This window comes from Barbus barbus, assembly GCF_936440315.1.
Source record: "Barbus barbus genome assembly, chromosome: 24".
Classification (NCBI taxonomy): domain Eukaryota; kingdom Metazoa; phylum Chordata; class Actinopteri; order Cypriniformes; family Cyprinidae; genus Barbus; species Barbus barbus.
In genome coordinates this window covers 6,885,057-6,940,175 of record NC_136752.1, presented here as the reverse complement: position 1 = coordinate 6,940,175, position 55,119 = coordinate 6,885,057, and the positions used below count along the sequence as shown (strand labels likewise).

Here is a 55,119-nt window from a genome sequence, read left to right as displayed (position 1 = left end):
AACTCTGTGTCTGAATTGAAGCGCTAATGAGCCATAACTGACTAAAATAACCGTCATTTTTATCCTTCCGGTCAAATATTGTGCTGCAAACATCATTAGCTTTAACTCGTCAATGCTGATAAATGACCATGGTATAATCAGGATAATGCACAGCTATCTGTGCGTTAAACGATTTTAATGTACTTCGTGTCGGGTGGTTCTTGGTCTCCACATCGTGCTTTAAAATTGTTTAATGCACAGCTAGCCGTGCATTATCCCTTACTTTATTATAACAGTTGTTTACATGTGACAAGTGAAAAAAAATAAGGTAAAATCAAAGTAAATATCAGTTTATCAGTGTTGGGAAAAGTTACTTTTAAAAGTAATGCGTTACGGTATTGCATTACTCCATAAAACATTACTTTTGCATTACATTTGGTCACCTGAGCTGGGCTTGCTTAATTTTGAATAATAAAAAACCCCAAAAGTTATATTTTTGGTAACTGTAAAACCCTTTTCCCACCAAAAGTGAAATTAATAAGCCTCAGGCTGAAGGAAGTGTGTCTCTGCCTTTGCACCTCACTCCCAATTTCTCTCAATACGGGGACAAGAGAAGAGAGCTGTCAGTGAATAAATGGGAAAACAAAGTAACTTGCGTTACTTAGTAACTCAGGCATTTTCTATTAAATTTACATGTAATGCGTTACTTTACTAGTAGCCTCGCGTAGCCAGACCTTCAGACTGACGGTTTAGCCAACGCTCCACGGGCGTGACGTCTGAGGCTGAGACTACTTTACTAGTTACTTGAAAAAAGTAATCTGATTACATAACTTGCATTACTTGTAATGTGTTACCCCCAACACTGGCCAATATATTCCAAAATGTTTCAAATGTCATTTCCATTTGAGATGAGATGACAAAAGTTCTGAAAGTTCACAGGGCAAAAGGTGACCATAGTTGAAGAAACACCCTGATATTAAGTTTTAAGCTTGTTGACTTCCAGTCTGAGTGAAAACACACCATATTCCAAAGCAACGTCTCTATTTTTGGCAGATTTGTGTGAATGAGGCACAGCACAAGACGTTCATTTTCTCAGCCTAATGAATATTTAAGACTGTGAGAAACTGGAAAAGTACGGAAAACTATTCATGTCCATGATCTGGATATTTTAGGCTATGGCAATTGGTATGATAGTTTAAATAAATTCAGTTGGGCAGGAATTGCAAGTTGAAGTAAAATATCCTCATACTACACATCCTTTCTGCCAAGATTCTGGGTCATATCCATATTTAGCTTATGAATTCTCTATTACTGTACAGTTGGTTTATTATCATACATTGACAATGCACTCTCAAGTTCTCATGTCAGCATTATTCCAGTCTCAGCAAAATGTTTTTTGAGTGCATTTTGTTTCATATTCAGTACATGACCAGTGTTTCTATTATCTACATTGACATAAACTTTTAAATATACTTTAATACAAACAAAAAAAGTCCATTGTGATAATTAAAATGACACTGTAAAAAAAAAATATTCTGCAAGATAGATCCTTTTGGACAGTCGGCAGTTTTGGCAGGCGTCACCCACAGTAACTGGATTTAAAGGAATGCTCAAAGTTCAGCTATTCATCCGTTTCAGTCATATGACTTTCCGGCTCATCATCCATAATTATGACCATTGGCAGCCCATTAGCAAATATTGGCTGTGAAATGAAAACTTGTATATCGGTGCTCTCCATATACTGGCATTGCATACAGAGATTAAATATATAACTGTCTATGAAAGTTACATTTAGAGCTAACCCGAGATCTGTAAAAATGTTTTCTGGTACTTTGTATACGGATCAAATCCATTGATGGCTGTATTTCTGTATTTATCACCATTACTTTGCCAGCTGATGGTCATAAATATGATGGATGAGGTGAAAAAAGTGCATATGGACAGCATATGTGGCATGTTGGCAGTTAAAAGCACTTGTACGAATTCTTCCCTACTAAAATTTGATCAGATAAAAATGTATGATTTTTTGGGAAAAAAGTAAGCATGAATGTCCACCTCTAGCCCTACCCCTAAACATAACCGTCACTATGAGATTGTAGAAACTCATGAATTAGTCACCAATTTGCCAAAATGTAAAATAGTTAGAAACTGCCATGAGATTGTGTTGGTACTTGTGTTGGTGTTTTACTGCTACACTTAAAAAAAAAAAAAAATTAAATAGGGCACAATATACTGTATAATTTGAAGGAATGTTTCCGTATTTATTTTTTACAGGTGTTTTACCAGTATTTTGAATTTCACACTTCATTGCAGTGTGTTTTAGAGTTAACAGAAATGTCCGTAAAATTAATGGATAATGTTGTGTGTAATGAGCTGCCAGTACTTTTTCTGGTATTTTACGGATGTACTTTTTACAGTGTAAAAGTCGGTGATTTATACATCATAGTAGTTTAAAGATATTGATGAATGACCTGGAACAACATTCTCAATTGTCCCAAAGAGACAATGGCCCTGACTGAACCCAGAACATTCCTTTAAGTGCAGCTCCTTCTTTTTCTTTTTAACAAGTGCTCACATTGCACTTATTTAGTGCCAGTACCTGCCCTGTTTTAGTTTGGTACTCCTGACAGCAAAGCACTCACTGCGAGATAAAAGCATTGGCTCAAGCTATTTACATTAATTACACTCTTCATAGAAACTCGTTATAAATATCAACAACATCCCATGCTTTACATCACCAATGGGTTATTATCTGTTCCCATAATCCCGTAAATTAATGTCTGGACAAGATAATAAACATAAATATAATATCTTTCATTTATCTCTCATTTCTCCCTGAAACCATTGTAAACTGAACATAGGCTTGTATCTCCTATTGCAAGGTCCATATGTGACTCCTCATAGCATTTAATGTGACCGGTTCTATGAGATTAAAAGCGCTGTTATGGAGTTATGTAGCTTTTTGGGGTTTTAACTCAAAGCTACGTTATCAGAAAATAATTCCACGTCTATGCTGTATTCCTGTTTCATCCATGCCATCACATTATGTAACACAACTTCAATATAATGAATGTGTAACTCATGCGCGCTTCACTGCTTTGACCATATTTACAGCTGTACAACATGCAAACGCAATCTTTTTTTCCAACTACAAGGTATGACTTCGTATTTCGACATCAGAATCTGAAAAAAGCGTTAAAGGGCGCGGCATGGAAATAATACTGATTGAACCATGAAGTGATCATTTACTTGTATTGACGTGTATGAAGCTTGAGTCGGTCATGTATTTAAAGTCGAAGTGTGTGATTTTTTGCATCACTAAATACATTTACAAAAATAGTGACTGTTTTCAAACAGGTTTCCCGACCACTCATTTGTCATTGGTCAGAAATACAGATAGCCCCGCCCTAAACACTCACTACTGGTTGAGTCGTTGCTAGGGGTAGTTCAAACCAACAGAGCGATGTTTTGAATCAGCATTTACACTTTTCTGTGAAATCAATCTAAAATGGCTTACAATTATCTCTGCATATTAAGCTGAGACAGGACAAAATTACACACTTCAACTTCAAGACTCTTAAGGAATATGTCGGTCACAGTGTAAGGAGACCTCAAGAGTTGAGATTCTGGCTAAATATTCACAACTGTGGCTCATATAAAGCACCAAGGCTGAGTCTACTTGACGGTGAGGGCACAGTCTATCTCTAATGGCAGGTATTATATCATTTCTGGAAACCTGGAGATTTTTCTTGTGTGTTTTAGTGCTGTTTGCTAAGACAATTACACTTGTATGTAACTCATCTGGCACTGTTTGTGCTACGGTCATTGTTTCCTCAAATTGTGCAGCTAATTCAGCAGAAATGTGATATTAGCAATAAGACTTACAATTTTTATTTGTGGAATTATGAACTGAAGAGACTGTAAACTTCACCATTATCTGATGCGCGGCTTTTGTCTTGACCGGGACTTTTACAAACCCAGCACTCCAGATTCGTGGTCTGAGTGATGATATTTCTGAGGGCTTTTGAAGCACATTAAAGGTGAGTAAACCTGAGATTTGTGTAGCATGTGAGATTAACCTGAAACATTTTCAAATCACTTTTAGTCTCACAGTTGTTTGATCACTATCGGTTGCGTTTGATCAATCTGGTCCAATGCTAAGATATCAAATAGCTAATAAGTTGGTTTTCATCCAATTATGTTTTTGAAACTGTGCTATCTTTCGTTGGAGGTATGAAAAAGAGGCATAACAAAGTGCTTTTGGGTCCGACTCCAGTTTTGGCCCCCGAGGGGACATCGCAGTTTGATTTTTCTGTAAACATGGGAATGATTTGTTAACACTGAAATGCAAATCACCCATATGACCATAAGGGGAAAAACATTATTAATATTAGCGTAATATGTCAGTGCAGTCTAAGAGCACTGATTTGTTTAAGGTCTGGCTCGTTCTTATTGGTCCAAGATGATCACATGATGCTCTTTGGGACTTCCAGACCTGTGATTAGAGTCACCTGTGAAAAAGACAAATTTCAATCATTAATGTTAATAAATGTAATGTGCTGATGATCACCTGATTAATATTACTATTCACCTTAAATGATTCAATTTCCATCTATTAACTTTAAAGTAAAGCACTGTGCAACTGAAAATAGATGTGTGTGTGTGCAAACTGTAAAAGGTATCTAGAAGCACGTTTTATGAAATTTAAGATAACTTATATCTTAAAAAATTTATTAATTATCATTTAAACTGGAATGGAAAAACAGTAATTGCAAACTAGATTAGATTGCCAGTAGATAGCTAATTGTTATAATTAAAAGTGGCATTTAATTCAACATAAACTCTTGTCTGTCTGGGCTGCAGCAAAACAGAAAGAACATTACTACTATCGGCACAATAATATACAGTATATGAGCATTATCACACGAGTAGCAGTGCGATATGGCTGTATATTGGCACGACTGTGATTCGGCCATAGCGTTTTTGATATACAGACACATACCGCAACAGCTACGAGTGTGATATTGTGTTTATACAACAGTTCAAGAGCTTACATTAATTCCATGACTCCAAAACTGTATTATTAAAGTGCCCCTATTATGGATTTTTGAAAATTATCTTCATGCAGTGTGTAACGCAGCTCTAAGTGACTGAAAACATCCTGCAAAGTTTTAAATCTGAAGGTGCACCGTGTATAAAGTTATTATCTCTCAAAAGAAAGAGTCGACTCTGAATCATTGAAATGAGGCCTTTTTAAAACGAATCCGAAGCCGTTTTATGTTGGCGTCAACATGAAACATTATCATATTTCCCACCCGCCCGCCTGCTGCATGCGCAGACCTGGGAAAACTTGATTTTCGCGTTGGTCTGAATGAAAATGCGAATTCATTCTTTGCCACTAGGTGCCGCTTTTGAAGCGTTAAAAGCTCACAAACACTGCTTTAAATGAAATCGACCAATCGGACCAATCACCGCAGATTAGCGTCACACAAAGGAGGGGTTTGGAAAAATGAATCGTTGAGCGAATCGTTTGGAAGTCGTTGAGCAAATAAGGTTAAAATAAATGCATATTAGTAGAAAATTAAAGTGTTTTTTGACCTTGCATGCATGTCAACCGGTTGTTGGGGACTCCCAAAACCAAAATATGAACCTTTCATAACCCATAATAGGGGCACTTTAAGAAAATTAAAGTGGATTTGGGTGTCCGCCATGATGACACTCGCTCAGTTGGAGTTCTGTTATCACTAGAATATCGCACGGCTGGACAAGGCTTTCAGCCAATCAGATCCGAGGACCAGAAAGAACTGTTGTATATACATATATATATATATATAAAGTAGGCCTATAAATCATTACATAATTATTATTCAAGCAGAAATATTTAAAAAATCAAGTGTTTTTTATATTTCAATAAATTAATTTTGCTTGTAAATGTCTCCTTGTCAAACTTTATTAAAGAAAACATACGTTTGATCAATTTTCATTGCATCCTTAGGCCGTGTTCACACTTGGCGTCTTTTTTGACTAGAAAAAGTTGACAAGAGCGTTTTTTTAATGAAAAACAAAGCTGGCAGCTTCTGTTACAAATAGCAGCTGAGAGCGTCTTTTGTTGCAACAGCTGCAACAGTAGTCTAGCGCTGTGTACTGCAGAAATGTCAAGAAAGAGTAAAAAGTTGGCTCTTGTGTTGACGTTTGAAGTTAACGGGAAAGAAAATGTCGATTCACAACGACGTTTGTGGGTGCACGACATTATACGGGGAAGGAACCAATATTATGATAGAGTTTTGTGCTCATATCATACAGCTCCTTGTGCTCCGAAACTAGTACGTGCAGTCTATCAACCGGCACCTTCTCCGTTTTTCTTCTTGTTGTTATGGAAACGACAGATCTCGCTACTCGCTTGTCATTGGTCAGCTGTCAAAAAGGCGCTTGACCTAGGGCGTTTTTTTCAGAAAAGTTGAAATTTTTTCAACTCGAAAAAACGCTCTGAGCTGCATAAAAAGACGCCGGCGGTGGCGTTTTAAAAAGCGCTCAGGACTTTTTTGAAAACACGGTTTACTCCATAGGATTATAATGTAAAACAGACGCCGGCAGCTTCGAAAAAGACGCCAAGTGTGAACACGGCCTTAAAAGTTTTTTTCTCTGAAAGAGCTCCTAAATTTTTCAACTTAGGATAACATTTGTAGGAAAACATTTTTAAAATATCAGAACATGCCATAAAAATCTCTACGTTTGGTAAAGCAACTTGAAGGTCATGAGAATGATTCAGAATAAGAAACAGTTCTGGATTCCCAATGCTACCAATCACTGAGTATGTTAAAGGTCAGTGTGGATCGGTTGCTCACCTGGACGTTGCGGTTGAGGCTAACTGCGGGTATGAACACACCCTCCAGGTTCTCGAAAGCCACGGGTCCATGCTGCTGTTTGTTGATGAAGAAGGTCAGGGTATGTTTTGTCAGGTCTAACAGAATCCCCACAGTCGAACCCTTTGTGATGCCACCCTCAGCCCTGCAAGAATCACAGAGAAGAAGGAGGAGACAAATGAAGTGAATCAGCGACACAGGGGTGTTTTCTTTTGATCCTAGATCTCTCTGGGAAGAGGAATGACAAGGATGCAGGAAATGGAGAATTTGGAGTGGAGCTGGATCAGAGTAAAGAACGTAGGGAGGAGAAACTGTGCTATGACCCCAGTGTGTATGTTACTTCTAAATCACAGCAATGCTAACATTCAGTCTGACAGGATGACTGCAAGTGCGATATCACCTACTTATATTTATAGAGTAGTTAAGAAACTTTGTAACAGCTCATAGACATTTTAAAAGAAACATGTTGAGGAACACAAGGGAAGCTCTACATACCATGTATTTCTAAACATTGGCCCTGTTTCCACCTGTTATTAAAGGGTCAGGTCACCAGGGTTCTACTCGCTCTTGACGCTCCAAACCACATATTTGAAGATATTCACACATCAGTATTGTAAACAGAAGAATGTTTCTAGAACATTCTCTTATCTAACAACTATCACAAAGCTGATAATACTAGAACTACTAGCAAAGTTCTACATAAGTGACTCTACAAACTACTTTCACCTAAATGTTTTACCTGCTTACAGCCCCTGGGTGATGGAGGGACAAGAGAATAAATGAAACTTGCTGGGAAAACAAGACATCTAAAAACCATCTATAAAATATTATTTAAAAAAAGAGGAGAAAAACAGTTCAAATGAAAGGACTATGATGGATCCAAGACTAACAAAGAAGTAGAACAAGCTTGGCTTCAGGCTACATTAAGTAGGCTAGCACAGATTTAAGGGGTTGTTAAGTGTAACACTAGCAGTACTGTTAGCGTGTCCTCGCAGTCACCTCACTATCAATAAACGGAAAATTTTAAATCATTGCATTAGTATTCAAGTGTTATAATCAGCCTGTCCTTCATACTCTCCAGAGGACACTGCATCAGCATAACTGTGACATACACCATGTGCACATGCACTACATCTACAGTATATCCTGATCAAACCTTCATACTGAAACAATGTTTGTAATGCTCCACAACTATGAAAATATTCCAACATACTGTAATATGGTGTATAAATCATCAGCATAGTCTGAACTATCACAGACATGCATGTTGTTGTCCTGCCTATCTTGCTCATCCATTTATATTTTAGCAAGTTTACATCTATGTACAGGTGCATCTCAATAAATTTGAATGTCGTGAAAAAGTTCATTTTTTCTTGTAACTTATTTCAAAAAGTGAAACTTTAATTTATTTTAGATTCATTGCATGTAAAGTAAAACATTTCAAAAGTTTTTTTGTTTTCATTTTGATGATTAGAGCTTACAGCTGATGAAAGTCAAAAATCAGTATCTCAAAATATTAGAATATTTACTTTTGAGTTTCAATTAAACGCCCATCTTAACAGTATAAATTGCGGGTTATCTCTTGTTCTTTGAAACCACAATAATGGAGAAGACTGCTGACTTGGCAAAGAACCAGAAGACGAACATTGACGTCCTCCACAAAGAGGGTAAGTCACAGAGGGTCATTACTGAAAGATGTGGCTGTTCACAGAGTGCTGTATCAAAGCATATTAAATGCAAAGTTGACTGGAAGGAAGAATTTGGGTAGGAAAAGGTGCACAAGCAACAGGGATGACCGCAAGCTTGAGAATACTGTCAAGCAAAGCTGATTCAAACACTTGAGAGAGCTTCACAAGGAGTGGACTGAAGCTGGAGTCAGTGCATCAAGAGTCACCAGCTCAGACGTCTTCAGGAAAAGGGCTACCAAGCCACTTCTGAACCAGAGACAACGTCAGAAGCGTCTTACCTGGGCTGTGGAGAAAAAGAACTGGATTGTTGCTCAGTGGTCCAAAGTCCTCTTTTCAGATGAAAGTAAATTTTGCATTTCATTTGGAAATCAAGGTCCCAGAGTCTGGAGGAAGAGTGGAGAGGCACAGAATCCAAGCTGCTTGAAGTACAGTGTGAAGTTTCCACAGTCAGTGATGATTTGGGCTGCCATGTCATCTGCTGGTGTTGGTCCACTGTGTTTTCTGAAGTCCACAGTCAACACAGCCATCTACCAGGAAATTTTAGAGCACTTCATGCTTCCTTCTGCTGACAAGCTTTATGGAGATGCTGATTTCATTTTCCAGCAGGACTTGGCACCTGCCCACACTGCCAAAGGTACCAAAAGCTGGTTCAGTGACCATGGTGTTACTGTGCTTGATTGACCAGCAAACTCGCCTGACCTGAGCCCCATAGAGAATCTATGGGGTATTGTCAAGAGGAAGATGAGAGACACCAGACCCAACAATGCAGATGACCTGAAGGCCGCTATCAAAGCAGTCTGGGCTTCCATACCACCTCAGCAGTGCCACAAACTGATCACCTCCATGCCATGCCGAATTGGGACAGTAATTAAAGCAAAAGGAGCCCCAACCAAGTATTGAGTGCATATACAGTAAATGAACATACTTTCCAGAAGGCCAACAATTCACTAAAAATGTTTTTTTATTGGTCTTATGAAGTATTCTAATTTGTTGAGATGGTTTTTGGTGGGTTTTTATTAAATGTGAGCCTAAATCATCACAGTTAAAAGAACCAAAGACTTAAACTACTTCAGTCTGTGTGCACTGAATTTATTTAATATACGAGTTTCACAATTTGAGCTGAATTACTGAAATGAATTAACTTTTCCACGGCATTCTAATTTATAGAGATGCACCTGTATTTGGCAGATGGTTTTTTTTCACACAAAATGCATTTTGCTTTGAAAAATGTGAGACGTGGATATTGGAATAGTGGACGAATGCAAGGTTCGAAATGCATTTCTTTATTAAAGAAAACTTATTTTAACTTAAGCGCTGCATTTTTAGTATGCCGTGTTATGCGTAAGACACTGCAAAAGACACAAAACATGATTGCAATGATCAAACGTGTACATCTAGCGCTTGTTTACATAGAAAAACTAAATTAAAATATAGTGGAATGGAAAAACATGTTCTATGCGAACAGTCCATTAAATTGCATTTAAGGTACACATTTTATTAGTTCTTGCAGGGAACTGAACCCATAACCTTGCGTTTCTAGCACCATGCTCTACTGTTTGAGCTACAGAAAAACGGCACAGTAATTTAATGAACACATTAATGTTCATTTATGTGCTTAACATTAAAGAATGCAATTAATCCAGGCTTCTTTTAATGTTTGTATAATGTTATAAAATCTATAGTAATTAAAATCTCCTCCTTGCTTCAAAACTGTCTGTAGCAATTAGTGTTCATTTCACAACTTTCAGAGGTTGCTTCACATTTAGTTGTGATATCTTGTATAAATAAGTGATATAAATCCATATTATTCATAGTTTTAAATTCAGATAGTTATTTTCCCTAATGTTTCCCATGTGCACTTAAAAACAATATTCCTTCAACCAAAAATGAAAATTCTAGCATTTACTCATTCTCAAGTCTTTCTTGAAGACTTTCTTTCATTCTTAGGACACAAATAAACATACTTCTCACATCCTTGTTCCCTATGATGTTTCTGATGTCTTTATGAAGTTTATAGACATCGACAGCAAGTACAATGACCATATTTGATGTGCTCTATGTATGTGCATTGATCAAAGTTTATTAATATAAAGCCTAAATTAAACTCTTCATCATGTAAAGTGATTGTTTGTTCAGAAGACTTAGATTAAACCACTCAATTCATATGGATTCATGTCTGTATTCACCTTTTCCAGCTTGACAATTTTGGTTTCAGTGAATAGACAAAAATTATGTGTTGGACAGATGGTCCCTTCCTGTCCAAGAAATGGTGCCCGTCCAAAATAATGTGGACCAAATCTGTCAAAAGCCCAGCTTGCAAAATTTTTCACCACCCTAGAGAAATTAAGATGTGTACCTGTTGGTGTGGGAGTTGTTGTGCATGAACCAGGAGCGATTGTTGTCCACATACATGGCCCAGGCCTTATCGTCCTTCCCTAGCATCATGTCCTTCATCGTATTAATCCGTGCCACACCGAATGCGGGGTCGGGGTGGTTGTCATAGCGATCCACACTAAGTTCCCAGTAATGCACGCCCTTGGAGAAGGCAGCCGTCCCGAGCACCACGCGATCATCGTAACTGTTACAAGTCACAGTCTGGTTTTCATTAGATAGGACAATGTCTCTGTGAGCTGATGTAGGGTCAAAGGTGAACCATGCCACTGCAGAGGAAAGATCATATAAAGTTTGTGAAAGCCATAATAATTCAGTGTGGGTCAAAAACACATTTGCAGTTAAAGAGGCTTTTTCAGTTATATCTGACAGATAAAAGGGTCGTTTTATGTGTGATATTCCCAGGAAAACTGTTCTCAGCTTTTAGCAACGATATAAAAGATGTTAAGTTTAGTCATCATAATTTGCTGATCATACACATAGCTACACATCTTCACTCCTGCAGTGACACATGAATTATTAAAACAGTAGAAGGAATGAAATATTGAAGCTCTCTTAGAAGATTTTCGGTGGCAGAGGGTCTGTAAGGAAAATCTAGCATCAAAAATTTTCTTAGCGATAGATACTACTTAGGGTAGGGTAGGGTGAGGGTGAGTTTTGGGTTAACTATTCTTTTAATATTGAGTACCTTACTTCAAATTCACACAATATAGTGCATTTTAATTTGTCTACTACTGGTCAGCCATAGAAAACAGTTTCCAAGAAAGCTACAGCAGAGTCAATGTTTTTGAACAAATCAGTTGCGTGAATGATTCAGTGACTCGCTCATATAGAAAGTCACTCTGTTGGTTCAACATTAACTTGCAGAAGTGGAATGGAGTGGTACAAACATTGAAAAGTCTCAGTAATATTGGTATAAATATCAGCATTTTTGAAATAACAGTTAAATGAATTCCCTATGAGAGTATAAGTCTCTACGTCTACATAGAGTCTACGTAGGACGTTTGATGAGAAGAGTTTTCCTATAAAACACTCATTAAAGAGATGCATCCACAGCAGGGATCCATGGAGGAAAGGGAATATATAATGCGAAAGCTGTGTGCATGAGCGTCATAGATTGAAAAGAAGCTTGAAGATCTCTCAGAGACCCTATTAAAGGTGAATGAAAGAAACTGTGTGAAGAAGACCAAAACACCCACCATCAGACGTCTTCAAAACAACAACTTTGCTGTACGCTCCCACTCCAGCAGAGTTGTACGCTTTGACTCGAGCGTTGTATGAACTGTTGAAATGAAGGCCGTCCACTGTACAGATGGTCTCTTTCCCAACATAGACTTCCTAAAACATGGACAGGGAAAGAGGGGAAAAAAAAGCCGACAAGGTGTAAGGTAAAAATTTAAAGAATCTGGTAAAACATGATCTCATGTAAGATAAGTTATTAGACAACACTGCACGTTAATCATGGATGATAAAATAAGCTGCAGATTTCTCAAAGATAAGCAGAGAATTTTAAGCATTTCAAAAACAAGATAACATAAAAAGCTTCCTGCAACCCTACTTTGGAAAAGCAGTCAAGAAGATTTAACAGCACAGAGTTAACTGGACTGACTTTTGTCACTTTAAGTGGGATTCAAACCAACTTCAACTGGCACGGGAGGTGGACGCTGTAGCAAAGACATTATAGTTCACCCAAAAATTTAAATTTTGTAATTTATTACTTACCCTAATATATATATATATTTTTTTTTTTTTTATGGATGTTATATCAATTAAAAAATATATTATTAATCAATTACTACATTAATTAAATAACAATATAAATGTAATGTATTTCTTAATTGATTAGATATTTATAATGCATTATCTTCTTGTCGATCCTCCTGTTCACATTTACAACTCTACGTGTGTGCAGCGTCAAAACATGGGATAATTTTCACATTTAGTCAATTTTACGTCATTTCCTCGGTAACGACGGTACACAAAGCAACGCAGAAACGGGCAGCGCTTGATTATTTAATGTTTGTTCATGTTTTAGTTGGTTAGGTTTGTATTTCGTTACGTTCTGTTTATTGTCATAGATATATATATCTATGCTTATTGTGAGATGTAGTAACTATAGCAACCACGGGCCCCATTGTCGTATGTTGCCAGAAACTACCATGAAACGCTTAGTATAAAAACTTCGGTAAGGGTGACAGTTCAGACGTTTGTTGCAACATCGATAAAATAGTCCATGTAATTTTTGTTCATGACAGTACCACGATGCATGCGTAGTGGTACTGTCATGAATGTTTGTCGAATACTGACAGGGAAGAGAAAAAAATTGTTGAATAAAGTTGTTATTTTTCTTTTCTTTGTGCACAAAAAGTATTCTCGTAGCTTCATAAAATTACAGCTGAACCACTGATGTCACATGGATTATTTTAGCGATGTCCTTACTACCTTTCTGGGCCTTGAACGTGGTAGTTGCATTGCTGTCTATGCAGGGTCAGAAAGCTGTCGGATTTCATCAAAAATAGATTTATTTATGTTCCGAATTTGAATCACGGTCTTACGGTTTTGGAACGACAGTAATTAATGACAGAATTTTCACTTTTGGGTGAACTATCCCTTTATTAAGACCACAACCACTAGCGTCAGTTGCTAGTGCACATCTTCTTGAGGCCAGAGGAGCGAGGTTTACCTGCACAGTTCTTACTAGCTGGCCTCCTTCAAACCTCACTCTCGTCCGGGTCACGGCACCAGCGCCACTGGTTCTTCTGGCACAACGATTCGAACAGAAGGCTAGCATTTCACTGCATCCCAGACTAGCTTGCATCCATTACACAAATATCAAATCATGTTCATGACTGAGAAACTAAATGCTCTTATCTATTTTTTTAAAAAAGGGAACAAGCTCTTTAAAATGTCCTGCCCAAAAGTCTTGATTCAGTATGAAACATATCAGCACAAGAATGAAAACGGTGCATATGAGTTGCTTTCATTCAGAGTACAAAATGATTACGCGTTCTCTTTGTTTTCCTGACTGCTGAATGATCTCAGTGTAGAAGTAAAAATGTTGTAGATGTACCCGGTAAACTCCGCTATTCCCGTCATCCAGCTCTAGCACGTAACCCTCTACAGGCAGGGCTTGGACCGTAGTTATCCTCCAGGCCAGAGTGGCGCTGTTGTTTCGCATGCAGCATTTTTCCAACTGCAACAGCGGTGCAGGAGGCACTGTGGTGGTCTCCGCTAAAAGATAAAAAATATTAACAGAGTATGCATTTAAGCACTGACTGTCCTACACTGAAGCATCACAAAGGTTAAACGGGGTAATCGTGGAGTGACATGCATGGGAGTAAGCACTTCCTGAAAGTCACTGGTGCCAAACAGAGGTTAATGGGCTGTGGGTTTGGGAGGGGTAGGGTATTTTAGGGAAACAGTTTGTAGCAGCTCTGAAATACCTCCTGTGCTCTCCTCCTCTTTCTGGTCACCTGCATGCATTTGTTTCAATAAAGCAGCCTCCTGACCATCTGAAAGATGATATCGGACAAAGCAGGTGTTGCATGTGTGAGTCTAGAGGTAAAACTGTGGGGATCATTTGCCTCTGAACCTGGGGATGACGGAATTTATTTTTGGACTGTGCGGCCCAATTTGACAAGATGTGAATTTGAGTTTGCAAGATTGGTTTTATTTCCCAAAACTGGTTTAATTGCCATTTTTGAAGCTGTTGTTTACTAGTCCAGATTCTAGAAACCACAATCGAATGGAAAAACAAGAATCTCATTACAGAGACCACCAGTGTTAAGGAACATTTTTAGTTAACTGCGTTAATTACACAAATTATGTTGCATGATCATTTTTTATATATTTCTGAACATATTTCTGAATTCTCCCAACTGAAAAAACACCAGCTTTTTTTATCTTTTTTTTTTTTTTTTAGAAGAGGTGCAACTTTTTATGGTCACCAGGGCTGAATTTATATGAAAATGAAATAATATGTATTTATATGAAGAACACAATCAGAATAGTACTATTGTGAACTATTATTACAATTTTTAATGCTTTTCCATTTATATTTTAAAAAGTAATTTATTCCTGTGATGGCAAAGCTAAATTTCCAGCATCATTAGTCAAGCCTTCAGTGTCACATGATGCTTCAAAAATCATTCTAATATGCTGATTTGGTGCTCTATTATTATCAATGCTTTTTTAAGATTATCTGAGGACTAGAAAGTTCATAACAACAGCCTTTATTTGAAATCGAAATCTGTAACATTATAGATGTCTTTACCATCACTGTTAATCAATTTAATGCATCCTTGCTGAATAAAAGTATTAATTTCTTTAAAAAAAATTACGACATTGTTTTGGTATTAGGTAAACTTGTAAATGTGCACCTTCTGTTCAGCTCTGCTGTGTTCCATCTATCTTTTTTATTGCAAGAACATGCACGATATGCATGGTCTCAAAACCAAAACCTTTAAAGCATAACCTAATTATGTAATGTGCATTGCTTGTAAACATTACGTCCCCAACACTGGTGATTACAAGCAGCAAACATGAAATCCCATTTGTTAGGTGTGTTGCCACGTTACCTTTATTCTGGGTGAAGTCCAGCTGGAGAATCGACTGCATCAGAGGATCTGTGTTGACGGTCAAGGCGAATTCTGGGCAGACCTTTGGTTCCAACGCACCTTTTACCCACTGTTCCTGGGACACCAAGACACGCTTTATCAACGCATCTGAGATCTGGAAGAGAAACAATAATTATCAAATGTGATGTCTTAGAAAATCTTTTATTTTAATTAGTTTTTATAATTATATTTATTATAAACGTGCAATTCTTTTTTTATATATATAGACCTTAGTCAGGTTGGATGCCACATTGAATTTAACACAGATGAAAATGAGGGATAGACTTTAACAACTTTTTTCATCTCACAAACTGTTTTATGGCCTTTTTCTTCTACATAATGTTTTTTCTTCAGAAAGCTGAACAGTTAGTATGTTGTCAAACAACCTCATTTACATTCCTGTCAAAAATGAAATATGACTAAGGTGTATTATTGATTAAAATGATATTTTTTAAAAATCATTTTAAAAATCGAAAAACATTTTATTATAGCTTTTTACAGATTTCATCCATATCATTATGCACAGTGTTTCAGCGATTCCCTCTTTCCCTTTATGCATCAGTTTGTCTTGATCCTCAAAATACATTGTTTTCTGTCAACTGCTTCTTTCTTCCTGCCTTTTCAGAAATCTCTGCTGGGCAGGCATCTCTGACTCACATTACATGCTTTGTGAAGACACTCAAAGAAACATCACAATCGATAATTCATAAAAAATTCAGTAGAGGCAGCGTTGCTCATCTGAAGCTGTCATCTCTATATTTTATACGTTCGCTGCAACGAAACATCAGTTATTGAAAGAGTTTAAATGCTGAGGGCCAGTCTGAACACCGGAAACCACAGCTCACATGGCACCAAGTTTCATTCACACTTCTGAATTATAACAGGCAGGAATTAGGGATGGAACCAGCACTTGTTTCTCTCTGTGTTTGTTTTTGTTGGTCTGTTTGTACCTGTAGGAATCCACTGGGATCGTTTTCTTTAATAACCTCCAGACAGAATTCCATCATTCCTGTGGTCTGTCGGAGCTTCATGGTGCAGTGAGTTATCTGATCCTTTACGGTCTGAAACAGAGAGGAGATGGATATAGTCTCATCACACACATATAGTCTGAGAAACAGGCATTCAATCGAAGACATGCTCACAGCGATGAACTCCTGCTGTGAGTGTCACATCCGATAGACACCTCAAAGAGATATGGAGCCGTATAACCAATATCATCATCTACTCTCAGAGAGTTGCAAGACAAGATTTGTATGGCTGTCAATGATCGTCAGTCTCAGCCAATTAAGAGAATGTTCCAGATTCAATACAAGCTAAGCTCAATCGATTACCACAGAGATAACTTAAACACAAATGCACTTTACATAGAGCAAGGCATTGCCCCTAAATAAACATTACATATATAGGTTAACATACGCACAAGACAGAGTTATACATGTTAATATGAGACTAGTGTTATGAAATAAACCTTTCAACTCCTGTCATGACTATATGGTGTGGCAAACATGGTTACTTTCATGTTGCATGCAAGGTACCCTAGTGAAAAATAAATATACTAAAATGTATTTTAAATATATTTATTGCATGCTAAGTAGACTACAAATACATTTAAATATCTATGTGTTTAATAAAAATACCCTGTGATTGGTGTATTAAACTTAAAATTACCAGAAAGCCTTCTATCTCTAATCTGTATCAAATGAAGCAAAGGATCTTATGTTGGTTGGTTTATTGTGCAAAGAGCCATACATGAACCAGGGTTTCCTAAATTCTGCTGCTGTTTTTCCAATACATAAACTGTAGATAACTTTATTCTTCCTAATACATATCTTGCATCACTGTAATCTATTGAACAATGTATGGATTCATTCCATAACATACTGTAAGAAACGCACTGGACCAATCAGGTTTACTTTCACACCCCCAACCCCCTTCATCCTGTGTTCAGTGTGGTGAAAGAGGGCAAGCGTAAAGCTCTGTTGTCAGACTACTGGCATGGAAGAAATGAATTAGAGTAGAAAATGACGTCTCCTGTCACTGCAAACAAAAACACTTAATTTGATCATCTGAGCAGAGCACACAGACCCAGGAAGATGGAGGAACGTACGCTATTAGCCACAAATTATCTTAGAGAACAGAAAAATGGGCTTTTTATATCATGAGGTTCTCAATACAACCAGATTTGATGAAAATGGCACTAGAAGCATCACGCTAATTTAAAAATTCATCTTTAGCCAAAAAAAAAGTTAAGAAAATAAAAATAATAATAATAATGCATTAAATAATTAAAATTAATTTTAAAATTAAATGAACAAAAAATTATTTAAAACCATTCATTAAAACCATACTAGTGCAAATTTTGCTACTACAGTAAATAAAATGTATTCTTACAAACAGCCAGATTAAATAAACTCACTGATCTCACTTTATTCTGACCATATGGAGTTGCACAGATAAGACAAAAACTCAATCTGCTTTCCATAAAGTCACGGGAGGTGACACCTAATAGTGCGGTGTATTACAGAAACTCTTTCTCCCTCTGTCCCATCTGTGTGGTGAAGCCAGGCACAATATCATGTGAATGAACAAGGAAATAATCTCACTGCTGCAAAATGTATAGTTATAGTACTCTTGAATGGTTTAAAAAGACATATATATATATATATATATATATATATATATATATATATATATATATATATTATATATATAAAATATATATACTTTCCCACACTACTCTTAAAGGCTGATGCTAATATTACTAGCAAATTTAATTTGCTACTGCTTGAGTGTGTGGACCCCTGTCAAAAGGGGTTTAGAATAGGAATTAATGACAATAGATGTGCATGTTGTGTGTGTTGACCCACCTTCAGCTTACTCTCTTTCTCCTTTGTGACCTTGGTGAGCAGTTTGGCCTTCTGCCGAGTGAGCGCTTCAATCAGAGAGTCACACTGAGCGACCAGACATGCCTCGAATTCAACGCCGTTCTCCTGTTACACAAATACACACAGTATACACATACTGAGAGTGAGCCTCAAGAATTTGCCCCACAAAACACTATATACAATATATCTCCATCATTTTGTTTTTGATGACTTTAATATGGAACTTTTGTAACATTTTAACCCCCTTCCAGAAGTCTGTTAAAGTTAGTCGTTATAAAGTTTCACCATCTGTCTGAGCCCTAAGAATTAATATTGCTATTGCACCTTTCAGACTTATATATGTAAATGACCTCTTTTATGATTGGCTAACCTTTTCACATTTGTAAACTCCATATTTGAAACTGCTGAATACTAAATGGTGTTTATATGCAAATGTAGGAAGCAATATTTTAAATTCTACCATGACAATCAACATAGATATATATACTAGATGCCTCATTAGCGACTGTTTCTATGGGCAGCTATACGTAAGCTGTCTGCCATATTGCAGCGGTAAACTTGACGTCATTCACCATAGTAATCACTGAATATTCGAAAGATGCCACAATCATGCACATAACGGCTCTGTGCAAACCTACAGTATGGTAAATGACGTGAAAAATACCGTTCCAAGATGGCGGCCGCATCTACGTGCCTGGAGCGGTCGAATAGGGCGTCTATATATATCTGTGGACAACCAAAGGTCTTGGTGGAATAGATCTGTTACGCTGCTGCGGCAGAGCAAGAATGCATCCACTGACATGCTGCTGTGAGCATGAAAGAAATACTGCTGCTGCACATACAACATACATTAAATAACTCCCATATATAACATACATGAAATCACCCCGTAGCAGATCTATACAGGTGGAGTTGGGGAAGGTGGAGGGTTTCTGAAGCACGCAGCATCTGCTACAGCAAGCACTAGCCATCCGCTGCATTAATAATAATATTAATGATGTGATTATATCAGATTGAGTTAGAACCTATTGGCCTGCGCTATCTAGAGTTTTGTGACAGAAATTTGTATATTGTGGAAATATGGTTACAATATAATATTATTTCAGATTAGTTTCGAAATATGGTCTGGGTGGACCGAGGAAGCAGATGTTTTCAAACAAATACACGCCATCTGCCAGTGGTTGATGAAATAAAAGTCAGTCTAGAAATAAGGGTTATTACCTACAACCATAACCATTTAGTTATTAAAAGTTATTTAAAACAAATTAAATGTTAACATTTCTCATTTTTGTTAACTTATTAACATATAACTATTTTAAGGTCCAATTCTCACTATTAACAAAGCATTAACTATGACTTTGCCTCAATAAACTCCTAATTTGCTGCTTATTAATAGTTAGTAAGGTACTTGTTAAATTTAGGTATGGGGTGGGATTAGAATGTAGACTATTGTTATGCAAAATATGCACTTTATAAGTACTAATAAACAGCCAATATGTTAATAATAGGCATGATAAGAAGTAGCTAGTTAATAGTGAGAATTGTTCCATATATTAATGTGTTATCAAGAACTAAAATAACTAAAACCTAACTAACTAACTAAAACATTGAAACACAAATTAATAAATACTACATTGTTACTAGTGACTAGTGAACAATGAAGGTTTAGAGCTGTCTCTACAAATTAAGAAAGTAATATAACAGATAAAAATACACACATCACTTTTCTAATAATATATTCATATTCAAGTCATAATAGTACTATGATATTATGGACAGTTAATATGTTGCAATTATTTTCATGAATTCACAACTACTTCACAACGTCCATCAATGGTGTGGATGCTTTTATAAGCATCAGAATAGTGTATTTACGGCATCCACCAGAAGAAGCATATTGGACAATGCAAATCTTTTCTTGGGCTCAACCAGTGGAGTTGGTGCTGGACTCCCTGTTCGTGCAAGATGGGGAAATTATTATTTTTGCTATTCTGTTTAGTGTCTGTAGTGGCACAGAAATGACACACTTTAGCTTTAAAATGCATTTTGTAAAGCTGACAAAGATCAGTTGAGGGAGTCTGTGGTGTAGGAGTTTTGAACGGAACTAATCGTTCATTAACTTTGAGAACGCTTGTGACTCAGATGTGAGATCTACACCCACACAGTGACACTGGGACTGAGTCATTTCATCTACTACACAACGATGATGAAGAGAAGACGTCTGATATGAGCATGTGTGACTGGTGCATTTTAAAATAAGAGATTAGTCTTGAAACCTGACTACAGTTCTTCTGCAGGACTTGTCTCTGTGTGAGAAAGTATGTCACATTGCACTGAAAATCACCGATCACTATAGCACTTCAGTGCAAAGTCTGCTTACAGAGGCTTTCAAAGACAATCTCTTCCTCTCTCCCTCTGCCTGCTGGGCAGTATGAAAGGGCATTAAACTCTTCGCTTGAGTAAAAATAGCTCAGAGCTCATAATCCAGTGGTCTCCAGGCAGAATACAATTCAAAACTCATGACATTCATATGAATTGTATGCAAAAAAAAAAATTGCATTGATTAACATTCAATACAAATGAATGTTAAGCTGCATCATTTTCATTTCTCTGGACTAGTGCAAGGTTTTCTGCTTCAGAGACCCTCCGTATAAAGTAAAATGCTCTCAATAACATTTGTGACGAGTCGGCTGCCTCCCCCCTGTCCATCATCACCACCCCGTCCCATATTCGCCGCCCTTCACCAGGCTCCCGACAGGAGTGGGTGTGTGAGAGAGGAGGGGCACTGAAACAGCCAGGGCTGGCGGCGTGTGATGAGGCGCACCTGACGTGAATAGAGCCTCATCACCGCCGCCGTTAAATGCCGAACGCGCCTCTCCTCGGGAGACCGGTCTCTTCCCGTGCATGCACGCTGGTGTCCTCGTGGGTCCAGGAAGGGAGCGTCGAGGAGGACTGCCGCACCCGTTAGGCGGCTGACGGGCTAGGATGCCGAGCCGCCGAGTCCCCCAGAAGTGCCGGGATCCCGAAGATGGACGAAGCCGCGCCAGAGACGCCGCCGCCACTCGCTCCCGGCCCCGAGAGGGGAGCGCGTGCGGCCACCGGACTCCGCCCCTTCCCTGGACCCTTCCCTCCTGAACACTGCCCTCCTGCACAGCCCCGCAGCACGACGAGGACACCAGATCCCCGTTTATTTTGGACACTTTCCCCCCTTTGGACACTTTATTTTGATATATTGTTTAATAAAAACCTCTCCGAGGCTTGACGCCACGCCCACTGTGTCTGTCGTTGGCTCCTCCCGCCACAGTGGTGGAGAATGCGGGCAGGCGGAGCCTAGACAGCGCAGTTGGGCAACATCTGATGACGTCATCCCCTCTCGCTCGCAAAAAAGCCGTGGAACCCGCACGGGGACAGAGGAACGACGGGGACAGCCTCCCAGCCACCAAAGGGGTAAGTGACGTTCTTTTTATTGGTCATTTACCCTGTGGCTGGTTGAGGCTGACAACTAATACTCGGTTTCTCTGTCCCGGTTCCGGCGCGGTGCGAGAGGGAGAGTTGCCCGGAGAGGAATCCCTGCCCCGCCCACTCCGACCGCTGGAGCCTGGTTGAGGAAGGTAGCACTCCTGCGTGGGCGGCGACCCTAGGACGGGGATGTCGCTTGGGGGGGGGAATGTGACGAGTCGGCTGCCTCCCCCCTGTCCATCATCACCACCCCGTCCCATATTCGCCGCCCTTCACCAGGCTCCCGACAGGAGTGGGTGTGTGAGAGAGGAGGGGCACTGAAACAGCCAGGGCTGGCGGCGTGTGATGAGGCGCACCTGACGTGAATAGAGCCTCATCACCGCCGCCGTTAAATGCCGAACGCGCCTCTCCTCGGGAGACCGGTCTCTTCCCGTGCATGCACGCTGGTGTCCTCGTGGGTCCAGGAAGGGAGCGTCGAGGAGGACTGCCGCACCCGTTAGGCGGCTGACGGGCTAGGATGCCGAGCCGCCGAGTCCCCCAGAAGTGCCGGGATCCCGAAGATGGACGAAGCCGCGCCAGAGACGCCGCCACTCGCTCCCGGCCCCGAGAGGGGAGCGCGTGCGGCCACCGGACTCCGCCCCTTCCCTGGACCCTTCCCTCCTGAACACTGCCCTCCTGCACAGCCCCGCAGCACGACGAGGACACCAGATCCCCGTTTATTTTGGACACTTTCCCCCCTTTGGACACTTTATTTTGATATATTGTTTAATAAAAACCTCTCCGAGGCTTGACGCCACGCCCACTGTGTCTGTCGTTGGCTCCTCCCGCCACACATTTTATTGCAACATTACATTACATTCTATAATGTTTAAGAGATAATTAATGCTTCAAACCTGACATATATGAAATATTTTTATACGTTTAATATGAACCTTATGTTTTATCTGTCTTCAGACCCCCTTGCAAGACCCCAGGGGTCGATGGAGCCCTGTTTAAAAACCCCGGCTTTAGATTATCGAAACCTTTGATATGCGATGCATTAATGTTAACATCTGACATATGGCATGTTTGTTAGATACATGCTGAACGTTATAATTACCCCACTTCATTTTTAATGAGGTATTCATTTGCATATCTAATGAGACACTCATAAATCAAAGAGGAGATGCTAATATTTGAGTGCTGCTACCATGGCTGTTTTGATTATGTTATTCTTGCTCTGATGTGAAGGCAATTTTTATTCACAAGTGTTCAAAACATAGTGAGGTTTATTATATGAAACTGAAAGGAACACATTCAAAACTGGCAACCTATATAAACATTTAATATTTTATGAGTTTACATCATTTTCACGTTTTTGATAACAGATGGCTTTGTTACCTGTATCTGCTGAAGCAAGTTCTTCAGCTGCACCAGGAACTCCTTGGCCTCCTTGGCTTTGTCAGACACTCCATTCAATGCCTGGGACAGCTGACACTGCACACATAAACATGGCTCAATGAAATCATGCTTTAAAATCTTGTCTTCTAAAACAATCTGTTGATAGAGCCGTGAGTAAAAATAGGTTATATAACTTCAATTAATTCAATCAAAACATTAATCATGATGTTTATGCAACATTAATTCATGTTGCATAAAACAGATGAAATATTGTAGTCCACTAGTATGCACACTTACATCACATATTTGAATCCCTTATACATCATCACTAGACACCATCTTCACATGCTTATATCATCCTAAATCTGCATAAATTCAAAATGCACATTCATTAGCTAGATCCCACTAAACATATATAGTATTCTTCACCTAATATGTCATGCATCCTAAAATTCCACCTACCAAAATACATAGAGTTCTGATCAACCCAGCATTAGCTGGTATCCTCAAATACCACCCACCATTCCCACTATTCCTAAACCTGTACCCCTGTACCCCTGGCATGTACCCCTGCTGGTACATGCCATAACTAAAATATTATGTGGACAAGAAGTATGTTAAAAGAAGTTCAACTTCCATCTTCTTGCATTTTTTCCTATTCCACTGCACAAGTTGCGTCTTTGTCAGCACAAAAGCGCATTCTGTTTGAATGGAACATAGCGATATAATCTACTTACGTTCACAGAGTGCATCACACGCTCACGTTAATTATGTGCGCCAACATGTGGTTGGATCATTCTTTTCTCTTTACTATCATTGGCATATTGTCAAAGTGTCTAATTCTAACGTTTGGTAACATATTCAAAATCGTGATTCCTCAATTTATAAAAATAAATCAAATCAGAAAAATCGTCCAACCCTAGTTTCTCCCTTGATAGCCTTCAACGTTCATCATTTATTCCAGGGGTCACCAGACTCAGTCCTGGAGGGCCGGTGTCCTGCAGAGTTTAGCTCCAACTTGCCTCAAAACACTTGCCTGGAAGTTTTAAGTATACCTAGTAAGAGCTTGATTAGCTGGTTCAGGTGTGTTTGATTAGGGATCCTAATCCAGGACCGAGTCTGGTGACCCCTGATTTATTCCAATAAATTACAACAAAATAAAGATAAATACCCACTGCCCAGGGGCCTCATGGGATCATGATCCAGTCCTGCCAATCCAACATTTCTCAACCTCAACCACCACCCAACATTCCTAGCATCTTCAAAACACCTACCAACATTTCTGTGGTGCCTCAAAACCTGTGCCCAGGAGCCTCACAAAACCATGATCCAGTCCTGCCAATCCAACATTACCCAGCATTCTTAAACACCACCCAACATCCTGGACCACACAATAATCTGGTCCTGCTAATTAAACTTTACCCTTTTTCCCAGAATCCTCAAACACACCCCAGATTCCCAGTATCCTCAAACATTACTCACTACCCCCAAGCCCCACAAAACATGCTGAACATTCTAAAACACCACCAAAATTCCCAACATCTAACACCAACCCAACAACCCTGTTGTAAAAAAGGTATGTTTTGAAGCATGGCTGCTGGTTTGAACTGGTTTAAGATGGTTCTGAGCAGGAGCTAATTGCTTAGGACCAGCTTAGGACCAGCACATGAACAGCCAAGGACCAGCTTAAACTAGCTCAAACCAGCAGCCATGCTTCAAAACATAGCAAACCAGCAAATGCAGTTTTTTTCAACAGTTTTTTTTCTTAATAATTCATAATTTTTTCATAATAAGAAGAAAAGTTTCTTTAGCACTAAATCAGCATATTAGAATGATTTCTGAAGGATCATGTGAAAATTCAGTTTTGCATCACATGGATAAATTACTTTTTAAAATATATTAAAATAGAAAATAGACCTTTTAAACTGTAATGATATATACAATACCACAGTGACTGACTGTATTAAGGTTAATAACAATGTGTAGTTAAAAATACATGTTTGTAAGTAGTAGCTATTTTATAAATAAATTATTTGTATTTTTGTATATTTGTATTTCTTCTTCAAAAGTATTAAAGGACCATTAAGGAACCATAATTGTTAAGCAGAATCAGAACCAAAGCTGTTAAATTCCTTATGATTATTGCTTAGATAAGATCTATTTTATTTTTTTAAAACACTGCTCCCCTAATGCACACAATAGAGGGTTAAAATCCAAAATCTTATGTGGGTCTCTGGCTTGACTAATGATCACTCAAGTCTGTGGAAAACACCCTGGCACGAGTCCACAGAGACACACACACATTTCCTTCCCACCTGCTCCTCTTCCTCTGGGCCTTCCCTGGCCTTCTTCGATCAGCAGTGTCTTAAATCAACGAAAGAAACACACACACATAAATGTATCAATCTAGCATTCGCTGACTTGTGACCGCGTGTTTTGAGTTTGAGCTCCATCAAATTGATTCTTTATCGTCTATTTTCTATCTTAAAAACAATTTTATACACTATCATTTTCGTTTCTATAACGTGTGACTATATCCCCTATAGCATTCTAAAACAAAACCAGCGCCTTGTTATTACTAGTTTTATTTTGATTTCTCAAGCTTATAGGCCATTAGCATCAGCAGCGTGGCTGCCGCTAATCTATCTTACATTGCTAATACTCTATTCACACACATTACCATTGTTTCACTGTTACTTGCTTACATGGCGGATTTGTGTCTACCTTTGAGTGCAGGTGAGGACACATTCAAGCTGCATTCGATGCAGCTGGAGGCCGTGGAGAAGCAGATCCGCGACCTGGTGGAGAAGCAGGCCCAGCTGAGAGAGCGGAGAGCCGTGCTGGAAACATCCCGGGCTGACGCTCACAAGTCCGGGGTAAGTATACAGCATGCTGCTAACGCTGCACAGACCCTGTGCAACCAGGACGCGATCTTCCCAGATGTCCTCCACTCCGGCGCCGGGACGCCACGGCCCCTGGGTGCACCAGCAGCGGAAGACGCGAGCCAGGCCCCAGGCGACGACCTCTACCCTCCGCCGCCTCCGGTCTTCGAGATCTCCACCCGGAACCGCTTCGCTCCCCTCCGCGAGACGGAACGTGACGCTGTGATCGTCGGAGACTCCATCGTCCGGCACGTCTGTGCTATGTTAGCTGTCGGTTGCGCTTCGGGACTTCCTGCTACCAGCTACCTCGGGGTTGGAGGATCCCCAGTCGTCGCCTCCAGCCTTCGAGACCCAGACTCCACCTCGGCCCTCCGACCCATCGACTCCACCTTGGCTCCCTCGTCTCCACCGTGGCCCCTCATTCCACCAGCTCCACCGGGCTCCCTCGTCCCTCCGGCTCCGCCTTGGTCAGTCGTCCCCCTGCCTACTCCACGGAACTCCACTCTTCCAGCTCTGCTTCATCCCTCTGTCCCTTTGGCTCCGTCGGGCTCCCTCCCTCCGTCCGGCTCCACCTTCATCCTCTGTCACTCCGGCTCCACCGTGTCATTCAGGAACCCCGCCTCCGCCTCACTCGCCTGAGCCACTGGCTCCGCCTAGGCCCTCCAGATCCTCGGTGTCACCCAGGCTCTGCGGCTGCTCAGCTCCAACCTGGGCTCCTACTCTCCGTCAGTCGGCCCCCTGGTGTCGGCGGTCCCATCCCCACCATGGCTCCTCCTGCCGCGGGCTGCCATTCTGGCTGGCCTCTGGACTTCCACCTGGCTCCTCCCACCCCCCACTCCCTCTTGGACTCATTTTTTAGACTGTTTTTGTTTATGCCCCTTTCCCATTGCCTGTCCCTATCCTATTCCATTCCTGCCTCCTGAACCCCGACCCTCCCTCCTCTGTTGGACTATGTTTTTCCGGGAGGGGGTGAACTGTTACGGTCATGATCTGTTTTTGTTTAGTTATGTCTACGTCATCCTACCTAGTTTGTTTTCCTGGTTATTAGTTAATTAGCTCCACACCTGTTTCTGTTTCTCCTTGATTGTGTTTAGCCTTTAAAGCCTGTGTTCTCCCCTGTTCCCTTGTCCGCAATTAAACGTTTACTTTACGTGTTTTTGCTACCTCATGTTCCTGGATTTCCTGTTCCTTTTGAGAAGTAATATTAAAAGACTGTTATTTGAATGCTTTGCTAAAGAGATGTGTCTTTAATCTAGATTTAAACAGAGAGAGTGTGTCTGAACCCCGAACGTTTTCAGGAAGGCTATTCCAGAGTTTGGGAGACAAATGTGAAAAAGCTCCAGAAGTCCAGAGTTTTGTGACCTTAGGGAGCGGGTTGGATTGTGGCGTGGTAGAAGACAAGTTAGGTACGCAGGAGCTAAACCATTTAGGGCCTTATAGGCAAGTAATAATATTTTATAAATGATACGGAACTTAATAGGTAACCAGTGCAGAGACTGTAAAAATTGGGGTAATATGATCATATTTTCTTGACCTGGTAAGAACTCTAGCCACTGCATTTTGGACTATCTGTAGCTTGTTTACTGAAGATGCAGGACAACCACCTAGCAGTACATTACAATAGTCCAGTCTAGAGGTCATGAATGCATGAACTAGCTTTTCTGCATCAGAAACAGGTAGCATGTTTCAAAGCTTGGCAATGTTTCTAAGATGGAAAAATGCTGTTTTTGTAATAGGAGCGCACGATGAAGGAAGGTTTTCACATAATGCATTTTATAATCTTGTACTGCAGTTATATCTGATCAAATGTACATTATTATTATTCTTTAGCTTGGGTTGAACAAATCATTTTTGCTTAGATGGAACAGCAGCTACGCTAATTATGTCTCTATTTGTTTCTCTGTTTCTGATTAACATCCCGTGGTAACTAGGAATGACAGAAGCTTCAGTCTGGATCCAACCCTTAAATGTTCTGAGATGACCGAACACCTGAGAAAAGATGATGCCAACCCCTCAGAGGACCTCAGGGGATGCCAACGCTCAGACAACATACAGAATTACCAAATTTTGCCATAAGTTAAATATATTAAGGTTCTGCAATATATAAATATATTGTGGAAACTTCATTTCCTGTAGAGCTGCTTTGCAATTATTTGTATAGTAAAAAGCGCTATACAAATGAGCTTGAACTTGAACTTGAACATAAACAAACACAAGCACACATACAGACAAATCTCCTCGCTCTATTAACGTGCCATCTGCCCGGGCAAGCTGTCCAGCCTGCTAACAAGACCCTGACAGATACCCTTCTCATGGCCCACTTCTCCCAGTATGTGTGCCTGTGTGATGGAGAAGAAGACACACCGCTGGGGTCAATGATGCATCGGGGTCACCGTCACACCCCACTTTTGTGTCCATAGACCCTGTACAATCTGGCCCTCCTTCACGCTACTCAGGCTAATTTCAACCAAAGAACCAAACAAAGAAATTGGCTTGCTTTGTTAAAATGGTGTTAACAGACTTTAAAGTCCAAAATGTCATGTAGTCATAGTTTATCGACCACAGTCAGTGCAAAGGTCGGGTGGTCAGACTCACTTACACAGATGAGGTCAAATGTATTTCAGTCCTAAACATCCTGCAGGCTAATTACTGATGTCTCAAATTTGCAAACTTTTCTTTCGAATAATGAATGAATGAGGTTTGTCCTCCTGCCTGTATCTCAGCCAAATATTGTCCTATCCTAACAACCCATACATCAATGGAAAGCTTATTTATTCAATTTCACAAAAGTGAATCTTATGACTGGTTTTGTGGTCCAGGGTCACATATTAGAATGATTTCTGAAAGATCATGTGATGTGACAATAAAGACTTGCGTAATGATGCTGAAATCACAGGAATAAATTACATCTTAAAATATATTACAGAAAACAGTTATATTAAACTGTAATAATATTATACAATATTTCTGTTTTTTATTTCAATATTTCAGTACAAGAAAATTTCATGACCATTAATAAACCTTCCCAGCCCCAAAACCTTAAAAGGTAGTGTATATATAACATAATAACATTCATTATTATAAAAGTGTGGAGTAGGTGTCCAAGCTTTCATGGGTTTCACTGTATCGTTTCAATGTCTAGGTGGAAAACTGGACAATAAACTTATGGTTAAAAGATGTCAGTCAGAAGAATACATGCAGTGCAGAACTATAACAGCACTATGCTTTATTGGCCTTACTGATTTACTGAACAGGGAGTCTATCTGTAATAATGTGAAGAGCTCTGAGAACAAAAAGGTTGTGCTAATATGAAATCACACAGAAAAGTGGAGCTTCTTTATTTAGACTCTTGCTAAAAGACGGAGTGCTATTATCCTATCACCCACTTCAGCAGAGCAATGTGATGAAGAGCTGATGAGATGTGAATTGAATTTAGAGACAGTCGAAGACGAGCAGTGTGTGTGTGTGTGTGTGTGTGTGTGTGTGTGTGTGTGTGTGTGTTTGGGACATCACAGAGACACGTGTGACATTTCAATAACTGCTGTTGGTTGATTTTTTTGACAGAGCAATTGGGCACTTGCCTTATCAGCATGTTTGCTGGACTGAGACTGTGTGTTTGTTTAGTGTGTGTGTGTGTGTGTGTGTGTGTGTGCGTGTGTGTAAGATACAAATCTGTGCTGATGTAGTAGTGACCTTGATTGTGAGTCCTCGGGGAGTATGCACTAAAGAGTGGGTCAGGTTTGCCATCACATATAAACCTATTGCCCTTTCTGACTCTTTTCCAAAATGCAGTGAAGTACCTCTTCATAAGCAGAGACCGTTCAATGCAGCTTCCTAACTGAAATGGACCCACATAAATAGGGTCACCACTCACCAGTTTTAGAAGAGAGACATTCTCCATTTGTACTATTTTAGATTAACGTAAAACTATTGACCACTCTGCAAATAAAAACGAAATGCAATGTGAAGTCACAGTGTACGGCGGCAGCTATTTGTGTATAGCTATAAAAAGGACAATAACTACTTGACTGAACTAAGTGCTAAATGCATTTGAGATGCAATTTGATTTTGGCTCACTGACATAAACATTCATTACCTCGGTTTTAAAAATAAATGCAAAAAAAATTAACAATAAAGGATTGTAACTTTGTGATTTAGAACAAAGTGTGTGAAACAAAAGTGAATTTCATTGAACCAATGAAATGAATCAGTAAAAAGACAACAAATGTAAATTAGCTAATGCTAGCTACGCTCCCTTGATCCTCCTTGATCCTTCCCCTGCTGTCATATGTAGTGTCTGTTTATCAGGCTCTCATAACTCACACAAAGGGTTTAATTGTTTCACATCCACCTTTCATGATTTGTTTTCAATTCTAATCTGTCATTTTTTACATTGATACTTACTATATTTCCTGAAATTTATATGCAATAAATACTAAGATGTCTTCAGCTGTTCAGATTTTATATACTATATGAGACAAACTATGTCTCATATGGATTTATTCCATATGGGAACGTTTGGCAACCATCATAAATCATTCATAAATTACTGCTTTGAACAACCTGATCTGATGAGAAAATGTAACTATTTTACAAGTTGAGTTTTTCATATAAAGTCGTATGATTTGATTTGTACGAACACTTATGATTTAAAAATTTTAAAAACCCAAACCTGTTCCATTTATTGTTAATAATGCAGCGATATATGAAGCACAGCCCACACTGAAATCACTTTCAAATCATGGATTTCACCCATGAACATTTGACAAACATTAGTGAATGTGACCGTACCTTAACCCTCACTGGGGCATAAGCAGATCATATAAAAATGCACAATGACATTGTATTCACCACCAGTTCACAAAAACATAAAATAGTTAAGAATAAGCATGAGAGTGTGTTGGTTTTAGAACGATCTACACAGGCAGCAACTCTGTGTGTATTAGCGCTCCTCACGTGAAGGAGACTACAGAGGACAGAGGAGATAGGTGTTAGCATGTTGCTAAGCTAACAATATTACACTAATAAGGTGCGGCAAAGCAAGTTTATTTGTAAAACACTCTTCATTCACAATCATAATTCAAAGCACTTCACATAGCCAAAATTGTCATGAATCCGGTCTATGAACTTCCGTTTACTCACCACCAGAGGTCACTCGCTCACCACATTGACTCTTGCACTACACTACTGTTGCACTTCATCCCTGGACTGCATTTCCCATCATTCATTGCACTGATCACAGCTGTCACCAATCACACATTGCACTGATTACACAGCTGATCGCAACAGACACGCTTTATAAGCATTGGACTTCCTCTCTGTCATCGCCAAGTATTGTATGCACTTATCGCTACCCTAGCTGATAGCTACCTTATGGAGCCTTTCGTAATTTTCATAGTCATAGTCATAGTCTTGCCTTGCCTGTTTTGATTCTAGTCTGTATATCTTGGTTTAACCTTTTGCCCTGCTGTTTCGGATTGTGTTTGCCCCTGCCTGGATTACTGCTCGTGTACCTGGATTATCTCTCTTTTCCTTGCCCTGTTGGATACTGTTCACGATCGAAGACCCACGCTTGTCTAAGGAATACTCTTTGTCTTGCCTCATCTATGTCTGTTTGCTGTGTATCGACCAATGCTTGTTTATGACCACGCCTTTTAATAAAGCTTTGCCGATGGATCCGCACGCCTCACGCTTCTGACACTCCATTACAACAATAAAGAGAAAGAATACATAAATACAGGATAATAAATAAGCATATACCCAAATATTGGAGAAAATTATTCATAATTTCTAATTTGATTAAACTGTCATAAACATGATTTTCTTTACTGATTGAAATATATTTACAATCAATATTTATCTCACTTCATCTGCCATTTTGGATGCTTATAACAATATGTTATGGGATTGCCAAACCTGAAGATATGTATGTGTTTCTGTTAGAATTTGGACAGTATTAAGTATGTAACAATATGCAGAATGCAGAATATCTTAACATCTTATAGATGGCAAGGGAAATAAAAGATATGTAATAAATCATAATATATTACAACTCGAATTCTGGAAATGTTGGGACATTTTTTAAATTTGAATAAAATGAAAACTAAAAGACTTTCAAATCACATGAGCCAATATTTTATTCACCATAGAACATAGAGAATATAACAAATGTTTAAATGGAGAAATCTGACACTTTTATCCACTAAATGAGCTCATTTCAAATTTGATGCCTACTACAAGGCTCAAAAAAGTTGGCACGGGGGCAATAAAGGGCTTAAAAAGCAAGGAATTTTGAAAAGTTCAGCTGGGAGAACATCTAGCAACTACTTAAGTTAATTGACATCAGGTCTGTAACATGATTAGCTATAAAAGGGATGTCTTAGAGAGTCTCAGAAATAAAGATGGGCAGAGGCTTTCCAATCTGTGAAACAGTGTGGAAAAAGATTGTGGAAAACTTTAAAAACAACGTTCCTCAACGTCAAATTGCAAAGGCTTTGCAAATCTCATCATCTACAGTGCATAACATCATCAAAAGATTCAGAGAAACTGGAGAAATCTCTGTGCGTAAGGCACCAGGCCGAAGACATTTGTTGGATGCCCGTGGTCTTCGGGCCCTCAGATAACACTGCATCACTCATCGGCATGATTCTGTCATTGACATTACTAAATGGGCCCAGGAATACTTCCAGAAACCGCTGTCGGTAAACACAATCCGCCGTGCCATCTGCAGATGCCAACTAAAGCTCTATCATGCAAAGAGGAAGCCCTATGTGAACATGGTCCAGAAGAGCCATCGTGTCCTGTGTGCCAAGGCTCATTTAAAATGGACAGTTTCAAAGTGGAAAAGTGTTCTATGGTCAGACGAGTCCAAATTTGACATTCTTCCTGGAAATCACGGACGCCGTGTCCTCCGGCTGAAGACCTTCCAGTGTGTCATCAGCATTCAGTTCAAAAGTCAGCATCTCTGATGGTATGGGGGTGCATAAATGTATATGGTATAGGCAGCTTGCATGTTTTGGAAGGCACTTGAATGTTGAAAGGTATATAAAGGTTTTAGAGCAACATATGCTCCCCTCCAGATGACGTCTATTTCAGGGAAGGCCTTGTGTATTTCAGCATGACAATGCAAAGCCACATACTGCAGCTATTACAACAGCATGGTTTTGTAGAAAAGTCTGGGTGCTGAATTGGCCTGCCTGCAGTTCAGATCTTTCACTTATAGAGAACATTTGGTGCATCATTAAATGAAAAATACGTCAAAGACAGCCACAAACTCTTCAGCAGCTGGAAGCTATATCAGGCAAGAATGGGACTAAATTCCAACACCAAAACTCCAGAAACTCATAACCTCGATGCCCAGATGTCTTTAAACTGTTTTGAAAAGAAGAGGAGATGCTACACCATGGTAAACATGCCCCCGTCCCAACTATTTTGAGAACTGTAGCAGGCATCAAATTTGAAATGAGCTCATTTTGTGCATAAAACTATACAATTTCTCAGTTTAAACATTTGTTAGGTTCTATCCATGTTCTATTTGTGAATAAAATAATGGCTCATGTGATCTGAAATTCTTTTAGTTTTCGTTTTATTCAAATTTAAAATACGTCCTGTCCTTTACAGAATTCGGGTTGTATCTCATTAATATCTTAATATCTTAGCCGATTTTGTTTCTCAAATAAATTAATCTTGTTTTAAGAATCTTTAGATCTAGTTTTTATTGGAAAACAGGAGAAAATGACTAATGAAGAAATGATTTTTGCAGTGCAAGCAGCTCATTAGGTTTTGGAGCAGAGTCTTTGTCTCTGTCTCTGTGGGAAGCTGTGTGATTAATGCTGTACATCTGGAGGTCAGCAGAAGTAATCACCCATCTGACCCGCTCACACAAATCTCCCTATACTGACGACAACATCCCTCTCTCTGTCTCTCGCCTACATTTAGCTGTACCTCTCTATGGTTTGATGTTCACAGTGGAAAGAGAGAAAATCATTGGCATCATCAATTTTTAAATGAATATTTGACAGAACGTTGCAATGGTGCGAAGAACTGAGTAGCAGATCTGGCTCTAAAGGTTAAACGCACATATGTCGATATTTTAGCCGTTTTCCCTGATATTCACTGCTGCATTCCTCACTTTTGCTTTATTCATTCTGTGATGCTGCAAGACAACTTCAGATTAACTGCAGTCAGAGGGAATTGAAAATGAGTGTTATGTGCCGAAAACACTAAAGGAAGCCCTGAGGTTTGTTTATACTCATCACTCCAAAATATTTAAAGCATTATTTATAGCACTGCTGTGAGTAAACTCTAAGGGGGGAAAAAATCAAAGCTGTAAATGAAAGATTATTGGAGTATTTTTCACAAGAAAATACTATTTCAGTCTTTAAAATTTCACTTAATTGTGTTACTTGCTGTTTGTTTGAAATTATTTAAACAAACATTTCATTCAGAAATTGCTAGTAAACATCACAAAGTAATAGCCTAAATCCTACACCAAATTAAAATTCTGCCATTTACTCAGGCTTATGTTGTTCCAATCTATGCAAAACTAGATTTTCTTTTATTATTTTTCATTTCTTCGTAGCTCATAGTGACCACATTTGTCAACATCCATACAAAAGTTCATAGTTTTCCGTTTGTGAGGAACAGGCCGACATTGAAGGCATTATTCACTGTAATGTGGTTGTGAAACTTTTCAGGAACAGTAATATTTCATCCCAAAAAAAAAAAAAAAATTAGCATTAAGACATTATTTTCAAGACAAATAAGCAGAACATCAATTGTTATTATTGTTCTTATAGTGCTGAAAATAATTTAATTGTAACTTTAAAGTATTTATACTTTAGACTTCTAGTATTTGGTGAACTGATTTAAATCCATATTTATTTACATTTTTTCAAATTATGGAAATCTTCTAATATTAACAACCACCATTTAGAATAAATTACAAAAAGTTAAATATGTTGGAACATTGCAGTGGTGAGAATTTTTGGGGAAAATTTTATATAGTCACAATGTAAACAAAGGGAATTTATACATTAATAAATATAAATATTTAGATATTTAGATTTTGAGATGACATTTAAGTTTACAGATTTTGACGTGGACACTTTTTTTTTCCGTTTTGGTTAAAATCCCAGTGGGACGGTGAGAGGTTGTCCGTTCAGCAAGTCTGAAGAAACCACAGTCACTGATGGCTCTTTTCAGTTGTGTGGGAAAATGAAACATTAATGTAATATTCATGTGTAACCATGGAAACCTGCTGTATTACAGGATTCTGTAGTTAGGCGTTGAACAGGACAGGTCACGTTTGTAGGAGGGTGTCTCTATATTTATTTCTCTCTCTTTCAGTCTTTTCCTGTCTTCTCTATGAATAGCTGCATATCAAACCCTGCTGACCGACCATCTTTGACTTCAGCCGGCTGCACAAACGCCAGCAAAGTCAAAAAAATGTGAGTTGCTATTTCTGTATTTGATGATTTTTGCAAAGACAAAAGTTTTCTTTATTCAATCTTCATTTTCTTCAAGAAACGTTCCAGCTACACTATGTCTTCCTGTCTTATTTGCTGAAGTCTGGTCTGTATTAAGATCATTTCAGTCAGTGGCCTGAGTTTGCTGTTTCCTTGGTCACAGATAGCCGGCAGGAAAAAGCGTGAAAAAGACTCCTTACACACACACACACACACACACACACCAGCGATGGCACACAGAGGAGTGGTTCTGTATATTTCATTCTGAAACATCTAACCTACATTCAGTCTGTTAGTGTGTGTGTGTGTGTGTGTGTGTGTGTGTGTGTGTGTGTGTGTGTGTGTGTGTGTGTGTGTGTGTGTGTGTGTGTGTGCGAGGCAAATCCACCATTGCGTGTCATGAATGTTTGTGGAGGAGGAGGTCACAGCTATTCCCACACACTGTATTTATGAATATGTGTGGAAGGAGACGGCATTCCTGCATGACGTGTCTAGGCACTACAATCATATTTATTCACTTATTTATTTATATATATTTATTTCCACACACAGGAGACTGTGCTTGTTTTTCCATTGACAGAAGACATGTATATTACGTGTACTGATGCTAAAAGCCATTTTTATTCTGTTTATATTTTTAGTGACATCTGTCAGTTTAATTTTGATGATATTTTTATTTGAACAAGTAGGTATAATGGATATTATATGTCCCTACTTAAAGTAAATTATAGCCCTGTTACACACTGAAAATAGTGAAACTGTAACATTTATTCAAAGTAAATTGTTATATTTGTCTAAGCATGGCTTCTGGTTTAACCCTGTTTTGTCTAGGAGCAATTAACACTCCAAACTTGATTTCTTGCTAAGAAACAATTTCATTTAAACAGTATTTTCACTTGACACCAAAGTGTTGATGAGGTGATGTACTGTTACGTGTAGTGCTGGACAAGGACAAACTAACATTCACACGCAGGAACTTATAAAGCGGCAAATAATGAGGACCGACAGGTGAACACAATGACTAATTAGACAACACGGGGAAAACTAGGGCCGTTTCTCAATACCAAGTTCGCAGAGTCTGGACTTCCGTCCTTTCGAGTTTGGACTTGCCAAGTTCGACTCAGAAGAACGAACTCTCGAGGACGGGAGGACGAACTGAATTCTGGGTTATGGCCCGTATCAAGTCCGCACAAGTCACCTCTCGATGCATCCTCGGTAAAAGGGGCGGATCAAGAACACATCCGGGGATTTGAACTGGACTTGGCTAGATGTGAACTTTGAATTGGAACAGTACTTGGGCAGCGACTGATGACGTTTCACAAGTCCACAAGAACACAAGTACAGACAAGTACGCATATTGAGAAACGGCCTAGGTCACAAGGGAAGACACACACATGTTACATGTACTGATTGCAGAAATTATTGTATCTATTTTTATTAGTTTTGTTGTGGTTCTTGTTTTAGAACATAATGGAAAAATTATTCATATTTTTATTTTTTAAATATCTAAAGGCTTCACTTTAAGCATTAAGGTCTTTTTAAAGAGTTCGACTCTCTAACCATTAGGCCACGACTTAGCTAATTTTCCTTTTGTTTAAAGGCCAAGATATATACATACATACATCTTTGTCTCTTTGTCGCCATCTCTGTTTGAAAACCTGCAATTGCAGTTATTTGCAGAATCATTTTCTTTGCATGTGTTGTGCACTGGAACAGCTCCAGCGTGGATGAATCTAATGTTTTGAGGAGTATGTGTGGCAGTCAGTCACTGCACCGGTGTGGATAATGTACATAGGAATCACAGATTCTTGCCTACATCTTGAAATATATGACCCAAATAATTTTCACAGAATATTGTCATCTGAATGAGTAAGTAACAAGTCTGTCACTTTTGTTCTGACCAACTGAAGAAAAAAGTATTACAATAAATCACGCTACCAATGGTGATTAAACTAATGAACGGTTAGCTCATATCACTTTAAACCGTGCTAATTATTATTATTGTTATACTTTGTTCTCAAATTGTTAATGTTAACAATATCAGAATTGCTTCACTATGTGTATATAGTGTGTATTATCGTGAAGATTTCAATTTCTGTACAGTCTAATCTCTTAATGCCAGAAAAGGCTATAAACGATCCATCACCTGCAGGATCCTCACATGCGATATAGCTAGTAGCCAGGACAAATCTTTTATGTTTACAGACATGACGTAATGGCGCTGCGGCATGCTCGAATTTCCCACGAATTCTTACCAGTACCACTCAAATTAAAAAACATTATTGTAAGCTAACCGTTGTGAAGGTAAGGAGATAGTTTTGAACACTGGCTGGTTATGTTCTTGCTCAAATATTGATTTCGGATCATTTTTAACCAAAAAAAGTTACAGACTGCAGCTTTAAGTAACCTTTTGGCTGACGTCTAAAGAAAATGTATGGTATGGTGTTTATAATAAAGACTTTTCACTTTTAAATGAATGTTTTTGTCTTTGGGAAAATACATTTCTTTGATTAATATTAAATCAAAATGTAAGCTTTAAATCAAACCTTGAATATAACTTGAGAAAACTATACATTTGGCTATACATCAACAAATCAGAGTTTTTTAGGTTGGTCCAAAGTATAATTTTTTCTAAATAATTGACCTGAATCTCTTTTTGTGTGCAACTTCAGCTTTTCAGGCAAGACTTGAAGTGTCTTGGATTTTCAGTAGAATGATTTCAGACTGATGTCTGTGTAGGCAGTCAGGGTCAGGGTGATGGGTAGTGTTTAAGGAAGGGGTCAGAGTTCAGAGGTCAAGGGTCAGCTAATAGTAATCCACTATGGGAGTGTGTGTATTGACTTCAGCAGAGTTCCACAGCAACACAACATCTTCTAAAATCCTCAAATACACACACGGCACAGGGAAATAAGTCAATATCAAATCAATACGCTCTAAACAAATTGAAGTGGTGACAGCCAGGTGAACAATAGTACAACATGCCAATTTTTTCTGTCCACTGAGGCCTATTTATGCCTCACAAAAAAAAGTATCTGTGACTTTATTTTTCGCATTTACAACTTTATATCTCCCAATTACAACATCATTTCTCATAATTGCAATTTTATTTCTTGTTATTGTAAAATTATATTATTATCATTTTACTTTATTTAGCATAATTGTGACTTTATATTGCGCAGTGTGACTTTAGATCTCCGAATTGTGAATATTGTCACTTTATATATCATAATTATGACTTTATTTGCCATAACTATGACTTAATATTTTACTAAGTGACAATGTGACTTTCCAAATCGTGACTTTATTATTCATAATTGACTGTTTTTTATAATTATGACTTTATTTTTCATAACTGCAACTTCATTTATTATACTGTAATTTTGACTACATCTCGCAATTGTGAATTATACTTCGCAGTGTGACATTATTTATTGTAATTGCAACTTCTCATAATCACAATGTGACTATATATCTCTCACTCTGATTTCATTTCTCAAAATTATCTGTTTTATTTTTTTTTACTCAATTGGGTTGAAACAGGCTTCCAAACAATCTCACTGGGAAAAGATCTGAGAAGATATGTGAGGCTAATTCAGGCCTACCAGAGAATATTTGATGAGCCTGTATCTTTACTTGATACTGAACATCTCTCTTTATACAGTGTATTTCCCAGCAGAGCAGGTTATTATGTGTAATCCAGCATATAAAAAAATATATAGTCAGTGAGATTTCTCGCTTCTGAACTATCATAATGGATGGGAATCATTGCACATCAGTACTTAAATCTGCAATCTAATGCTTTATTCACTGAAATCAACATATATGTCCCATCTTCATGATTCACAGCCCATTTTTGGTTCATAAATCACTGTCACAATCACCACTTAAATGATAAAGACCCAAAAGCGCCCCAACGAAGGATTAAAGAGATTCACGCTAAATTCAGACTAAAGGTGTGTTCTAATTTAACCGCTCAATATGACAGCTTCATGCAATACGTGTAAAATTATCTGTTCTGTCGGCTCCATCTGAATCCATTAAAGTGCTGAAGAAAAAAAGAGGCCCGGCGGGAGGGTAGAATTTAGACTGACTCATACACACTCAAATAGTTCCTCCCCGCCTACAATAAAACAGCACACACACACACCGTGACTCTCTCCATCCATTACACACAAGCTTTCCTCAATTTCCTACTAACCCCTGCCACTGCACAGCAGCTCACACACATACTGTACAGCATAAGGCACTTACACTGACCTACTCACACACACACAGCACACACACACACAGAGCGGAGCTGAAGGGGCAAGCATGAGTACAATCCGAGAGTGGACAGTGTAGTGTGTGTGTGTGTTAAAACAGCTTAAGTGTGAATTGTTTTGACTGAGAAGTCAAAACCAAAAATGTGACCCATCTCCATGCAGGACTTTAACAAGAACATGCATTTATTAGCCGGAAATCTTATTCAATAGATGCAATAGATTTGATTCCTTATTCAATACGTTTGCAAGTGATACAATACACTATGTGTTTCATTAGCTCTTCATCAAGAATGTAATTCTTAAAATGTAATGCATCCTAAAGATTCTATATATCATCTTTAAAAGTGAAAGCTTTTAGCATCAATAGTTCCCCGGAGAGCCTTCAGTATATTAAACATTTCTGCATATTCTTAGGGGAAAAGGCAAGAACTAATTATTTTAAGAACTTTTCATATAGAAGTTTTTTGGGAACCTAAAATGGTTCTTTTATTTGCATCACTATATAAATGTTTTGGAACTATTGGGTCTTTTGATTAAATTCTCAAAAAAAAAAATCTATATCTAAAAATCTTCATCTGTAATGAACCACAGAAGGGGGTCCAAATATATCAAATAATTGTGACCCTGGCTGTGAAAACCCAGCTAAAGTAAACCCAGCTTTTTGTGATGTACTATTTTTTACAGAAAACCATCCTTCATAAGGAAAATAACTTTATGTGAAAATGTAACCTTGATATCTTTAAGCAAGACCATGTCAAAATTGAAATCATAGTGAAATGAATGGTTGAAATCAAACTTTGATGCTTGTTATCTCATAATTAGATTTTGAGACTTTAGCCTGGATTTCACAGAGAGGGTCTCACTTTCTTCTAAGAGTGAATGGCAGGCTACTTCTTGGAGCGTTTTTGGTATGCTACCATACCAAGTACCAACTCGTTTTTATTTACTTATTTATTTAATCACTTATTTATTTAATGAGGACCAGTACCTTGGTAGGACCGTGTTATTCTTGAAACTACCTTGGAGTAACATACCATGGTGTACCATGGATTTCAGAAGGTACCATGTGATACCATCACTGTACTACAGTACATGGTCCAGCCACAGTGCCACAATGTGTTAATTACCTTGTGTTGTTTCCACATGGCGGCCAGGGGCTTCACGTCGTGTTTGCCGTGTTTGCCCTCCTCCAGACACTGGTAGCACACGGGGGTCTTGCAGCTGGCGCAGTACATGCTGTAGTTCTCCGCTTCGTGATCCACGCAGGTCGCCTGTTTGCGCGCGGAGGCGCCGGCCGGCTGCGCGGTCCCCGCCTGCGCTGGAGCCGGCGGCAGCAGCCGGTGCTTGGCCAGCGGTCCGCGGGAGGGGTGGCAGCGCTGCTGGCACGGAGCGCAGTAGAACACATCGCACTGCTCGCACATCACCGTGGCGTCCACCGGGTTGCGGTCGCACAGCTGGCATTTGACGGAGGCGGCGCGGCTCTGCTGGTAGCGGGACACGATCGCCTCCAGCAGCCGGTTGCGCTGGAAGCCGCGGAGCCCGCGCTCCTCCAGGGACACGCTGCGGTGGCACAGCGGGCAGGTGATGGAGCAGTGGCGGTGCACCACCAGAGCCGGCGGAAACACGCGCACTCCGTTGGGAGACTTGAGGCACGGCGTGTATGAGCCGTAGCCGCTGTCCGTCTCGCTGTACATGCTCATCTTGTCCATATCCAGATAGTCATAGTCCGCGGAGCATCGGTTCTGCGGAGGGGTCTCTCCCTCCGGGGTCTGCACGATGATATTCCGGGCACACGCCAGGCAGACATTATGAGAGCACGGTAAAATAATCGGCTCCTTGAAGAGAGAACCGCAAACAGGGCATTTCAGTTCTTCTTCCATCGCGTCCATAAACCCACTCACACCCGTTCAATGAAATCAGAGCAGCACTACAGACGCGGACAGCTCCCGTTACCCGCTCCGCGCATGCGCAGTGAGAGAACGGTTGTGGGCGTTGTAGTCCCTATGCTGATACCCACCGCTTCTGCTGACCACTTAAAAACTACAACTCCCCTAATTCCGCTAATTAAATGCGGCGAGAAGAATTTGTATTATCATCCCGTATTCAAGGGTCATAGGTTTTGGGAGGGGGGGGGGGGGGGGGGGGGGGGGGGGGCTAATTTGCAATTTAAAGAAGCCCGTGTGTAAACAACCCCGTCAAAGCAGAACAGGCCTTGTAATTGTGCTGGCATCCGAGAGAGCTGACCAGTAGACTACTTCTGTGAGTGGCCGTGAATAATTAGAGCAAGGAATTTTTCACAGCATGCATCGAGCTGCTTACAGTCCACCCTGCCCACACAGTCTAATTACAGCACAGAATTAATGAGCACTTCATCACACATATACCACCTATCTAATGACTGACGAGTAATGGGCAAAATATTACATTCATATAAAAAATAATGGGAAAAGTATTATCCTCATATAAAAATTAATAAAGTGTATTTATATATAAGCATGTATACTGTTTTTTTCTTGAAATACATGGTTTAAAATAAGATTTTCATGTACACACAAATAGTATAATTTTTATAGTTTTTGGTTTATACACACACACATATATATATATAGTATGTATAGGAAAAATCAATGTGAAAATTGAGAAATAGGACAGAAAACGTGAATCACAAAAGATTTTTGATTAATGTCCAGTTCAATCTAAACTAATAGTGAAGGGTTAAAATATTTATTTGACAATCAGGGGCACAAAGGCACATGCTTTTACTCTCTCACATGCCTGTCGTTTTGTTCAGAGGCGCGAGACTGATCCGTGAGATTAGGCGGGGGGTCTGCCAAGAGAAAATGAACTCCTGTCATAACCCAGAGTGTGACGCTTACCTAGAATACTGGAAAAACACATCCACATTGTGTGTGTGTGTGTGTGTGTCAGTGCAAACCAGACTGCATCAAATAGTGAAGTTAGATATTCTTGAATGCATTTGTTTCAAATTAATTTAGAAGGTAATTTAATATGCTTATTTAAGTCTCATAAACAGTGCCAACACCTTAAACCTTTTCCCCCATCTTATCATTTTTAAATTCAAAGTTGTCTGTGTAGTATGTGTCGTTAAAACAACAAAAACACAATACAATAAGACCTTGCGAATATTTGATCAAGGATATGAAGTCTGGCAGAGAGCAGAAACAGCAGTATCAAAGAGAAACAGACGAAAGAGGAATATTTTTAATAACTCTAGGTTATTGCCAAGACTTTGGGAGCCTTATTTTTATTGAACAATTCCCTGTTCACCAGGGGACACTACATTTAAAAGCTTCGACATCTGGAGCATAGGATCAAACGAATACAGCATATTCATGTTAAGTGAGTTTAATGCACCTTGCTTTTTTAAACCAAACGTGTTTACTAGTTTGTGTACAAAAATACACTCAAAAGAAAGCAGTATAAAAGAAGTGTTTTCATCTTTACATCTGTCTTTTTATTTGATTGAAATGACAAAATGTAATTCTTTATGTTTTAATAGGACAATATTAATTTCTATTTACTTTAATAATATACAGTTCATTATAAATGATTAAAGAACCAACAGCTGATCTCTCTACAAAGCACAATTAATACACTTAATATTATTAAATTTAAGTGTTATACGTTTGCCATTTGGTTTGATATAGAAGCCTGTTTCTGCCACAGAATAAAAAAAACAAAAGGCATTTTTTTCCTCAAAATTTTTCCTCAGAATTGAGAATTACAAGTTTATAAGCAATTCTGACATATTCTAATTTTGAGCAATAAATTCACAATTATGAGATATAAACTCACTATTCTGAGAAGAAAAGCCAGAATTGTGGGATATAAATTGCAATTGAGAAAAAAAAAAAGTCAGAACTGAGATTTAAAAAAAAAAATCACAATTAGTCACAGGACTCTTTTTTCCTTTTTTTTGTTCACTTTACAACTTACATTCATTTATATCTCGCAGCTCTGTGTATATCTCGCCCTCCTTTTTCCAAGAAAAGTCACAATTACCTATTTTGTTTTATTCTGTGGAAAACATTTAAAGGATGCAATTAGTTGCAGTTAGAATTTTTTTTTAATTCTCCTTTTGTTTTCTGTGTACAACAGCATAAAGGTTTGTCATAAAGGTGAGTAAAAAAAAAAAAGACAATTTTTTTTCAGTGAACTATTCCTTTAAAGAGTGTGAGAGGTTAGGAGTGCATTGCAACACTAAAAGTGAGTCACATGAGTGCAATGTAGTGAAATGTATTGAATTAGTTCGTCTCATTCATTCACATCCGAACTCATCTCTATTAGACGACGGACATAGTGCTCTCGGGGTTGACCCTGACAGGCCGAGAGCTCTTCCTCAGATCCTGGAGCTGTTTGGCTGGTTTCCCAACTCCCTCCTCAAACCGCTTCTCCACAACAGGAAGCACTGTCTCATGCAGGAACGATGCGTTCTGCAGAATAAAGGCCTTTTTCTCGGCCTCCTGCTCGCAGCGCAGGCTGTAGTCCACATGCTGCACCGCCACCAGTATGATCTCCCGCAGGCTCTCCAGAAACACCATGTGCAGCTCTGGGAAGTACAGCTTCAGCCCTTCCTCCAGGAAGGCCATCATCTGCTTGGTGAAGGCCACAATGGTGTAGCTCAGGTTGACCCAGCAGTCTTCTCCCGTGTACTGGTCGAAACTGCTGATCCCGCAGCTTCGCATTTCGTCCTTGAGCTTGGCCAGAGCTTCAGGAGTCATCAGGTTCATCCTACGCCACATCTCCTCAGAGTTACGATGCTTCGTTGCTTCTATGATGATGTCCTTCTGGCTTTGGAGAGCCGCCCTGATGTCTTTCACGAGTAAAGACTGCAAAATGAAGGTCAGATCCAAGCCAATCTCGCTCAGCTGCATGCAGTGCTCGCTGGCGAACTTCACGCACTCTGCAGCGGTGGACAAGCTTTCTTTGCTGTCAAACACCTGCTTGCTGAAGGCATCTACGAACATCTTCATCACCGAACGAGACCAGACCACAAAGGCGGAGTAGCAGCCAGTGTTGCCTGCGAAATCCATCTCAAACTCCCTGGCGGTTTCAAGCAGGCTTGTGAAGAAGATGTTACAGAGCTTTTGGATGTAAAGCAGCGTGGCGCCCTCGATGCGGAGCTGGCGGATGGCGGTTTGGACGGCCGCCGCTCTGTTTTTCAAAAACAGCTCACAGGCCTTTGTGGACTGTCCCAGGCGGACGAGCTGAGAGACGGCTCGCCGTGTGGCTTTAGGTCCTCCACGGAGCGAGCGATCAGGCGAGAGTTCGAACACCAGGACCTCCGTCAGCTGTCGAACACGCTCATCCACCTTCCCCCTCAGCTCCTTCACTCGTGGGCTCACCGGTTGCTCCTTCAGATATTCGTTTAGCTTATCCAGAAGATCAACAGCACCCTCAAAGTCTCTCTGAGCGATGCACACGTCAAGGTCTTCTGGAAGCTCCTGGATCCATTCGGGACTGAGATCCACCAGTTCCTCTGAATACAGAGGCTCATCCTCATCGAATGGGTTTGTGGAGACTTCCTGTCGCACTGGCGACGTTGGCACCTCCTCCTCCTTTATGTTTTTGTCTTTCGCCACTTTGTTTTTCTTCGTTTCCTCCAGAATCTCCAGCCACTCTTTCTTGATCTTGCTGTTCTCGGCTTTGAAGATGCGGCTCTCGGGGAACATGAGGATTTTGAACATGTCTTTCATTGGAGGGTTGTCTTTTACGTTCACAACCGCAAAGCTTTCTAGATCATACAACGCACTGTATTGGTATTTCACGGCTCCGCGTCTGTTTGGCAGCCAGGTTGCGATGAGCAGGCAATCGTTCATCAGAAACGCGTGAACCTTTTGGATCTGGGACATGTTTTCTGCGTCATACTCCAAAAGATCACCATTATAGACCAGATATCTGCCTGGGGTTTCCATGATGTTCTTGCATCCCTCGACTTTTTCCAACAGTGTGGTTAGGGTTCTTTGTTTAACCTCCTCGGTTTCCTTTGGGAAGGCTGCGAGCATTTCTTTGGCTGCTTCATCTTTATCTGTGGACAGGAGAGACTGTGTAATGCTCTCCATTATGCTCTTCTGCTCAGTGAGAATGTGACTCAGCTGATACATCTCACTTTCCAAGTAAGAAATCTCCTTGGCTGTCTCAATAAACTGTCTGTAGTTCTTATAAACATTTTTCTTCAGGTTTTGCGCGGTTTCGTCGGCTAGTGTTTGTATTTTGTGCCGGTGTTCCTGTAGATCCCGGTCCCCGTCAGACTGCTGCGAGAGCTGCTTCACGTACGACTGAGGATCAAAATTAGGGGATTCCAGCAACTTACGCAAACGATTTCCAGTGTCTGCCATTTTTTCGATGTTACGGCGAAAATGAAACACAAACGTGAGGAGAATTGTGTGAAAATCAGGCTGTCATTGCAGCTTCCTCAACAGGAAACGCTCGACGCCTCCGCGTGACGTCAGATCACGTGACCAGCGAATACTAAGATTAACTCATTAATAATATGTTTGAATAATTTAATAATAATTACATGTACACCTAGTAAGACGTTGTTGTTTGTGTCTGGCACATGTATTTTAGTGTTGCTGTCCATGTTAATATGCAAAATAAGTAAATAAATAAAAGGCTTGACTACAAAATTATCGGGTCATTAACTGTCAAATGTATGTATTTTATATATTTAATATTTATTTGTATTTTATAAATGTGTATATATATATATATATATATATATATATATATATATATATATATATATATATATAAAGTATAGAATTATACAGTATTAAAACACACGGGTTAACATTTGTGACCATGGACCACAAAATAATGGTCTAATGGTCATTTTTTTTAAACTGAGATTTTTACATCATCTGAAAGTTGAATAAATAAAAAAAATCTAAATATTGAGAAAATCGCCTTTAAAGTTAAAACACAGAAAGACCAAATTAAGTGTGCCACCTTATAGTAAGTGTTAAGAGTGAAATATTTGCAAAAGTATCCAATATTCATTCCAGTAATGAATAAATAATTAAATAATTGACAAACAACACATCATTCTACGATTTGTTGTTGTCTGTGTGGATCTAGCAACTCCGTGCAACTATTTTTATTGGTCAATATTTTACGTCTACAATATGAGAAGAAGAAGAAAACTATTCCATGTTGTTATTTTTGATGCGTTATTTTAATCTGTTTGCATATTGTGATGTTACACGTCTCTAATGTTGCTCTGTTCATGCATATAACGTAACATTATAACTATTAGACTTGACAACTAGACGGATTCCGTGTGACTTCACGATTGGCCAGCAATTTGGGTGGAAACAACCACAGTTTTCTTTCAAAAAATCGAGACGTTAAACTTTATCGCCACAGTCATGAAAACCAGCGATTAGAGCAGAATTTACACAAAACCCTTCGGTCTATTGGGCGAGAGATTAGATCTGATGTTACTGAAGATGGAGGATGAAGACTTCTTACTCGCTCTCCGTTTACAGGAGCAGTTTGATCAGGAGACCGCTGCATGGACTGATGAAGATTATCCGTCCAGTAAAAAGCGGAAGATGGACTCCTCTGCTCAGATGGATGTGGTTTCTCACGCCCAGCCCAGAGCAGAGAGACCGCTGTCCATCGTGGATGAGTCGTGGGAGATGCTGGACCCCAGTCCGGACGTGAGAGCCATGTTCCTGCAGTTCAATGACAGGTTCTTCTGGGGGAAACTCAGCGGTGTGGAGGTCAAGTGGAGTCCACGGATGACCCTGTAAGATGCTCACCAGAGCCTGACTGTATGAGAGACAAAGAGCTTAGAGAGAAAGATGACTGACTAAACGGTTCCACACCTAATTCTTAACTCATTTGCACTTAACATGTGTCTTTTCTGGTTCCAATGGTCATGTCTTAACTTTGCAAATTCTAATATTGCATCCTTCTCATGCGCATTTAATCATTTTTGACTTTTAGTCTGAGTTAAAGGCTCATTTTATCTTTAATAGAAAACCTGTCTAATAATTCTGCACACCTGAATATAAGGAGTTTTTCACTTCCAGCCTTCATTGACAATTATATATCAATTATAAATGATTAAATACAAAATTAATAGTATTTATTAAGACTGATGTTGTTTGGTAAAATGAAAAAAGAAAACAAAATGTTCAGAATATTGCCTAATAATTGTGCTTGCACTGTAATGTTTGACTCCTTCAGATGTGCTGGGGTTTGCTCTTATGAGGGAAGAGGAGGCTTGTGTTCAATTCGGCTCAGTGAACCACTCCTGAAGCTCAGACCCCGCAAAGATCTTGTACAGGTTGGTTAAACTTTCACTTTTAATGTTAAAATAGATTCAAAACATCTCCATTTAATTCCTTAGCCATATAAACATTTTAGTGTAATTAAAAAAAATGTCCTCCGATAGATATTAAATGATTTTTATGAAATAGACATTAGATTAATTTATATTGCTTGTGATATTTCAAGATGAACATAGGTTTACTTGTGTTCATAGATAATTATTTTAAAACGAGGAACTATTATCTTTGTCATCTTTGTATTGCTTCGCATTATGTTTTGCCCCCACAATAAAAGCGACAGAATTTAATTATAATCTTACTAAGATATTTTATTGGGAGATATCCGGTGACAAATGATATTTACAGTAGGCCTATATGCATTTTATGTCAAATAAATTATATTATTTCATTTTACTTTTTGGCCATATAAATAACTTTTGCACTAAATTGTATATTATCGCCCAGTTTTGTTTTTCTCAGAGTATAAGCACTATATTCTCACTATATTATATTATATAGACCATAAAAGTCTGATGTATCAAATATGATACAAAACATCAAACCAATGCAACCGTTTCAATAAACTGTTCTATTTATTTTCCAGGATATTATTTCATATGTCAGGCTTTACAGGGTTAATACATGCTTTGGTCACAATTCAACACTGACTACACCTTATTCTAAATATTTTGTAATCTATCATTAAAATGCAATAACTTCTTAAGCATCTTTTTCTTTCTGCTTTATGTGAGGAAAATTCTCATTTACTTTTATTGTGTTTTTCTATCAGATTATGTGCCTTAAATGTATTTCTTGGATCAGCTGCAGCTTGATTTTAATGTTACTGTTTCTTTCCACAGACTCTTCTTCATGAGATGATCCACGCTCTTCTATTTGTGACTCAAAACAACAGAGATCGAGATGGCCATGGTCCAGAGTTCTGCAAACACATGAACAGAATCAACCAAGCAGGTGGCACCAACATCACTGTAAGATGCGATTCCGATATTCAGTATTAAACCATAACCGGCTTGACGTCACTGTTTCCAGGGTCCAAATGCTCTATCATATCCCAAAAGCAAACAACAAATGGTGCCAATATATATTAACAGATGTTGTAGCACCACCAAAAAATCATGGTCCTAACCTTTATTTCCATACCGAAATCTGTTGGCCACAGTGAGACATCTTTTATTAATCGATAAAATGTTGGTGACTGGGACACCGTAAACCTGAAGACTGTAGCGTAGACTATGAGTTTTTAAAAGCTTAGCTTATAGATGTGTTAGTGCTCATAAACGGCTGTTGAGATAGTCTCCTCAGTTGAAACGGAGTAGATTTTTGGACCTGGAAACGTCATGACTTAATAAGTGGTTAGAGTTTAACCATTAATGACACCAATATCTGTGTCTTTTCACAGATATATCACTCCTTTCACGATGAGGTGGACGTGTACAGGCAGCACTGGTGGCGCTGTAACGGACCCTGTCAGAATCGCAGGCCGTTCTTTGGATACGTGAAGCGTGCGATGAACAGACCTCCCTCGGCCAGAGACCCCTGGTGGGCTGAGCACCAGAGGACCTGCGGGGGAACATACACCAAAATCAAAGAGCCAGAGAATTATGGGAAAACAGGCAAAAGTGATAAAAAGAAAGACAAGAATCCTTCCGATGACACCTCCAAATATTCAAAGCCTCTAAGCAGTACAACAGGTGATCCAGTCGATAATCCTACATTATTATCTCTTTTCCCACAAAACATTTCTAAAAATGTTGCCAAACACTGCCAGCATTTTTTATCATTTTCACAAAAATTTTCATGGGCCCCAGAATTTTTCACCATATGAGCGGCCATGGCCATTTGTATATTTAATGTGTTTCTTACCATATTATTTGAATGTATTGTCTTAATTCTAAACACACTGGGTTGTAGCACAAACAGTTTTACCATTTATTGCACTTTGTTATTCTTCCGGTTATTTCCCTACTATAAATAAGGAGGATGCCACTTCCTGGGTTGATTGCGATCACTTGTATCTGCTTCGGAGCTGTGCTTTGATCCAGAAATTGAAAACACTTTCAGAAGATATGCAATAGCACCACCTACCGTATGGTGCTCTGTGCCAGCAATGTTAATGCCATAATATAAATAACTGTGCAATTTTAGTAATCAGACAAAGCTGCAATACAACAATAACAAACATTATGAATAAAAACAAAAAGTTAAATGGGACATAAGACTATTCATTTTGCATTTCTGTACTAGCTACATTAAACTGTATTGTATTGTCCCATCGTTTATCGCTTAACTACATTTTACTTTTGGAGCCGCTGCCATTGCAAGTTTTTCCATATAATGTTGCGGAGGTCAGTTGGTACAAGTGGCAAGTAGTAATTACGGATTGTACAAAGATGTAAACATGAACACAAAATCTCTGCCATTGGTCAAACAAACATATCCCACCCCAAACCAATTCCATTGGTTGAGCCAGTGTTGCAATATGGAGTTGCTCAAAACAAACAAAGAGCAATGTTTTGATAGCCCCGCATTATACGCTTTTCTAGAAAACCAAACTTTAGCTTTAAATGACTGAACTATATGTATTGTGTTGCAGGCTCTGGCTCACAAGACATCAGAAATGTTATTCCATTCAGTGGGAGAGGGTTTGCTCTTGGTTGGAACACACAGACTTCCACGAACAAGCAGAGTCAGAGTCCTCCTAAAGCACAACCCGAACCTCTCGCCTCTCCTCCTGACTCACCGCTCCTTCCAAGACTGCAGCTCAGCGAGGCAAACTCGTTCAAAAGAGGTATCTCAGGTGCATCGAATGTTCCCCGCAGAAAGTCTGTTAGTAACACTAATGCCTTCGTCAACGTCAACGGCTCGCCTGTGAGAATTTCCAAAGTCAATGACTTAAAAGGCAAGCAGAGGTCGGTACGAGATCTCTTCCAGGCCATAGTCCTCAAATCTCCAGAGAGAGCAGTCAGTGCTGCTGGTTCCTCCAAGCCTGCTGCGCATGCCTCAACAGCAAACCCTGCTAAATGCAATGGACCATCTTCATCTAGTGCCTTAGATGGGCAAACTAGCCTGATCAATAACTCATCCAGTGCCACAGTGTCAAAGCCAGAGTCGCATCTCTCCAAATATTTCAGCAGCAGTGCTCAAACTTCGAAATTCCAAGATTCACAGTCGAAAACTTTAGGAAGCCCCCAAAAGTCTGCAACTGGAACACCGGGTTACTTTTCTAAGCTCTTCAGAAGTAACCAAAAACTAGAATCAGATGCTAAAAGCTCAGGATTCTCAAACACTGGCGGTCCCCAAAGTTCACATACTTCAGTTACTTCAGGGTCCAGTTCCAAGCACTTTGGAGGCTCCGAAAAGCCTGAATCCAACTTTCCAAGCTCTAGAAGCATCGGCAGCCCCCGGACATCAGGGACGATGCCTTCAGGAGCCAAGAAGAGATCATGGGACGACCATAAATCTGAACATATCTTTGATTACTTCCAGCAGACAAACGCCAAGTCTTCCACGTCCACAGTGCAGCAGAGAGAGGAGGTGGAAGACGCCGTTCTGCTCGTCGGGGATCAGCAAGTAAACGATCCTCCAATCCTGATCACCGTCCACTGCCCCGTGTGCCACATCAAAGTCCCAGAGTCCACAATTAATGAGCATCTGGATTCCTGTCTGTCATAATCTCAGAGGAAGTACAGGCTGTAGGGCTTTAATAAAGCTAGAAGGGGTGTTTACAGTTATATTCCATTGCTCAGGTATAGCTTCAAATAGAAAGATTAAATATATTTTATGTCATAGTAGTGAGATATATTAATTCTAATGCAATAGCTATAAGCCTCAGTTCTTAAAATAAATGTATGTCCTTTTGCACATTTCTGCAATTACTGACTTATTCTACCTCATTTTTGCATCATGGGAAGAATGTTGTTTGTGATTGACAGCTTAGTTGAAATTGAGTGAGTGGCTTAAAGAGGTGTGTGGGTTGATGTCTGCAGTTCAAGTCGAATCAGCAGTACTGAATTTTGCACGCATTGGCTGTCCACTGTGGGATTTAGATGTGCTTAGCTTTCTGCCGGATCAGGCTTTGCAAGGTCGCTTTCATCTCGGTGTCATCAATAACAGCTCTGGCAGGTTGGCCCATGAGTGGGGGCGGAGCTTGTGCCACCTTCTGCATAATAATTTAGCATCTACTTTGTGCCATAGAGGAATGGGCACAATCAAAAATGAACCCCACCCAGAAGTGAGTTTTGGGTGTGCAAGTTAAAACCTTCTAATGGAATAATAGTCATGATACATTAAGTCACAAGTATCGTTGTGTTTCAAAACCAGCGACCCACCTTTGAAGGAAACAATGCCTGATGACGAGTTCACGCTGCTCGGGTTACTTGTAGATCACGCAGATGTTACTTTTGGCGTGGTTCACTTCTAGGCGTGCGCATAACGTTGATTCACAGAAAAAGAGGCAGGATGCATTGATTTGTTTAGTGACATGCTGCAGGCGTCGGTGATGTCATTTGTAATGTATGCATGTGGTTTTAACATGCACTACAGGTTCTCAAGGCAAACCGCGCTGTCTATTAATACATCATTCTCTGTTGGGAGTGAAAACTTTGCACAATTTTATTGTTGGCCAATTTAAGGGCAGACTTTTTGTTTTAAAATGGTTTTATATTGATACTCTGTTTTAACAATTATTAAGTGATTATAAATGTTTATGTTGATTTCAAGTGGATTTTTTTGTCGTGTTTTAAAATTATAAATTGTGACTGATTTATTTTTGACTCATGTTGCCTATACTTTGTTGAAATAAATGTTCAATTATGTATTTCAGTAGTATCACTTTGTCTTTTTGAAACACTCTAGTTGGTGAAAAATTGTATTTATTTTCTTCGAGTTCTACATATGGGTAATTCTGTTAATATTTTAAAAATAAATATGCTTGTTTGTAATTTTAAGAAAGTATTTTTACAGAATAAATTAGACTTAGGGGCCATTCACACAAAATGCGTTGGTAAAAAAAAAAAATGGGTCAAATTGATTCCAAAGTTAAGGAACTTAATGTTCATATCGAAAGTTTTGAAAATAACTGTGATGCCAAAATTGTTTGATTAGAATGTTTGCAACTAGTCTGTATAATGGCCAAAATATTCACTTTGAATGATTTATCTGAAGAAAGGCACGATATTAAAACGTTGAACTTATTTTAACTTAAGCAACATGTTTTTAAAATGCTGTGTTGTGCTTAAGACAATGGTCAAAGCACATATTTGGAAGTTCAGAAGGAACTTCATGTTGAAATATCAAACGTTTTGAACATGTCTTTGATGCCCAAATAGTTTGATTCGAAGGTTTGCAACTAGTTCGTAAAGCCCAAAAATGTTCACTTCGAATTCTCTCAAGATGAAGTTAAGTTCATTTTAACTTGACTACCATATTATTAAAATGCTGTCATGCATGAGATGCTACAAAAAGACACATAAACAATGGTAAAAGCACGTTTACATAAAACCATAAATCGTTTTTTTTTTTTAAGTTTTACTTTTTTTACCTTTTGAACTTTTTTATGCGCAAGGTGCTGCAAGAGACTTGAGTCAAACACGTCCGTGTGTTTACATAGAAAAACAATGGAAACGCAGCAGAGTATAAAAACGCATACTGTGTGAACGGCCCCTTACAATATATGCTGTGGTCAAGCTAAATTTCATGTCATTGTGTAAATAAATGAACAGGATTGAAATAAGAGCACAAGTTTTTAAAGATTAAGCACTGACTGAGTAATGGTGTTTATTTCTTCTTCGGAAATGTGTATTATCATACTGATTTGTATATCAAACAGGACTGAATGTCTTAGAGTGACACAAACCACCTAATACCACAAATATATTGTACATAGCTGTCTATACTGTTATTTTCCCACCAAAAGTTATGTTACTTCCTGGAAGATGATTGAAGACTGTGTGAAAATTATTTAATATTTGATCCATTATACAGCATGAGAACATATTATAAATGGATTTTAGCCAAATTTACCCAAGTAGAATATCGTAGTCATGTTATACCATTCATCAGAGTGAATGGTACAGAATCATACAGAACAGAAAAATGTCACAAGAGCCAGTAAAAAGTGAATTGTTTGTATATATATATTGTCATGACAGAATGTCCTCATGGTCAGATCTTTATCCTACCGCACTGTTCTCAAGAGCATCCAACACAGATTTAATTTGTTGTGTTCATTGTGTGTACGTAGTTGTTTGGCTGGTGACGTTTAGTGTGTGTGTGCATGCATGCATGCTGTCTTTGTACTGGCTTCATGTCAGTGCTTTGTGTGCAGCTGCAGCTGGGTGTGTGTGTGTGTCAGAGGGGCGGGTCTGTGGCTGCTCGTGCTCACCATCTGTCCGCTGCTGACACCTTTGTTCTGCGTCGGGATTCCGGCCCTGACCTCACCCTGAGTCAATTCATCTGGCCATTTCCTGCCCATGTGCTCCTCGAGCCAAGGTCTGAGCTGCCATTAGAGGACTGTGATCTGGATTTAACCCAGTAATCAAAACACCAATGCTAAATTACAATATAACAGCATAGATGCAACACATTTGTATTTATAAATGTATGTTTTTAGCACTTCTTAAAGTGAATATAGTTTAATGTTTTATGTATAAGTACATATTTTGAAGAATTTTTGAGAACAGATTGCTAAATTTTTATTTAGTTTATATTTATTCATCTTTTTTGTATTTATTTTCCTTTTAATTATAATTTTGTTTTTCTCTGATTTTTATTTTTTTTAACAGGCCAGTACCAAAAACAAATAATATTTTCTACATTTTAAAAATGAATATAATACGTATATATGTGTAACAGTTTTTGAGTACAGATTGCACAAATCTTTAGGATTCATTCATTCGTTCGTTCGTTCATTAATTTATGTGTTATTT

The 55,119-nt window shown here is 39.1% G+C and overlaps 3 protein-coding genes across 3 annotated transcripts; 1 reads left to right on the top strand and 2 right to left on the bottom strand.

Moving 5' to 3' along the window:
* Nucleotides 1-4,293: 4,293 nt before the first annotated feature.
* trim67 (tripartite motif containing 67) lies at nt 4,294-41,761 on the bottom strand (the record flags this gene model as incomplete). Its single annotated transcript, XM_079375516.1, has 11 exons — nt 4,294-4,490; nt 6,825-6,987; nt 10,887-11,190; nt 12,121-12,259; nt 13,992-14,152; nt 14,365-14,433; nt 15,499-15,652; nt 16,488-16,598; nt 18,405-18,527; nt 23,262-23,357; nt 41,000-41,761. The coding sequence occupies 11 exons, from the start codon at nt 41,759-41,761 to the stop codon at nt 4,446-4,448; spliced, it is 2,127 nt and encodes a 708-aa protein (XP_079231642.1). The 3' UTR covers nt 4,294-4,445.
* A 1,325-nt stretch (nt 41,762-43,086) lies between these two features.
* Nucleotides 43,087-46,334, bottom strand: exoc8 (exocyst complex component 8). The gene has a single exon (XM_079375320.1). The coding sequence runs from the start codon at nt 46,229-46,231 to the stop codon at nt 44,177-44,179; it is 2,055 nt and encodes a 684-aa protein (XP_079231446.1). The 5' UTR covers nt 46,232-46,334; the 3' UTR covers nt 43,087-44,176.
* Nucleotides 46,335-47,015: 681 nt separating this feature from the next.
* sprtn (SprT-like N-terminal domain) lies at nt 47,016-53,016 on the top strand. Its single transcript, XM_079376487.1, has 5 exons — nt 47,016-47,646; nt 48,090-48,189; nt 49,033-49,161; nt 49,593-49,884; nt 50,787-53,016. Exons 1-5 carry the CDS (start codon nt 47,333-47,335, stop codon nt 51,863-51,865), a joined length of 1,914 nt encoding a protein of 637 aa, XP_079232613.1. The 5' UTR covers nt 47,016-47,332; the 3' UTR covers nt 51,866-53,016.
* The last annotated feature ends 2,103 nt before the right edge of the window (nt 53,017-55,119 follow it).

Excerpts from the sequence above, each read along its gene's own strand:
- sprtn (XM_079376487.1), top strand. The coding sequence starts at position 47,333 with ATGTTACTGAAGATGGAGGATGAAGACTTCTTACTCGCTCTCCGTTTA. Across the intron at positions 47,647-48,089 it reads TGGAGTCCACGGATGACCCT|ATGTGCTGGGGTTTGCTCTT; the intron begins GTAAGATGCTCA and ends TGACTCCTTCAG. Across the intron at positions 49,885-50,786 it reads GCCTCTAAGCAGTACAACAG|GCTCTGGCTCACAAGACATC; the intron begins GTGATCCAGTCG and ends ATTGTGTTGCAG.
- exoc8 (XM_079375320.1), bottom strand. The coding sequence starts at position 46,231 with ATGGCAGACACTGGAAATCGTTTGCGTAAGTTGCTGGAATCCCCTAAT.